The sequence below is a fragment of the Cibotium barometz genome, chromosome 23 (genome assembly GCF_041138505.1).
Source record: "Cibotium barometz isolate CiBa-2024 chromosome 23, ASM4113850v1, whole genome shotgun sequence".
Lineage (NCBI taxonomy): Eukaryota > Viridiplantae > Streptophyta > Polypodiopsida > Cyatheales > Cibotiaceae > Cibotium > Cibotium barometz.
Window position 1 is genome coordinate 42,544,715 of NC_141068.1, and position 67,018 is coordinate 42,611,732.

Here is a 67,018-nt window from a genome sequence, read left to right on the forward strand (position 1 = left end):
AAAGTGTTATTTTCAATAAAATTGATTTTATGCATAGAAAGATGCATAAAGGATTCATTTATAATTCAAAAGTGTTATGTTCATTAAATTTGATTTTATGCATAGAAAGATGCATAAAGGATTTATTTTTAATTCAAAAGCGTTGTTTTCATTAAAATTTATTTTATGCATAGAAAGATGCATAAAGGATTTTTTTTTTAAGTGTTATTTTCATTAAAATTGATTTTATGCATAGAAAGATGTATAAAGGATTTATTTTTATTTCAAAAGCGTTATTTTCATTAAAATTCATTTTATGCATAGAAAAATGCATAAAGGATTTATTTTTATTTCAAAAGTGTTATTTTCACTCAATTTATTTTTTTGCATAGAAAGATGCATAAAGCATTTATTTTTATTTGAAAAGTGTTATTTTCATTCAATTTGTTTTTTTGCATAGAAAGATGCATAAAGGATTTATTTTTATTTCAAAAGTGTTATTTTCATTAAATTTAATTTTATGCATACAAAGATGCATAAAGAATTTATTTTTATTTCAAAAGTGTTATTTTCATTAAAATTGATTTTATGCACAGAAAGATGCATAAAGGATTTATTTTTATTTCAAAAGTGTTATTTTCATTAAAATTGATTTTTTGCATAGAAAGATGCATAAAGGATTTACTTTTATTTCAAAAGTGTTATTTTCATTAAATTTGATTTTTGCATAGAAAGATGCATAAAGGATTTATTTTTATTTCAAAAGTGTTATTTTCATTAAATTTGATTTTATGCATAAAGGATTTATTCTTATTTCAAAAGTGTGATTTTGATTAAATTTAATTTTTTGCATAAAGGATTTATTCTTATTTCAAAAGTGTTATTTTCATTAAAATTGATTTTATGCATAGAAAGATGCATAAAGGATTTATTCTTATTTCAATAGTGTTATTTTCATTAAAATTGATTTTTTGCATAGAAAGATGCATAAAGGATTTATTCTTATTTCAAAAGTGTTATTTTCATGAAATTTGATTTTATGCATAGAAAATGCATAAAGGATTTTTTCTTATTTCAAAAGTGTTATTTTCATTAAAATTGATTTTATGCATAGAGAGATGCATAAAGGATTTATTTTTATTTCAAAAGTGTTATTTTGATTTAAATTGATTTTTTGCATAGAAAAATGCATAAAGGATATATTTTTATTTCAAAAGTGTTATTTTCATTAAATTTGATTTTATGCATAGAAAAATGCATAAAGGATTTATTTTTATCTCAAAAGTGGTATTTTCTTTAAAATTGCTTTTTATGCATAAATAGATGCATAAAAGGATTTTTATAAAAGTGTTATTCCCACTGAAGTTGATTTTTATGAATAGATAGATGTGTAAAGAATCTTTATATCAAAATTAGAATTCTCTTAAATTCTATGTTTAAATTCTATGAAATAAATGAGATGTGATGTGAATCAAATCGATGTGAATGGATGGATGGATGGATGTGATGTGAATGAATGAATGGATGGATGTGATGTGAATAGAGCTGTTGAGATGTGAGGTGAATAGATGTGATGTGAAATAGATGGATGTGAATCAGATGGATGTGAATGAATGGATGGATGGATGGATGTGAATAGAGATGATGAGATGTGAGGTGAATAGATGTGATGAGATGTGATGTGAATGAGATAGATGTAAATGAATGGATGGATGGATGGATGTGAATAGAGGTGATGAGATGTGAGGTGAATAGATGTGATGAGATGTGATGTGGATGAGATAGATGTGAATGAATGGATGAGATATGATGTCATGTGAAGCAGGATGTAAATGAATGATATGGGATGTGAGTGGATGTATGTGAAGAATGGATGTGGATATGTATGTGAAAGAATGGATGTGGATGTGAATGAATGGATGTGAAAGAATGGATATGGATATGAAAGAATGGATGTGGATGTGTATGTGAAAGAATGTGATGTGATGTAAAGAGATGTGATGTGACATGAATATATGTGGATGTGAAGTGATAGATATGAATGTATGAATAGATGTGGGTGGTCGTACAGGTGAACGATTGGATGGATGTGGATGAATGAGATGGATGTGTATGAATGAGATATGATGTGGATAGATGTGATTAGATGTTATGTGGATAGAATGTATGTGATGGGATGGTGATGAGAATGAATGTGATGGATATGAATGAATGTGATGTGAATCGGGATGTGAATAAATGAGATGTGATGTCATGTGAATTGAGATGTGAATGAATGTGATGGGATGTCATGTGAATTGAGATGTGAATGAATGTGATGTCATGTGAATTGAGATGTGAATGAATGTGATGAGATGTGGAGATGGGTAGATGCGAGTGGATGAGATTTGATGAGGATAAATGAGGAAAGATGTGATGAGATGAAAATGATGTGATTGGATGAGAGTGGGAATACATATGAAATGGATGTGATTTAAATAATGTGGATTGATGAGGAACAATGTGGAAAGACTAGAGTTCGTTATAGAAACTCATTTTATGACCTATTTTTAAATGACTGTTTTATGTTTAGAATGCTAGGGAAGCATTTTGACCATCTTGTGAATGAGATCGTCGAGACCTAATCTGATAAAGTTGCAATAGCTGATGGAGAGTCAATGGAGGACGTCTCGCGTAGCAAGGTCGGCCGAGGTCTTGACTAGCCTTGGTTCGATTAAAATGGTGAGCTTCCGGTACGGTGGATGAGGGACCAAGGAAGCGGCCTATGAGTGAAGCGCTAGGTCACATGCGAAGGATCCTAGAGGGGGTGCTGACCATACGGTGCTCGGGCTCTGGGTCGCCGAAGATACCACCTCAGTGTGGGGATCTCCCCTCATGAAGTAGGCACCTTTTTCTCATCATCATTACCCCCAATTTTTAATCAATAAAATGAGATACTTTCATCTCTCCTCTCTCCTATTTCAAAACTAGATCCAAAAAGTAAGCTGAACTTACCCAAAAATGGTCAAAAATTGACCAAATTGATCTGGAAAATTCTAGAATCAGCTTGCTTGGTTAGAGGCTCACTTTTTCCTATAAATAGAAGCCTCCCCCTTTGTAAAAGCTTAATGGTGTTTATGCACTGTTACTCTACTCCTGTCCTGAGCCATCTACATTGAATTTTTTAATAATTCAATTGTTTTTGGCCTAATCCTCTCCAAAGTGAATTGGTGGCCACTCTTGCTTCAAACAAGAGTAGAACCCTCAATCCCTCAAGCCAAACAAGCTCCATGTAAGCTAATTTTCTTACTTTGTTTATAAATTTTAATGAAAAATCTATGGTTTTCTTGATTTTTATGAATTGCAGATGATTGAATTAAATTCAAATGCTATGCCTTTGATGAAAAGGCCACCAAAATGAGAAATGGTCAGCCATACAAAGGACGTTATGGCAAAATTTTCCAAAATTTTGTGAAAAAGAAAGTTTGTTTTTATGTTATTCCAAAAGAGTAATTCCCACCATTTTTGCATCTAAAAGAAATATTCTAATTACTCCATGTACATATTCACCTATGAATATGCATGGATATCACTGATATTAATTATTAAAATTGATTTCTATGCATAGAAAGATGCATAAAGAAATCTTTTTTATTACAAAAGTGTTATTCTTATTAAAATTGATTTCTATGCATAGAAAGATGTATAAAGGAATTTTTTTATTACAAAAGTGTTATTCTTATTCAATTTGATTTTTTATGCATAGAAAGATGCATAAAGAAATTTTTTTATTACAAAAGTGTTATTCTTATTAAAATTGATTTCTATGCATAGAAAGATGCATAAAAGAATTTTTTATTACAAAAGTATTATTCTTATTAAATTTGATTCTATGCATAGAAAGATGCATAAAGGAAAAAAAATTTATTATAAAAGTGTTATTCTTATTAAATTTGATTTGTATGCATAGAAAGATGCATAAATGAATTTTTTTATTATAAAAGCGTTATTCTTATAAAAATTAATTTTTATGCATAAATAGATGCATAAAGAAATTCTTTTTATTATAAAAGTGTTATTCTTGTTAAATTTGATTTTTATGCATAGAAAGATGCATAAATGAATTTTTTTATTATAAAAGCATTATTCTTATAAAATTTAACTTTTATGCATAAATAGATGCATAAAGAAATTCTTTTTATTATAAAAGTATTATTCTTGTTAAATTTGATTTTTATGCATTAAAAGATGCATAAAGGAATTTTTTTATTATAAAAGCGTTATTCTTATAAAAACTGATTTTTATGCATAAATAGATGCATAAAGAAATTCTTTTTATTTTAAAAGTGTTATTCCTATTGAAATTGATTTTATGCATAAAAGGATTTTTTTTTTAAAAAGTGTTATTCCCATGAAGTTGATTTTTATGCATAAATAGATGCATAAAGAATTTTTATATCAAAATTAGAATTCTCTTAAATTCTATGTTTAAATTCTATGAGTATTTGATAAATGAATAATTAAATACTCTAAGAGAGAAATTTCTATCGTTTTATATTCACATGGATTGTAAAAAGAAAATTCAAAAAATCTATCGAGATCAAAATATTCATATAAATGATTAATTTATTCCTCATTGGAATTTGTACTAATTTAGAAATCAGTTAAGTGAATATTCAAAGAAAGAAATTCAATAAAATAGTAATTGAATTATACCTTTTTGAGAAAGATAGTTCAGGAAAAATCTTATCCAACTCGAACCTTGAATCAGGCTATGACCAAGACCAAACTCTTTCGTCAGTTTCGAGGGAGGAAAGAAGGTGTGACCAGTTTAGAAAAATACACTCAAAACTCTCGCCAAATCTGAAACTAAGTTTGAGACCCTTCGAATTGATCTGTGGATCAAGGTTATACAATTCGAGGAATTCTAGTATGAAATTCAGAATTTTGATCAAGAAGTTTTGGGGATACTAATTCAAGAAATACTCCTTGTATTCAAAAGAAAAACAAACTAAAAACTTGCGTAGAAACCCTGTTTTCTTAAAGGACTATCTTACGCCAGAATGCTGGAGGGAGCATTTGGTATATGTTTTTCTAAGGGAAGTTCGGTTGTAATCAACTGGCAGGGAGTGTTCAAAGGACGGCTCTGACCAGCCTCAGTATGGTTGAAAAATGGTGAGCTTCCAGTACGATGGGCGAGGGCCGACGAAGCGGCCCCTAAGTGAATGAATGAGATGTGATGTGAATCAGATAGATGTAAATGAATGGATGAGATGTATCGTGATGTGAATGAATGAGATGTGATGTGAATCAGATAGATGTAAATGAATGGATGAGATGTAATGTGATGTGAATCGTGATGTGAATGAATGAGATGTGATGTGAATCAGATAGATGTAAATGAATGGATGAGATGTGATGTGATGTGAATCGTGATGTGAATGGATGAGATGTAATGTGATGTGAATCGTGATGTGAATCGTGATGTGAATGAATGAGATGTGATGACTTGTGAATCAGATAGATGTGAATGAATGGATGGATGGGATGTGATGTGAATAGATGTGATGAGATGTGATGTGAATAGATGTGATGAGATGTGATGTGAATCAGATAGATGTAAATGAATGAATGAGATGTGATGTGAATCAGATAGATGTAAATGAATGAATGAGATGTGATGTGAATCAGATAGATGTAAACGAATGAATGAGATATGATGTCATGTGAATCGAGATGTAAATGAATGATATGGGATGCAAATGGATGATATGTGATGAAAATGGATGTGAATGTGAATGTGAAGAATGGATTTGGATGATATGTGAATGAAAATGGATGTGAATGTGTATGTGAAGAATGGATGTGGATGTGTATGTGTATGTGATGAAAATGGATGTGAATGAGGATGTGAAGAATGGATGTGGATGTGGATGTGTATGTGATGAAAATGGATGTAACTAAGAATCACCATCTCATTCTGATGATTATGTCTACGTTCCTCCGGATCCTTCCCTCTCTTCTCTCCTATTATTAACATCTCTTAGCATCCCCACTAACAGAAATCACATGTAACCTTGCTTATGATTGCCAAAAATAAAGTGAGCAAAAAATCCAAAAAAAAACATGCTCGAACAAATTTAAAAATGCAATCACTCACAAAAAACCCCACCCCGTTAGGAATTTCCAATAAACCACTAACCTTTTCATCCACTAACTAGCTTTTTTTATTCCTTCCGGAGGAACAAAGACCATTGAAGGTCACTCAACATCAAAGCCATCTATACAAGCTTGTCAATTCTCCCCACAATAAAAGTCTTCAACGCGATCACGAGGACATGATTGCCATCAGGAAGGGGGGAATGTTAACCCATTCCTAGGGTTAACAAGAGAGCTACCGCCATTATCTTACATTAAAGAGTCAAGGTAGATACACCAACGGGTCATACATTCAAGATATGAAGCAATGGTGTCCAAAGCTACAATTTGGACGGGCGCCCGTAATGGTGTGACGGAGTATTTATGGTGGTGATTCCCGCTTCTTCAAGAACGTGTGGTAGCAAGTTAGGATAAAGTCCCAAGTGATGTACTTCATGGATATATTATGAGAGTAGTGCTGGCCACAGTTTAAGTGAGTGTGAACACTTATGGCCATGTATATAAGTGAATTTCTCTCATAATACAACATACTCTCCCATTGTACAATTGAGTCTTACTCTTGCTAATCCTCTTGCTAATCTTTCTCTCTAATGCATGCTAGTGAGTGTGTGTGAGTGATGTGAGGTGAGTGGAGGGACGAGTACACATAGTGCAACGTAGCGGTGTGACAACGCTTGCGCGAGGTGCAATGGAATTGCTTCTCAAGGAGTTGTAGAGCTTGGAGACCTCAAGGGTTACGAGATTGGCCACTGCAAAGATCCTCACGATAATTGCAATTCACCGGGTAATCTCTTATTGGATGTGGGGTTAGGGTGAGCCATAACACATATGCCTTTAGTGGGAACCCCGGCTTAGACATCGATGGGATCATTATTGTGACCATTGATGATGATTAGGAGATGGTTAGGGGTACGAGCATTAGAATATTCCCTCGAATACCAGGTCTATCACTAGTGGGCGATGGTCGGTGGTTCGTGTTCTTGATACACGAACAGTGACCGTGTTCTTGATACACGAACAGTGACCGTGTCTATAGAGTGTTCTTGATACACGAACAGTGACCGTGTCTATAGAGTGTAACCGCCCCCGTTGTATATGCAGCTTTCGTGTTCTTGATACACGAACAGTGACCGTGTCTATAGAGTGTAACCGCCCCCATTGTATATGCGGCTACCACACCGCCTACAGTACTATATATGAGCTAAGGCATCCAATGCTCGTGAGTATCCACCCCCCTTCTAGACTTTGTACATCCTCCATTCAAAGTTTGTTTAGATTGCCATCTAAGCTCTACTTGAGAGAGCGCATGGGTGGACAACACCATCAATTGTACCTCTTTGGTATAACCAGAATTTTTAAATTCTCTCCATTGTGTATCTATTGCATTGTCTATTGTGCTTTGTCTTGCTATCTCTTTTCATTGTGCCATATTCTTATAGTCTCCACTTTCTTTCATCTTTATAAAATGTTCTCCATTTCTCTTTGAACTCATTTATAGGTAATCTATCTACTAGGGGGTCAATATTTCGGGTGGCTACTTCCTATTATTCACATGTTACAACATTAGTTTGATAATATGTAAATGTTAATCAGATATTGCAAGTGTTAGAAGATTGAAGGTTTACCTGAAATACTATTTGGGAAAGTTTTGAAGGCTCACATTTGTACCAAGATGGGCGACTCTCTTTTTTCTACATTGAATCATGCTTCTCTATCCATGCCTTGTTATTGCTCTAGTGTGCATCATAATTGTTTCTTTATTTTCTAGTCCAAGTGCCCTAATGAGGCACACTTTGTCCACAAGAGACGAGAAAACATAGCCTACTTCATTCATCCTATGGCAAAAAAATTATGAGTTATAATGAAAGATAGAACATACTACACTTAGACCTTCCCAAGTCAAAGAGACTTAAGACATACATTCTTGTAATGTGTACGTTCCCTTACCTGTTTAAGCAAGCTATTACTGTGAGGACCTCCCCCTTGCTATCCTCATTGAATTCAGTAAGTGTAGCATTAACACATGGATGTCTTGATACAACATTCTTGAATGCTACAGTCAGTTCAAATTTGATTAATCCTAAAACTATTTTAAAAAACTTAACACCGCGTTTAAAAAGTAAGCAATTTAAGATAACTCACATTTACTATCTCCTCCATCCATGCTATAATGCGATGGTTGCCATCCCACACATAAAACATCTTGTTGGTCATAAATGCTCACTTCGTACCTTTGATCACATTCTCAAACTCCTCATTTTCCGTTCGCCATATGTCATCCCATGCACTAACATCATCTTGTGTTACATCTCTAACTAGATTATGGGATGAGGAGATAGAGTAAATGAACCTACATCGATCAACAACATAGCCATTTGTATAGAATTCCCTTGCTAGCTTCTTGTACCTAAACTGTACTCTTTGTATAGAGGGGTAAGGCACAAGTCCTCACAAGGGAATATGTGGCAAAGGAGTGGATTTCTTCACCCGTAGTGTACACACACAGGTTTTGCTTGGAAGCCATAAAAATACCTTATGTAAGATTTGGTAAAAAGTGGATGACAATTACCTTAGAGTGTCCTGCAGGAGTTCTTGTCGCAAGCGAGTTGCTTGGAAGCCATAAAAATACCTTATGCAAGATCTGGTAAAAAGTGGATAGCAATTACCTTAGAGTGTTGTGCAGGAGTTCTTATCGCACGAGTTGCATGTGTCACCATGAAGTGCGCTTCATTCTTGCGTTATTTTTTAGTTCCCTCCTCCACCTCTCCTACTTCCTTTGTTTCTTTCATGGATTTTGAAAAAGCAACTCTTTTGGAAGACTTAGTAGATCAACTTAGATTTCTTCGAGGAGGAGCCCAATCATAATCATCTTATTCTTACACTATTTTCCTCCTCTTCTTCGTACTTGTCACTTCTTGGCTTGCTTGTTTGGTAGGTGTTCTCTTTAAGCGTTGTGCACGCTTTGGATGTGGGATTTCCTTTGATGTGTTTGGATTGAATCTAAACACATAGATATATACAAGACAAATTACTCTCAGTAAAATTTTTAAAAAAAAGAGCATGATTGCAAAGGTGGGAGAGAGATATATCAACACTTATGCAGTCTCTTGCTGGCCATACAATGATGTAGCCTATGGTTTGATTTAACGTGATGACCAACTTGGAGGGGAAAGGAAGAGGTACTTCTCCCACTTCGACATCTTATAAAGAATTTGGTTTCTGTTGGCTAGATGATTGAGCAGGGTCTCCAGGTATCCTAATGGTTGTTATGTTTAAGACTTTAAAGACAAGTGAAGGTTGGTTGCAAAAGGCAATAGAGTGGGTAGAATGTTTACACTAGATGTAAATATGCCTAAAGTGAAAGCTGCAATGTTTACACAACAGGGTTCAGGAGTTGTTGCAGATACAGACATTTGTCATAAGAGAATTGGGCATGTAAATGTGCAAACAATGAAGTCTATGTAGACTAAAGAAATTGTGGCAGGGCCGCCTAAGTTTAAGATTGATGGTATGCAGAAAGTATGTGAAATATGTTATTTTGGAAAGCATACAAAGCATGTATTTCCACATGATAGAAATGTGAGCAAGAATGTACTAGATTTTTTGCATTCATATGTATGGGGTCCTGTAAAAACTACGTCTATGGGTGGCTATATAACATTCATATGATCACAAGAGAAAAGTGTGGGTGTATTTCATGAAGGAGAAGAGTGAAGTTTTCACTCATTTTTAGAATTTCAGAGTGATGGCTGAAAAGCAAACAGGAAAGCATGTGAAATGCCTAAGGTCAGATGGAGGGGGAGAGTACTTCTCTAATGAGTTCTCTGATTTTTTTAGGAAGAATGGTATTCAGAGATAGTTTACATATGTAGATACACTCCGCAGCAAAATGGAGTTGCTAAGCAGAAAAATAGGAACATTGCAGAGATAGCACGAACATTGATGAAAGAGAAGAATATGCCGCATAGCTATTGGGCTGAAGCGGTTTCTATGGTAGTTTATATCATGAACAAGACCCCTACTGTAACCATACATGATGTAAAACCTGATTTGTCCCACTTGAAGGTTTTTGGATGTATTGTCTATCCGCATGTGCCAGATGAGTTGCACACGAAGCTGGATCCAAAGGCAGAAAAATGTGTGTTTATTGGATATTCCATTGAGAAAAAGGGATATAGATGCTATAACCCTACTACACGTGAGTTGTGGATAAGTAGAGATGTTATGTTTGATGAAATGAGTAGCTGGTATGCTGCTGAAAAAGATGTTACTGATGAAATGAGTAGCTGGTATGCTGCTGAAAAGATGTTGAGGTCGATGTAACTAGAAATGTGATTGCAGCCAACAATCACGGTAATTCAGTGGACCTGGAGAGTCCTCTTGTTTTAGGTCTGTTGATATACCATGGAGTGGTAGACTACGTCAAAATACCAGTCCTAAAAATGCAATTAGTACATCACGGAAAGGCAAAGAGAAGGTTGGTGTATGCCCGACATTTTTGCAGGGCATTCTTATGTTAATGGGAGAGTCTAGTGGCTCGGAGTAGAGCCTTGATGATGATATTGGGATTCCATCTATTAGAACACCTGGTGTAAGAAAGACAAGAGGCGCTACAAAAATACCAGGTAGTGATCATGGACAGTGCAGGTCAGGGAGATTTAGAAAACCTGTTGATAGGTTGACATATGATGGTTATGTGGTTCATCATTATGCATATATGGCTAAAGTTGTGCAAGATGTTGAACCCACATGTCTTGAAGAAGCTATTGGGAATCTAAATTGGGAGAAAGCCATGGATGAAGAAATGGCTACATTGGATGCAAATGACACTTGGGACTTGGTGCCATTGCTTGAGGACAAGAAGGTTATTGTATGCAAGTGGGTGTACAAAATAAAGTACAACTTAGATGGAAGTATTAGTAGGTATAAAGCAAGATTAGTTGCCAAAGGTTATGCTCAAACTTATGGCATTGATTATGAGGAGACGTTTAGCCCCGTTGCCAAGATGGCAACCGTGAGAGCTGACACAAGTGTGACAAAGAGGCTCATTGCTACATGAGAGATTAGCATGGCTTATTTCTCTACACATCACAATGTGGCATATAGAAGGCTTTCTAATGAGAGCATGACAATGCACATTGAGCTGACACAAGTGTGACAAAGAGGCTCATTGCTACATGAGAGATTAGCATGGCTTATTTCTCTACACATCACAATGTGGCATATAGAAGGCTTTCTAATGAGAGCATGACAATGCACATTGAGGTGCATTATCATTATGTTAAGGAGAGTCTCATTTTGTAGGAGAGAATAGCCTAGCTTATGTCTCTACACAACACGACAATGTGGTAGATTTGTTCACGAAAGACTCTCTAGCGAGAGAAGCTAACTTTTTGCAAAGCTTTGGGATTATTGCCATTTGGGAATTGATCAGCCATGTACACGTTCACATCATCACTACAGGGAAAATTTATAACCATTTATATGGTAGAGATGTGTGGACGTAGGTTAATAATAGGACGATGTGTGTGTGTGTGTGTGTGTGTGTGTGTGTGTGTGTGTGTGTGCGTGTGTGTGTGTGTGTTGCTTGCTTGCTTGCTACCTTCGTCTCCATTCAAAAATTTCCTTTGTGTTTGATTCATCTCTTTGCTTCTTGTTTTCAAAATGACCATGTCCCTAATAATAATTACATTTTACATTTACCTTTCCGATTTGGTCTCTTCTAAATATACCTCTTGCAAAATTACCTCTTCACAAAAATATGTCTCTACCTTGTGAAGAAGAAGGTTGATTTTGTATTTACGTTGTTGTTGATGAATTGTTTAAGTGTATTCTTTCTCTTCCTCAATTTATGCCATAAGCTTGCTCATTTAAAGCTCCTACCATGCTTCCTGCAAAACTCATAAAATGCATTTGCAGTGTACTCACCTCCTTGATTAACCCCTCAGCACTTTTCAGTGTACTCACCTCCTTGATTAGCCCCCCTTAGCACTTTTATACATTTAACAATTTTCATATACCAATTTAATTTTCAACTATTACCTTAAACTATTTAAATATTTCAAAGGTATCTAGATTTCTTAAAATAAAGCAAATTCAAGTACATCTATTGAAACCATCCATAAATGTGGAAAGTGACTACAATCATCTATGGTTAGGGCTTGTGATAGCGCCCAAAGATATGAATGAATGAGATCTACTAAACCCTTTCACTATGGTTGATCTAGCTTTTTCTTGTTTTCCCATTCAACACACTCATCATATTTTTTATTTCACAACTAAACCATTTAAATATCCATACATGTTATGCCATGTTATATAGTAAACAAAGATTCATGGAAACAAATGAACACTTCGAATGTTGATTACAAGCATGAAAGGCTCGCCTTACTTCATAACTTTTGCGATCAACTAGTTATGCCTAGATTTGCCTTAAAATCAACATTTATTTGCATTAAAAATCTTATAATTCTTCTCTGTCATAGCTCAAATTGGTATTATACTCTTCTTAAGATTAGGAATATAAAAACACACCATACTTACATGTATGTATTTACAAGAATTCTACTTTCCTTGAATTGGATACTATGTAGAAAATATCCTTTGGTTTTGCATGGAATCTAAACATGAAATAACTTTTTATCCCATGTCATATAAGAGGGTGCTCCATTATCTATCCACCAAAAATCCACCTTTTAGAGGATTATTAACATGGAAGTAATTTGTTGAACTGATTTGCCTACATTAATTATTTAATTTGAGGCATTATCCATATCATTAATACAAACCAAAACATTATCTCAAACTTCGTACTTGGTTTTGATCATCATTTGCATAGATTTCTTGCCCAAAGTTTTTCATATGACATGTTCTCTCATCACTTCTCTTATTCCCATAATCTTTGATCATGTTTCCTTAACTTGACAATAATGACATGTAGCATTCACCCTTTAGTGAAAAAAAAAATATTTATTGTAGTTCAAGTTGCCGCATCTTCCTCTTTGTTGAAAATATTTACCATTGCTTGAATTGGAGCTTTGTACTAGAGTATGTTAGCTATTTTGAAATTTACCTTGACTTTGTCTTTTTCTTTGTCTTGAGATGAAGCCATAGCTTACTAATTGCTTGGATAGCTTTCTCTCTACCTAATAAGTTTGTAACAAAGATTTTGAATCCATTGACAATAGGAAATAAGAGCCTCTTACTATGGCATGAATATAGATGAATTGGCTAGCATATTTTTTTATGTGTATGAAAGTATAAAAACTTTAGGCAAACTTTTCAAAATTTCTATCTATGTCCTCACATGTAGAGTATTTTTTCCAATTCGTCTCCTAAACAAACTCAAAATTAGTGATGTTGGGTGATTTTAAAAAATATCTCATTAAATAGCCCAACAATTTTGAAGGATCTTGGCCATTTGACTAAAAATAGTCCCTATATTTTTCTTGCTTTCAATAGAAAACCATGTTATTATGATCTTCCCCAAGACCATCAATGCAATTTTAGACCATATCTTCATCCTTCATTGCATCACCAATGGCTAAAATTCTATTATTAATGTCCTTGATTTTAATGGTAGCACATGACTAATGTTCACTTTTCATTTAGCTTCTAAGCTTCATCAACTTGGATGTAATACTTTCACTATTATTGACAGTATTACATGCTTCTTTAGGTTTAGTAATTTTTCTATGATTACCAAGTAAAGTATCACTTATATTAGCTATGATGATATGCGAGGCTTTCTTAGCCTTCATTTTCCATATGGCTTGGTGGTCCCTAGCCCCATATAGCTTAGTGCAATCAAAGGCTTTTGGTCAAAACCTTACTCGTTTTGGATGGATCAGAGTGTTCAATTTTTGGTCAAAACCTTACTTGTTTGATGGATGAGAGTGTCCTTTTTTTGGGACCAATATATATATATATATATAACCAAAAACAACTTTACATCTTTACATCACCAAAAACAACTTTACATCTTTACATCAGATTTTACATCATTGCATCTAGGCCCTGTTCAACAAATCACAAACCAAAAACCATATGTCGTCTTCTAATGCAAAAGAAGATTATCTCCATGAAATCTGATACCCTAACTGAATACAATCCTCCATCACGGCTTCAGTAGTGTAGCCTTTAGGAGACTATTTTTTTCAAAACTTCACCCTTCTTAGTCCAAATTTTAACCACTGGTCTTGTTCCAATCGGATTCTCTATAAAGGCCACATAAGTGTAGGCGATCTGTTTCACTTTGTGGTACCACCTTCTGGTCTTTGGTCCAAACTTCACTCGCTTTGACTTCAAATTTAGCCCTGTAATTTCTTGAAAACATAGAGAAAAACCTGTTACGCTCAACCTAGTATGTATGAAAGTCTCCCTAGAAGACCATATTAGGGAATTTGGAAAAATCCCATTAGTTTGGGAATTTTCTTTTCAATCTACTTTTTGGTACATCTTGAGCATACAAATTCCAAAGTTGTCGGAGAATGTGGATTTAGAACCTACTCTTCAAGAGCTTTCCAATGATATGTTACATGAGGGTATTTTCACAAAATCTTAAAAGGATTTGCCATCCCTCCAATTTTTGATCTTGCAAAATGGGAATTGGGATTTTCCCAAACTCCCTAATATGGTCTTCTAGAGGGAATAGAAATCAAACGATGGCTGTTTGCACAGCCTGAATCATCTGCATCATCTCTTCCTTATTCAGCTTATTCACATAGTAAATAGACCAGCACATATATATACATTTATACATCACCTCTGTCACATCTATCCATGTATCAATTACTTTTTGAAAAACTATACAGTTCCTGGTATTCCATATCTCCCAAAGACAACAAAACCTGATTATATTGAAGATTAAGTCAACATGTCCATCATTAGTTGACCCCATCTCCCTATAATCTAGACCCCCATTGGCCTTGTATCCTTGTATTACAGTACACCTATTTCTAGTCCAAGTACAACAACAACCACTGGTAAAGTTTCTCTAAAGCAGCTTAACCCCAATGGTAAAGTTTCTTTGAAGCAGCTTAACCCCAATAGTAAAGCCCCCATACATACTCTTCAAAGAAATACATGGGATTTTGTGGGGATATCAATCTTCCATATTGCTTTCCATCTCTTTCTCCAGCTTTTTGAGCTCCAACTTACCCTCCAAATTTTATTGTAGTAATTTACATTTTCGTCACTTTTTTTAATTCCTTATATAAATCCTTTGTTGCCCCTAGCCCAGTTTTACACCATTGTACCAAACCCAATCCTTTATCCAACAGGCTTCATCAAAGGCTATAGATGTCCAACCATTTTATACCTCCTCCATCACCTGTCTAATTAACTACCCCTCCCTGGGAGACACTCCAAATTCCTCTTTTAGCTATTCAGGTTCCACCCACTGAGGTCTCATCCCAGCAATCAGATAGCCTCTTTCGCCCTTTATTATTCAAGTTCTTAGCTGTTAGGGGATCTTGAAGAGCTAAAGGAGGATTGAATTTGGGGTCCACCAAATCCACAGGCTTAAGAGAATTTCCTGAGTGAAGCTCTGCAACATCCATCCCAAACCATCAAACCCAAAGCCACTTCCCATTTGCTGCAAAGCATTCTACAAAGAGGGAATCCTGTGATTTTAAGAGGGGCATAAGAAAAGAGTTTATCCTTCCATCCTAGTCATTGCCATCTACCCTCAAAGTAAATATAGAAGTCATCCACAAGCTCCTTCAACATCTTAGTCCATATCTCCTTTTCCTGAAGACACTCAGGAAGAAGTAAAGCCATCCTTGCTACAGTCTGAGAAGGGAGAAGTAGGATACCAATGCCTCCTTCAGCCTTGGGTAAGCTTAGTCTATCCTATGCAAGCTAGGTTAAAACCTTCTTACTAGAGCTTCCATTTCTCCATACAAAATCCCTATTTTGACCTCTTTTCTTTTTTTGCCTTTACATCTAATTCATTATGAGTGACATCAAATAGCATAGATTTTTTGAAGGAGTATTTTGATTTTCTTTTGCCTTTACATTTAATTCATTATGAGTAGTTGAATAGCATAGATTTTTTCAAGGAGTATTTTGATTTTCTACACTATGAATTTCTATCAACACTAGAATGTCATGTATTTCATGGATTTAATTGCATATTTTTATCTTCTTTTGAAGTGACAACTATTGAAATCAATTGCAATGCATTTTATGTAAGTACAATTATTGTCTTTAATATTTTGGGCCATGGCCTCACAATCAAAGTGGGCAAATGGGACTCTTGAGCATTGTAAAGCACATATGCATGCATGCACCTCTCCTATTCAAAGTGGGCAAATGGGACTCTTGAGGATTGTAAAGCACATTCATGCACCTCTCCTATTCATTGAATGCTCCCTTTGCCTTTAAAGACCCAAAAGAACAAAATGCATTACATTGTAAAACATGTAAAATGTGTGTTGCAAGTTGCTAAAATACCCCTCAAATTTAGGATAGCGATGAGAGCACAAAATTTTAGTGAAATTTTCAAGACAATAATGTTGTTAAGATATAACATATATGCCTTGGCTTTGAAGTTTACTAATTAAATTATTTGACGTTCAACACGTGCATGAAGTGATACTTCATTTCCTAATAATAGTCCTCTCTCTCGTGTAAGCAAACACCATTATCCATGGAATTTAATTTCTTGAGGGATAGTAACCAACCAACAATACCTATACAACAATAAAAATAAATTGATATTAACACATGAACCTCCGTATATTCTAAAATAGATAGTGTTGTCAACAACATTCACATTATTCTCTTAGTATCAATCAACAAAAATTAAACCACTAAGTTAATCGATTAACTAAAGCATTTATTACTATATTTTGAAGTACATTTTATAGGGAACCAACAGCATATCCTAGTGGCGTATCATAGGTTGTTGGTTCAAATCTACCCTACTGGCATGTATTTCAGTACCAGTTCTGGTTTCAAATCTACCCTAGTGGCATGTATTTCAGTACCAACTCTAGCATTATTTTAAAACGAAAAAAGGAACAAGGTAGACAACACTTTCTATCTTTCCCATTCTCTGTCCATCAGCCTCAACTCAATTTTTAAAATCAACTTAGGCACCGAACGTGGTGCACCCACCTCTGTAGGTGCTTCATTTTTCTAATTGGTACAAAAGTCTCAATAATGTGATTCCACAAAGAAAACAATCAATAATAAGTGTGAGACCAGGCAGCAATGAATCTGATTGCAAACCAGATATCTGAGAGCAAGACCAGAACTAAGTATAATCTGGATCTGATTGCAAGCCAGATATCTGAGAGCAAGACCAGAACTAAGTATAATCTATCAAATATCAACGAAGCAAATCGCAACCACCACAAATGTTCCCCTTAAACAGGATACCTCACAGAAAAAAGAGAAGAATTTCTAATCAAATGGGCTTAGAGAGAGAGAGAGAGAGAGAGAGAGAGAGAGAGAGAGATACTGAGGCTCAATATGGCCTACTAGATCCAAACAATAAAATGGGTAGTGTTTATACAAAGACTAGCAAATGCTCTATGCTTGTTGTAGTACAACATACTGTTGTCTCAGTGAACAAGAGAAGAGAAAAGGGAGAGAGAGAGAGAGATGAGGAGAAGAGAGAGAGAGAGAGAGAGGATTTCTAAAGACACGTTTTGAACCATATCCCTAACTTGTTAATACAAAAAAGCCAACAAGATTGAGTAATCCAAATAGGGGGCCACAATGAGTGAAAAATAAAAATCTTTCAATTAATCATAGAAAGCTATCGTTTTCAAGCACGAACGTTAGATCAACGAAATAAATCAATCCTTCTTTTTAAAAAACCATTAACATCGGGGTGCTGCCAAACACGGACTTTCTCAAATGGAAATTTTAATGCCACTTTCCAAATTTTCAAAAATTCCAACGCCTAGACAAAACTTCAATACATCCCTTACAATTTCTCTTTTACTAATGCAGGTCAAAAGGTGTAATGGGGAAAAAATTTTAAAACCTAAATTTGGCACAGTACTTGCTTGAAGCAATATTCACAGAAAACCTGTAAATTATATACAATGGACCTGCAAAATTCTCATTTTTTACCCGTATAATTCATTTTCTTGAATTCAAAAAACTGTAAAATTTAAGGAAAATTTCGGTTAAAACTTAGCTAACAAATCTGCAAATTTTCAAAATAACCTCCTAAAATTTTGTAGTCATAAGTTTTATGACTTGTAAGTCCTCTAATCTGTAGTCCCTGATTGAATTCACTTCCCTGACTACCTTAGGGTGTGACCAACTCACGGCGGTGACTTGACAAAGATGAAACTTATCAGAACACCTTAACACCCTTGCCCCTTACCGATCAAGAGCCACGAGATGCTTAAGTTGACACAATACTTCACTGGAAGACATTAATCGATAGTCCATGACTGAACATCTCTGACTGAATTAAAAAGGCTTCTTAAACCTGAAATTTATCAGGACACATCAGAGCCCTTGCCCTGATGCATAAGAGCCAGAGGATGTAACAACTGTTTGGCCAAGATACCATGATGTGTCCTAGAACATCAAGCAGCTTTCTCAAGGACAACCTGCCCCCAGGTGCATGAAGAACCACGAGATGTTGCAACTTTTTAGCTAAGGTCTGCAGATGGGCAGGCTCGGTTTGCAGGGCATGCTGCATAATTTGACACACAAGCAACATAGCACATTACAAATGGCGAAATGCAAGAATGCTTCAAATTTGGGAACAAAAAAGTTAGTCATACGGAAAGAGTTTACCCTCTTCTGATTAAAAGTATTCTACAAAAAGAAGTGAGGCACATTAAGCTATGAGTCCCACACAGAACTACAGTTAACATGGAAGTACAAGGAGCTCACTCCTGATAAGCCCAGAGATCAGTCAAACCAACACATCATCCTTAGTTCAAAACTGTTACCTCTATCCCATTACGTGGGGGGTTTAGATAAACTACACATTTCTACCCCTGCCCCCGATGAAACGTGCTAACAGATCTTTTGAGAGCATGCTATCCAAGGAGGATACAGCGTTGAAGGGCCACCTGATCGTTAGGCAGGCCAAACACACAGCTCCCTTCTCAAGCCACTACATAGAGGCATACAAGGCCAGCTGAATTAAGCTTAAGTTTGAAAAAAGCCTTAACCGTTTCATCCCTGCCTATGCGACTTATCTCACTGGAACAACCTTGGGTTGGGAGTCATAAGCTACAGCATTGCTGACAAGCATACCTGCACATACACAAAAAAAACCGGCTCACTCCCTTTGCAGGCATTATCCTGGTCTTAAGGGTTTTATCTCAGCCCACTTCTTTCGAAGAGAGCACCCCTGGTGCCTTAAAAAATTAGGACTAAAAAAGTGACACTCAACCAAAACCAAAGTCACATTATTTTCCTTCCTTGTCACAAGCTAACTGCTAAAAGGAAAAGCTGCCATAAACTAATACTGAAAAAAGCCAGAAAAGTCTATGCAGAAATAGAGGTCTCATCCTCAGCCGAAGCCAAAACAAGCTCTGGCTGCACTCCTCCAAGCTTGTAAGTGCCATCAAGAGCATTGGGAAGCCCTAGCGTCTTCAGTGCAAGATGGGCTGCCTTCTGACCAGAAACCATCATAGCTCCAAAAGTGGGTCCCTGGAAAGATGCACAATTGAAGAACTTAGACACCATGACAGCATGCACCAAATATCAAATGGTATGGATGAGGAGTGAAAAAGTATCAACATGCCATTATCCAAGAGGCTAATATAGGGGTAAATACCGCGCAAACATGGAGCATTCTGTAGCCACTTGGATACATAGAGACACCAATGAAGAAGCATTCACAAACTGTGAGGCCAATTTAAGAGCACACACCATGCAAACGTAAAAAATTGCATGTGCACATAATGGCGAAAGGCTGAGTTTCATAGAGTTGCATGGAGAAAGAGGTAGCACAAAATAGCATGCACATTCATGCTGAGCCCTGTCATGCCATGCATAAACCTTGTGAACAATTTAAATATGCTCAGTCCCTGAAGGGCTGTGGCACAAAAAACTAACGCAATGAACTGCATGCACAAGAAAACAAGCTCAAAGCATAGCAAAGCCCCAAAATACCTGTAGCTTAAAGTTTGACACATGACAACGAGCCACTAGATACCATTTCTAAGATTGAACCAAGATACAAAAACCACAAAGACAAAACCAGACACAGGTGAAAAGTCATACCATCCTAGGTGAGCCATCGATCAGTGACAATCATACCGGGGACCACCTCGCGAGTGAATTTGATGGCATCCTCTGCTGTGTTCATGTCAAGGGCCTTCATGCCAGGGCGCCAATACTCTTCAGCCTCTTCACGCCGGTGGCGCCAAAGGGGCCATCATGGCCACATGACCACCTTAGCCTCCATGACGTTAGGGTCCATGCAGCTTTGGGTGTGGCGCCCAGTTGGTAGTAACAACCCTGGCAACACGATTCTCCTTGATCACATTAGGCTTGGCAAGGAGCTTGCTCATGATGGTGGATGTGAAGAGGGCAGCATGCTTGATGACCACATATGTGTCCTCCTCATCATACTCGCAGAAAGTGGTGGGCGGGCTTCCGAACGACCATGGCAGAGAAAAGCTGACCACCCAGCCATGCGCCGCCGCCCGGGCTGACCGATTGCTCGATAATGGCGATGTTGATGCTCGGGTTCTTGCTGAGCTCGTAGGCACAAGAGAGGCCCGCCGAGCCTGCGCCGACGACAACAACGTCGGTATCGGCATAGGTAATCATGTCGGACATGTAGCGGCGAGTCATCTCCCGGGCGACGTCGCGAATGGGAAAGATTGTAGCTATTGTCGTGAGGGTAAAGGGAGGCTTGGGCGGCGGCGGCGGCACGGGGGAGGCCGTCGGCGGGTGGGCGGAGAGGGGGGGCTAGGGAGGAGCCTAAGAGGAATGAGGAGGCAGATGAGAGAGACTGGGCAGGCCGGAAGGGGGTAGCTGCGGCGTTGGAGGTAACAGAGGTTGCTGCAAAAGACGCCATGTCTGCACCAGAAACAGGCTAGCAACTCCTGGTTTTTATGGTGTGTTCTCAAAGTCATACATTCTTTGAGTGGGCCAAAAAAAAACATATTTTTCAACCAATCAAAAAAATAAGGACTTTTTGGTTCTTAAATCTCTACTATATGCCGGTTTTATAATAAAATATATGAGAAATCATTCCTAAAAATAACGATTACTTCAAATCTCAGCTAGTTTTTCTTAATTCCAACTGATACATATACACTAGACTGTCGAGAGCACTTGCGTGGGAATATATTTTAATTGGACTTGGAGCTTGATTTCCCCTAAGAGCCTCCTCCCACTAAGGGGTTGAGGGCACTACTCCACACTCAACAGATAGAGCTCTTTTTCTCCAACTCTATTTCAAAATCTACAGTTTTTTGACAAACAAGCCTCCAAGCTCAATGAAAGAGAAATTCGCATTTCTATCGGGAGCTTTTTTATTTAAAAGGCCTTAGTCAAAGCCGATCTTTGTGTGCCCTCACCCTCACCAATTATTAAACTTAAAAACTACAAAGGGGTGGGGGGGCGATGTGTATGAATATCCTCAAATTAGTTGAAAGTAAAGATAGCAATGTCATACATTTAGCAACTAGGGATTAATGATAAACAATGATAAAGTTAATGAATAAAGACTTCACAAGGCATAACGGCAATTTGCGTTACTAATCCTCTCACAATGGGAGCCCAAAGTACAACCTTAAATAGCTCCAAGAGGGCATTAATGACTCACACTTTTTGCACTCCATTACACAAACGCATATGCCTACAACATGTGCCTACTAGCACTTTTCGTGTGCCTCTTAAAGATGCCTCCAAAGAGGCACTTGTCATGTGCCTCTTCAAGATGCCACCTTTTACATGTAATAATAGCATTTGATAATCAACCTTTGATCAATACTATACAATTTGGTTTGCCATCCAATATAATATAATGACTGTGTTGCACAAATTCTAGACATCTATGACCTTAGCTCAAGCTAGTTGTAATGTTGAGATGAGCTATATTGATGATGAAAGGTTACTATTATCAAAGCTTGGAAATTGGTCCTTAATAGCCTCGACAATCATTGTAACGAACTTTAGTCAAGGGTGGCATGGTTCCAAATAACGTGTGCCTTTCATGTTGTGCCCTAAAAATATTTTTGTTGAAGTGGTAATTTCCAATCTTGACTTTTTCTTCATTACTTCAAAATCTTTTATTTGCGGCATTAGGAATCCGAAGTTGTTTAAGGTAACAGCTTACCTCAGCCTTGCCATTGCATGTGTCATTAGATATTACCTTTGAGCCACATATAACTTCCCATCATGGGTGTGCTAGCTCGTCCGTCGCATCCCACTCTATTGTCACACCAAAATCCTCCTTACCAAAGGATGAAGGGCTCTCAATGCCTAGATGGAGGCAAGAAGAGATGGTCCTTCGCGATGGTTCTCTCTCACACAAAGTAGGGAAAGAAGAAGCTAATCAACAAGGGAAACCTACAATCAAACCTGTTCCATCTAGCAAACATGAATTCAAAGGCATATAAGCAAGCGAGAAGAGAGAAGAAGGAGAGTTCACAAGAAAACTATCATAAGGAAATGATTGTGTATTGCTTATTATCCAATAATGACTTATACATAAGTGACTAGTTGTCACACTAGGTCGACCAAACTTTAAATGGTCTGGCCTCCATTACTAGTCTTAAGCAACTATGTGCCTAGTTTGTAGACTTTCCTATTTGACATTAAGCACACAGTAAAGCCGCTTTATATGTTCCAAATCATCTTACAAAAGTTAAGTGCAAAGTGTTGAGCGGGTGAAACCATGTTAACCAAAGGGGTGGCTAACATACCCACCTTCCTAATTGTGACCATGTCCTCGCATCACCCAAGTCAGCAATGAAGGTACTACCATGAAGTGGATGGTTGAGGATACGCCATGGAGTTGGTGGCCAAGGCTAAGTAGTATAGTTTGAGACTGATCCACATCCATATATAGGGTAAGGGAATGGAAAGGGAATGGGAAGCTTTGGGCATCCCTGCCGAGCTTGTCAGAGGAGGTAGCGTATGCATAGGTTCTTCATGTCAGGCCTCAGTTGGTGTGGACCCTTCAATATGAGGTAGTTGGTAGAAGTGGTCCGTACCTTGTGAGTGGTGGAATGAGTGCTAAGGCCCATGGAATGTCCCGGATCTCATAGCGTGATGCCTAGAGATTGGGCTATTACTCGACGAATATGTCGGCCAAGGCGAGGTATTATTGGTGTTGAATTGGAGTTGAAGGAGTACAGGGGCAAGGAAGCTCGTTAGAGGTACCTGCAAAGTCGATGATTCTCTAGGCTTGCACCCACCATTGTCCCCTATCCGAAGATATACCTGGAGGGTTGGCATTGACGATGTTAGTTTCAGGGTGCATATGTATGTGTGCCATGTGAGATGCGAGAAGCTTTAAAAAAATGTGATGCCCATAGTGAAATATGTAGGTGACATGCACGGGAAATAGGTGGAAAAGGTGTGCCCATGTGTGTACTCTTCTTCAGCATGAAGAATTTTCCAACTCAAGTGCATTCTTTGACTCTCTTTACTACTTTCTTCGACATCCCTTTTCTCGGGGAATCAAGATCATTAGATTGCTTGAGGCATGGTAGTGGATTTATGCATGGTTGTTCCCAACTACAAGGGAGCTAGGTGGCCTCTATGACTTAATGGATTGGGTATTATCAAGTAGATGGGGATAGAAATAGTGTGAATCACTAGGTGAGGTGGTCAAAGACAAGGCCATGGAAGGGTCCTACTAATTTGGGGAAGGTCTAGAAGATGGGGCATACCACGAACCTGCCATGGTCCTCCCATTCAAAAATGTACCTGGATGGTTGTTGGTGATGATCGGTGATGAGGCTCAACGCAGGTTTGTGAAAAAACAATGCCTATGTCTATTACATGTACAGGCCATGGATAATGTGGGCCCGTGTATTCCAACACTGCTTTCTTCAACTCTTTTCTCTTTTTTCATTTTTCTCTTTTCTTTTCTTTTTTTCTTTTTCTTCCCTTTTTTGTGGGTACCCTTAGTACTGAAAGTGGGCCCATAAAAGATTGGATTGGAAGGTGTGGGGTGAGACTTACCAACATTGGTACCAAATATGCCGCTAATCTCATAGAAAGATGCGATGAAAGGCTTGCAAGATAGCCATTGATGACCAGATCGGTGCATCATCTCAAAGGGTTTCCAAAACCCTATATCTATCGTGTCTATAAAGGTAACCACTATGTGGCGGTGGAAGTATTTGACCATGTCGCAATGGTGGAGCTATTTAACGAAAGTTGGGACCTAGCCGCTCTTTTCTTGTCCATTGGTTATTTGGTACCTCCTTTAGGATGAGGATGATGAGTTGGAAGACTCGACATGTGGCGAGTGGCAATGATAGTAGGGTCAAGGACCTTTGCATGTGGCAAGTGGTGGCAATGATAGCAGGGTCAAGGACCTTTGCATGTGGCAAGTGGTGGCAAGTGGCGATGATAGCAAGGTCAGGGACCTTAGCTTAGTAGAGGTCATTAAAGTCCTTCATTTGGAGATGCATCTATGTGGTGGTGAGCCTTCAAAGTAGGGGAAATTATAAATGGGCCCTTTTCCTTCCATGCACATGAACTTGTGCCAAGACTACCCCCATTTGATTGGCACGAACTTGGAGTTAGTGTGGATTTCTCTAAGTGTAGCCATGTATTCTTGCCACATTTAGTGATCATCGAGGAGATAGGGCATAGGCCACTTGGGTTGGACTCCTATGTGACCTACAGCTGGGTGGTCCCTCTGGGGGTCAACAAATTGCCAGCCTCCTTTGGTGTGGTGCCGTGGGTGGTTGATCTTCCACTGGGAAAATAACAAATGAATTTCTTCCATGTCAAAGGGGGTATCCATGTGACTATGGAAGTTCCCTTAAAATTTGAGATCCCACACTACTGGAGGGTATGTGAGCTGATGTTCATGGATAGGCAAGGACAACCCTGGGTCCTCGTCATCTTGTGATGGCTTCTCATTGAGATCCGGCCCCTCAAGGAATGAGTTAAGAATGGGGGGCTCATAGGTGTGGTTAATGAGAGGGTTTAGTTGGTTGAGAAGGTTGAGGCTTGGGGATTGAGTGGTGGAAGAGAAAGGGGCTCTGATGATGGAAGATGTTGTAGATTGCTTGATGGGAGGGTTACGGGTGGGAGTTGGGTAGATTATTGGAGAGGTGGTTAGGTTTGAATCTAGGGGATTTTCTTTGTTTCCCAAACTATCTCACTGGGACGAGATTGGCAAGGGGGTTCTTCTATAGAAGAGTGGTGTGCCTTGCACCTTGGGTTCCTTATGAGAACTCATCAAGGTCATTTGGCTTCAAAAAAAAGTGAAGGCCTCTTGTTTCTTGTGAGAACTCATTGAGGTCATCGTCCTCATCTTCTTCAAGTGTATGGATTCAAAAAAAGGTGAAGGCCTCCTATTCCTTGCAAGATCTCATCGAGGTCATCATCCTCCTCTTTAAGCATATGGCTTCGAGAAAAGATGAAGGCCTCCTATATCCTCATCCATGGAGATGTCCTGTAGTAAGACACATGGATGATATGAATGGTGGCTTTGCTGGTCAAGGTAAGAGTAGACTATATGATATAGTCAAAGGGTGCCCAACAGGTTATATTGATGATTGGGCATACTACAGAGCCGACAAAAGGTAGTTTTCATTGCACGGCGAGATGAACAAGGGTTTTCACAGTTATAATGGCCAAGTGAAGTGAGTCTACATGAATGGGGTAGTGGTGCCATGAGGTCAAGGTAATAGTCTTCCTCGGTATAAAAATGTGGAATTGACGAATATATGAGACCATGTGGTGAGGTTAGACACAAGCGGATGGGACTCCATAGAGTATAGCAATGTAGTGTTGTCCCTAAAGGAGATGCCTTGGTTGAAGCAAGGTGACAAGGGTGGATTGCATGGCGTTGTTGTAGGCTCAAATGGTGTGGCAGGTGGGGGTGGAAATAGGGTCCAATAAAAAGATGTTGAACTAAAGCAAATATGGGACCAAGGTGTGGTTGATGAGGGTAAGGGTAACCATAGGAAATCATCTCATGGTTGGCAATATGTTGAGGCCTACAGCCCATGAGAGAAGCATGTCTTGCTTCCTTTGGTCTCACCCTTCCAATGGGGTAACATCTGAAGTAAGGGTGTGCATTTGATAAATTTATACATGTGCCTCGACTATTAGGGATTCTTTGTGGAGGAGGAGATCTTGGTAGGCTGCTTCCTAGACTTGCTCACTGTGAGGTTTTATCCTCTTGGTAGGAAGCAACTAGTTTTCTCATTGTGAGGTTGTACTCTTGGAAAATCTATGAGGTTGTACTCCTCTTGGAAAATATATGAGGATTTTGGTGGCTTCATGTGTTGAGGCAAGGGTAGCATCACACTCCTTGTTGGCATATTGCTACATGGAGGCTTGGGCCTCTTTGGCTTCTTTTGCTTAAACTCATCTAGGAGTTCTCTTTCTTCACGTGCTTGGGTATTTTTTCAGAAAAAGTGCATGCTAGTAACTTCCCAAATGGAAGAGGAGGTCCTAAAACCTATTTTCCATCATTGTCTCAAGATGATATTTTTTTCTAGGAATTTTTTCATGTTTCGCAGCTCGTTTTCGAAGGTGTTCCAAAAGGAATTTGGAAAAAATCTGTATGAGGGAGTTGTATTTTTAGAGTACTACAACTTTGTCTCTCTCAGTCATCCGTGATTTTGTCGTTTAGACCCTCAGAAAGTAGCCCGAATATGGTTCAAAGTCGTTTTCGCACTTTTTTTTTTACGATTTTAAGTGCTTTTCGGGCTGCTTTTTGCCTCGATTTTCGAGTTGAATTTTGAGGCTGTTGGTCAGAGGCCAAAACGATCGTTTTTTACTTCTGACGGCGGCGGCCGAGACCAAATTTGAAGAGCTTAATGTCGGCTTTCCAATGAGCATTAGAGTGCCTTCATCAGATTCACAGTTTAAGAGATACGAGCCTCCAAACAGGGGTGTTTTCCAAAGTCCTTTTTTTTGGCCGATGGACCCCCTTTCACGTTGTTTACTAGCAGGTTGCAGTTCACAGCATGAAGCAGACTTCACGAATTTTATCCAAAAAAAAAATTTTGTGAGGTCTTAAGGCGTGACCCTTAATCTATGAGACGCTTGGCTGTGAATCGTGAGACACGTGTCACACTTTTTTTTTTGCATGGACTCCTAGGACATGAACCCTTAAGGCGTGAGAGTGCAGAAGGCCGTGAATCGTGACACGTGTCACACTTTTTTTTGTGCATGGACTCCTAGGACATGAACCCTTAAGGCGTGAGAGTGCATAAATGGTTCACAACGTGAGCCACGTGGCTCACGTGATTTTTTTTTAGCGGGGACTCCTAGGACGACGTGAACCCTTAAGGCGTGAGTGCAGAAATGGTTCACGGAGTGAGCTACGTAGCTCACACGATTTTTTATTTTTTATTTTTGGCGCGGACTCATAGGACGTGAACCCTTAAGGTGAGAGTATAAAAATGGTTCCCAACATGAGCCACGTGGCTCACAGGATTTTTTAATTTTTTTTGGGTGCGGACTCCTAGGATATGAACCCTTAAGACGTGAGAGTGTAGAAATGGTTCACAGCATGAGCCACGTGGCTCGTACGATTTTATTTATTTTTTTGGTGCAAACTTCTAGGACATGAACCCTTAAGGCGTGAGAGTGCAAAAATGGGTCATGTCGTAAGCCACATGGCTGACGGGATTTATTATTATTATTTGGAGTCTAGTGGGAAATCTGAATTTCCTTGTTTGGGGGGGGGATTTTTTTATTTTAAAATTAAGGAGATATGGGCATTTTCCAAAAAAGTAAGTGGGAATTAAAAAAGTCGACCTTTTTATGACACCTCCTTACACCCTTCATAAATGACCCCCAAAATAGACAATTTGACAACTCATGAGCATCTACTCATTGAATGCTCATTAGTCTTAATGAGTTATGTAAAAAGGTGATTAAAAATATATTAAAGATTAATCTTTTCACTAATCTTTTCCTCTTTTACACTAATCAAGGACTCTAATTAACCACCCACTAATCTCCCTATTTAATTCCACAATTGAGCACATCATTGGATAGAGTAAGGGAATGCTAAGCTATGTGCATCAACAAATGTGTAAATTAATCCAAAATAGGATATTAATTAGACTCTTAATTTTGGTCTCTTCTTTTAAGGCAAAATTAAGAAAAAGAGAGTCAAATTCCTCCAATTGATGAAGAAATTGATGTAATTAGGTATTTTGAAGCATGAAGATGCTCTCAAAATACTCAAAAACACTAATTTCAACTATTTACATGATCAATTTGGACCCCAATTAACACTTCTTCTTTTTTGCCCTCTTGAACAAGATTAATCACCTTTAATGACAAAAACCAATCCATTAAGAGAAATTAGTCAAATTCAAGGGTTTTTTTTATGGTTTTGAGAAATTTTTTGAAGGATTAAGCTACTCCTAATGCTTAATAACGCTCTAATGCAAACAATTGCAACAAAAAATACACCAATTAAGTTAAAATTAATGGTTTTAGTTCTATGTTTAACACTAAATAGAGCTAACATTCACTAAATAGAGCTAACATTCACTAAAAATTACATTCTAATGCATTGTTTGATGCAATGGATGCAAACTAAGCCTAATACAAACTATGTGCAAGCCCTAAGAACATTAAAAACCACATTAACAACAATAAAAACAACAAATTAAGCTAAAAGTTAAGTAAAAAGCATTCTTTACAAAAACAAAAAAGAGACCTATTCTACACCAAATCTCCATAAAATCCACATCTTTTTCATGGAAAACCATTAATCAATACAATGGGCAATGGGTAATGTATAGATTAGAGAAAAAATGATGGAAAAATCCAAGGGATGGCTCCCCAACAACGGTGCCAAAAATGTTATGGCTCACCCTAACCCCTCTTGAAACACATCCACAAGAGATTACCTAGTGAACCGCAACTGTCGTGTGAGGATCTTTCCAATGGCCAATCTCGTAAACCTTGAGGTATCCAAGCTCTACAACTCCTTGAGAAGCAATTCCACCGCACCTCCCGCCCCACGAGTGTTGTCACACCACCGCGTTGCACTACGTGTACTTGTCCCTCCACTCACCTCACATCACTCACACACACTCACTAGCATGCATTAGAGAGAAAGATTAGCAAGAGGATTAGTAAGAGTAAGACTCAATTGCACAATGGAAGAGTATATTGTATAATGAGAGAAATTCACTTATAAATAAACATGGCCATAAGTGTTCACAAAAACTGTGGCCGGCCGGGCCACAGTTTAGGTGAGTGTGGCCGGCCGACCAGGCACTTTAGGCTCATAAGAGGCCTAATGCTATTACAATGACTACTCTCATAATATATCCATGAAGTACATCACTTGGGACTTCATCCTAACTTACTACCACATGCTCTTGAAGTGGGAATCACCATAAATACTCCGTCACACCATTACGGGTGCTCATCCAAGTTATAGCTTTGGACACCATTGCTTCATATCTTGAATATATGACCCTTTGGTGTATCTACCTTGACTCCTTGATGTAAGATAATGGCGGTAGCTCTTGTTAACCCTAGGAATGGGTTAACACTATGCACCATGGCTACTCCTCATATAATGGGGGCCTAACAAATGTGCATGATACATCAAAGTGAGATACATGCTCAGAGGCAAGCATTGAGTGTATACTAACAGAGGCATGATATGAGGGGGCTAGCGGTGATTGCAAACCCTGCACAAGGAGAAGGTTTCTTTGAGTAAGAAAGTCTACACTCTTCCCTCTTTTTCTATTTGGTAGGTAACGGCATTTTATGGTTTTAATGTTGCGGTTTAATTTTGGTGTGTTAGAGACGACTAGTACAAGTTAATTAGAATGAGAAACCAAATTATTTGGACAGAGGATAGGCTCATTGCCTAATGACCAGAAAGCAGAGATTTTAGATATTTTGATTGATGGAGATTCATAGAGGCTGAAGGACTCACAAATCCCTAAAAGTAAGGAATAATTACTTCCCCTTTTTTCTTGATATATACAAAGCAGTGCATTTTGTTTGAGTAACAATTTCAATGGCAACGTAACAAATGCAAGTTTATTCCACGGATAAGCTTAGAAGAGAAGTCATATGGCATGAGATTAGAGCACAAGATGTTGCCATCTTTGTAGAAATATTAGAAAAGTATAAGATAACTTTTTCATATACATTTTAGGAGGACCTCGTTGATCTTAAGGGATTGTATTTTGGGAAGTTGTTTGAGGAAATGGTGGGATCCCTGAAGAAACAAGGCATGGTAGCTTCAAACCTTGTTGTCATCAAAGCTATCAAGCGTGCTGTGTTCAGGTGCGTAACATTCTACAAAGCTTCCTTACTACTTTATTGTGCTCTTATATTCATAAACTAAATGGAAACATTTACATGTAGATGGATTCGTAAGTGCTATGCGGAGAAATATATTGCAGATGTGCCTGCCATCATAAATAACTAGCGCGATCCATGACATGAGAGCACTATATATACACAGCATTAACTTCGAGACCTTTGGGATACAGGGATATACAAGAGAAGCACTATGTATACACAGCATTAACTTCGAGACCTTTGAGATCCTTACTGTAGTGGAACTTGATCTTGTTGGCCCACACCAATCTCTGCTTCATCTCTGTCTATTTCCTTGACTTTCCAAATGGCAAATTTCCCAAGAGTGGGCCTGTAAATCAAAGCAATCCACGATGGTTTGAACTATTAAATTAAATATTTTAGTTCTTTTTTAATAATGTTTCTTATATCTTTTTGAATTGTGATTTCTATTATGAAGACTAGAAGTCTACGTGACCGATCACATGTTCAAGACAAGGGCAAAGGCCTTATGAAAGATAAAGGGATAAAAGTGCCAAAGAAGAATGCAACAAAGGAAAAGAAAAAAGCAAAGGCACGAGAGGAGGATCAGAGTATGATGAAAGCAATTTTGAGGATAGCACTCCACAAGATCGAGGCAACCTCAAAAACGCAAAGGCACGAGAGGATCAGAGTATGATGAAAGCAATTTTGAGGATAGCACTCCGCAAGATCGAGGCAACCTCAAAAGTTGAAGAAGTGGGTCATGCAGCAGCACAGGTAGGGCACTCTTTTACTCGTGATTCATTAGTTTTATTGTTACATAGTTCGGATACTAACATACACGATTTAGTTATACCTCCACATATGCTTGACAAAGGAAAAGAAAAAATCAAAGGCACGAGAGGAAGAGGATGACTCTGATGTCTCTACATCAGAGTAAGACGAAATAGATTTCGAGAATATCACTCGCAAGATCGAGGCAGCCCCAAAAGTTGAAGAAGTGGGTCATGCAGCAACACACGCAGGGTGCTTTTTTACTCGTGATTCATTAGTTTTATTGTTACATAGTTTGGATACTAATGTACATAATTTAGTTATACGTCTAGATATGATTGGCAAGAGGTGAGGGGTTTGATTATTACAGGGTTGGAATACTAACATAGATGAATAAGTTATAGATCCAAATAATCTTGGCAAGAGGTGAAGCACCAAATGCACCATTATGACATAATAATCCACCTAGCCTAAAGGTATGATTTTACTCATTATTAAATGATAATGTAATGTATATGTGTAATACATGCACTTACAAAATGTACGCTTTGTAGGAGTGTCTCATCGTATGGCCTCAACAGTAGTCCTCGGTGTTCTGAGAGCGAACATCAAAGTGCTAGTTCCTCTATTGTTATAGAAGCCTCGGTACTGGCAAGTGTAATAATCAATTGTGAACACATGTGAAAGATTTTGAATGCATGTCTTTTATATCCAGTAATGACAATTAATGGGTAGCTCTTCTCAACATGGTGTAGGAGGACATGATTCTCCAAAGATAAGGGCATTTGTTGGGGATCCTTTATAGATAGGCCGTGCAATTCGGAACCAGGAGTGTCCAGAGAAGCTAGTACGTCTTTTTGATATGTTGCAGATGGTGAAAGAGGGAAACCATACCTTTAATATTAAAGGTGTCAATATAAGCACATCATGTGATTGTATTGTAGTGAGGTTTCCCCCATGAGGTTCCGTTTATGGCTACCCTAATAACATTGTCCCGCAATAGAATCTCTATACATGTGAGTGATGAGATGATTTTTTCATATTTAAGACCTTAAGTATTGTTATGTATATGTTGGGTGCAAATTCTCACATTTTATGTCAATTTAACGTAGATGGAGAGGAGCCGTTGCTTCAGATTTGTAAGACCATCCTAGACAATAATGGCTCTATTATTGTCATTGGTGTACTATGTATCAAGTGGCAACCATTATAGCGCAAGACAAACAATCTGGCTTCTCCTTAGACACTCTAGTGAATGTGCGGTGTACAATGTAAACTGGAAAGGCGTTTGGACAAGAGGTAAGCAACACTAACCATAGAGAGATTGCCATTTAACATCACTTTTTATTACACTAACTCGTCTCATACTCTTGTCCAGACATATACCCTCGTCACTCTGTTACCTTCATAAGCATAGCTGAAATAAACCATATACAACCTCGCCTGATTATATCATTGATCCTTACACCACAATGCACCAGGGAAGACACCCAGATGGGACAGCATGGCGAGGTATGGTACAAACATATAAGTGCTCCAAATTAAGAGTGTTACATTTTTTGTGTAATTAAGAGAAATGTTTCTTTGCAGGTGGATGTCAGCGTAGATATTACTTTTGGGATAACCTGTTGAAGTGTCATATAAAAGAAAGGCAAGTGATAGTAGAGCTTTATGTAGGATGTGGAGATTGTGCTATGGTAGCGCACAAATTAGACATGAACATTATTTGTATTGATCCCGAAGAGGACGTTGTGGAGGGTGTCTTGATGAAGATTTCATTGTAGTGCAATAAACATATTTGTTTATGAATATTCAAGTGATTGGATTTAACAATTGTTTATGATTATGTCATGATCTTATTTTTCATATGCAAAAAGAGAGAAAGAGGGCGAGAGCAATGCATGTTGGGGTTTTGCAATAAGATATCATTGACATTTTCAACAATGTTTGTGCTCTCAACATGTCGTACAAAGTAATAAAGAATTAAAATTTTCAGTATATGTGTGGATGAATAAGGTAGTGTTAAGTTTGTATACTCGAAGGATCTGTACGCAAAACATGAGTTAAGTGTACTATGTTGAGAAATGAGAAGGAAATAGAGAGAGAGAGGGAGGATAGAGAGAGAGCAAAGAGAAGGATAGAGAGAGAGGCACCTATAGAGAGTGTGCGAAGAGCTATATATATATATATATATATATATATATATAGAGAGAGAGAGAGAGAGAGAGAGAGAGAGCAAAGAGAAGGATACAGAGAGAGATAGGGAGGATAGAGAGAGTGAGCAAAGAGAAGGATAGAGAGAGAGACAGCTATAGAGAGTGTGTGAAGAGATATATATATATATACATACATAGCTATATATATATATATAGCTCTTCACACACTCTCTATAGCTGCCTCTTTTATATATATATATAGAGAGAGAGAGAGTGTGTGTGAAGAGCTGTATATATATATATATATATATATATATATATACAGCTCTTCACACTCTCTCTCTCTCTCTCTCTCTCTCTCTCTCTCTCTCTCTCTCTCTATATATATATATATATATATATATATATATATATATATATATATATAGCTCTTCACACACTCTCTATGGCTGCCTCTCTCTCTATCCTTCTCTTTGCTCACTCTCTCCACCCTCCCTATCTCTCTCTCTCTCTCTCTCTCTCTCTCTCTCTCTCTCTCTCTCTCTCTATATATATATATATATATATATATATATATATATATATATATATATATATATATAGCCTTGCTGGGCCTGGGGCGTCTGCTTGGCCTGGCCTAGGCGCTGCCTGGGCTGGCTACGCAGGCCTGGCCGCCTGGCTACATAGCCCTAGGCGCCTGGCCGCCTGTAGCTGCTGGTAGCCCAATGCCTACGCCTACAACAAGTACATCAGTACTCGGCCAGCACACACAGCGACAACCGACGTTCTCTCACGCTCATACAGCCCACGAAACAAGGTGCCAGATGCAATAATCGTATCACCAGAAGTCAAATCATATATATATATATATATATATATATATATAGAGAGAGAGAGAGAGAGAGAGAGAGAGAGAGAGAGAGAGAGAGAGAGAGAGAGAGAGAGGAGGATATAGATAGTGAGCAAAGAGAAGGACATAAAGAGAGAGAAGAGGCTATAGAGAGTGAGTAAAGAGATGGATAGAGAGAGAGAGGGAGGATAAAGAGAATGAGCGAAGAGAGAGAAGAGAATATAGAGAGTGAGCAAAGAGAAGAACAGAAAGAGAGAGAGGAGGCTATAGAGAGTGAGCAAAAAGGTGGATAGAGAGAGGGAGAGCAAAGAGAAGGATAGAGAGAGTGAGTAAAGAGAAAGACGTAGAAGGATAGAGAGAGAGAGAGAGGAGGATATAGAGAGTGAGCAAAGAAATGGATAGATAGAGAGAGAGAGAGAGAGAGAGAGAGAGAGAGAGAGAGGAGGATAAGATGAAAGAGAAGGATAGAGAGAGAGAGAGGGATGATAGCTAGAGGGATGGTAGATAGAGAGAGTGAGCAAAGAGTCAGATATAGAGAGAGAAAAAGAGAGAGGGGAGAGTGAGACAGGGGAGTGAGAGGAGAGCAACAGAAAGATGCGAGATGGTTGGAGAGGAGAGAGGAGAGGAGAGGAGAGGAAGGGAAGATGGTAATAGATAGAGAGAGAAAGGGAGGAGCAAGGTTGGTAGTGGAGGGGGCTGGTGGACTGGGCTAGAAGGTGGTGGTGAAGATGGGGGTAAGATAGAGAGAGAGTGTTCAAGTAGAGAGAGAGGGCAGCCAAGAAAAGCTCCCTCCATCGAGCTCCCTCGATGACCATCCCCCACAAAAAGTATGTGTGCGTGTGTGTATGTGACCATCAAACTAGGGGGTGGGAGGGTTTACAAAATAGAGCACATCTGTCTCCCACAGTAATACCAATGGGTGGGGAGCATTGAGCAAATGCTTTTTCGACAATTTTACGAGTTTTTTTAAAGACTTGATTTCAGGGGGTTTATCTCCTCCCCTCCCCCCCCCTCTCTCTCTCACACGAGGAAGGGCACGAGGACAACTACGTGTGGCTTTCTTTGTCAAAGTAGATGAGGGAAAAACCCTAATTCAATATCATCATGGCTCAATAGAAGGAGTGGCTTGGAGAGGAGGTGGGGGCAAGCATGTAGAGGAGCAGGGAGGCGTGCAAAGGAGGAGTAGGTCTTGGGTGTGCACCAACGAACAGGAGGCAGGCGTGTAGAGGAGGAGGTCTTGGGTGTGCACCAACGAACAGGAGGCAAGAGGAGGAGTAGGCAAAAGAGGGTATGGGCATGTAGACAAGAGGAGGGCGAATTGAGGAGGTCATGCCATTAAACACAAGCATGAAGTTCTAGATCAATTCAAAACCTTCAAAACATTGGTTGAAAATCAACTGGACTTAACCATTAAAGCCTTTAGGACTAACAACGATGATGAATTTGTATCTCATGAGATCCGCTCCTCACGTGTTGATGAATATGTATCTCATGAGCTCCTCACCTATTGTTGCGAGATGTGCCTTTCCAAGTCCAACTTTGCAAAATAGTAAGGTTGAACCTTATGGGCATTAATAAATGTCCGGAATATAATATAATAGCAAGAATGACCATCTCTATCTCTATCTCTATATTATCTTAAGGAAGAGTTTCACAAAGCTGCCACATGGCAAGAATTTGGAGGTTCGGGAAGAAGAGGAGGAGGTTTGGGTAGAATTTGATTTTGAAAGCCTCAAAAGACGTGCGAAGCACGGGTTCCCAACTAGTATTATCTTAAGGAAGAGTTTCACGAAGCTGCTACGTGGCAAGAATTTGGAGGTTCTGGAAAGGGAGAAAGAGGTTTGGGTAGAATTTGAATTTGCAGTCTCAAAAGACGTGCTGATGAGCACAGGTTGCCCACCACTTGTATTGGAAGAGTTTCACAAAGCTACCACATGGCAGGTTCGGGAGGAAGGAGAGGAGGAGGTTTGGGTAGAATTTGAATTTGGAGTCTCAAAAGATGTACACAGCGCGAGTTGCCCACTAGTAATAATTAATCGACAAAATTTTTACAAGATGGAGAAAAAATGTGTCTCATGGTCCATGCAATGGACACATCGGATGATAATTAAGTGGGTGCATCGAGGATGGTTGATTAGAATACAAACTCCAGAGGTGCTTTGATTGTTCGTTTCTAATGTGATGTAGCACGTGGGCACACAACCTCGTGCTTATGACGTTGTTAACTATGTGGGAGGTGGACTGTGCGTCGCCTTACCACACATAACCTTAACACAAACCATTTTGCCTGCAAATGCCCTCATGCACATGAATTTGCATAAACCCCATCAAACCCTAACCCAGCTGCCCTAATTGCATGAGCCCATATATTTGATATCACCTTCCTCCATTCTCCTCTCATCACCGTTTGTGAGCATCATCATGGCTACCATGGCTGCCCTCAACCAGACTGCTGCTGCTGCATCTGTTGCTTGGAAGCATGGCGATTCCAGTGCCTTTCTGGGCAGCAAAATTGCTCCCAAGTTTGTCAACCCTAGGGTTTCTTCCACAACAACTGCCACTGTTGAGGGTAATCATGGTATGGCGATGGCAGCAGCTACACCTTCTTTAGCTTTTGAGAAGGGTAGTCGCAACCGGACCACTAAGAATCCATCATCTCCGGAGTTTCTACCCATTCCTTCTTTTGAAGAGTGTTTCCCCAACAGCACCAAAGAATACCGGTTTTCATCTAACTTTCTGTCTTGTATTGGAAAAGCTCAACATATATTCTGTCCACAGGGGCCTTATGTTTTGTTGGTTTATGCAGTGAAGTCATTCATGCGTCCACTGCATCAGTTCTCCATGTTCCATTTAGACGGGTGCATCTGTCGGGCGGCGAACCCCCTTTTGATGCTTATGATACCAGTGGCCCTCACAATGTCGATCCTCGCATTGGTAAGTCTCAATCTGTTTTTACCACAGCCCATCTCGCCACATTAGTTGAAATACCTTGCTTACCTAGGGTCAAACAATGAGGTAAAAATCAAGCCTTTTTTTCATAAAGAAACCATCTCAATTGATGATGTAGGGCTTCCCAAGCTAAGGAAGGAATGGGTTGAGAGGAGAGAGGCTAAAGGTGATGAAAGGTATACTCAGATGTTTTATGCAAAGAAAGGCATTATCACAGAGGAGATGGTCTACTGTGCAGCTCGGGAGAATATGAGCCCCGAGTTCATCCGTGCAGAGGTGGCTCGTGGTAGAGCTATCATTCCTTCCAACAAGAAACATCTTGAGCTGGAGCCCATGATCGTTGGTAGAAATTTTCTGGTCAAAGTTAACGCAAATATTGGCAACTCTGTTGTTTCCAGCTCTATTGAAGAGGAGGTGCAGAAGCTTCAATGGGCCACCATGTGGGGTGCTGATACTGTCATGGATTTATCTACTGGTCGCCACATACATGAAACACGAGAGTGGATTCTGCGCAACTCAGCAGTCCCTGTCGGAACAGTACCCATTTATCAAGCCCTTGAAAAGGTTGATGGGATTGCAGAGAAGCTGAGCTGGGAGGTGTTCAGAGACACCCTCATTGAGCAAGCTGAGCAGGGAGTTGATTACTTCACTATCCATGCGGGTGTTCTGCTGCGTTACATCCCCTTAACTGCCAAACGCATGACAGGAATTGTGTCACGTGGAGGCTCAATCCATGCAAAATGGTGTCTGGCGTATCATAAAGAGAATTTCGCATATGAGCACTGGGATGACATCCTTGAAATTTGCAATAAGTATGACATCTCTCTTTCAATTGGCGATGGTCTAAGGCCAGGCTCAATCTATGATGCTAATGACCAGGCACAGTTTTCAGAGCTTGCTACTCAAGGGGAGCTTACCAGGCGTGCATGGGAGAAAGATGTGCAAGTCATGAATGAGGGTCCTGGCCACATCCCTCTTCATAAGATACCTGAGAACATGGAGAAGCAGCTGGATTGGTGTAATGAGGCTCCGTTTTACACCCTTGGACCCTTGACAACTGACATTGCCCCTGGGTATGATCATATAACATCTGCTATAGGTGCTGCAAATATTGGAGCACTCGGTACTGCTCTTCTATGCTATGTGACTCCTAAAGAGCATCTCGGTTTGCCCAACCGGGATGATGTTAAAACTGGTGTCATTGCTTACAAGATAGCGGCACATGCTGCAGATTTGGCTAAGCAGCATCCTCATGCCAGGTGGTGGGATGATGCTTTGAGCAAAGCTCGATTTGAATTCAGGTGGAGAGACCAGTTTGCCCTCTCTCTGGATCCAGTTACAGCAGAAGCATTTCATGATGAGACACTACCTGCTGAGGGTGCCAAAGTTGCACACTTCTGCTCAATGTGTGGGCCGAAGTTTTGTTCCATGAAGATTACTGAAGATGTGCGCAAGTATGCAGCAGAACATGGGTATGGTGATGTAGAGGAAGCAATCAAACATGGAATGAATGAGATGAGTGTCGAATTTCTTTCTGCAAAGAAGACCATCAGTGGGGAGCAGTGGGGAGAAGTTGGTGGTGAAATCTATTTGCCTTTAAGCTATGTCACCAAGGGCCAGGAATCACCAGCCCCAGGGCAGAAATAATCAAATAGGTAATCATTGAATATTTTTCTTTCAGGATTGTTGCCATAAGCATGAATTTTGTGAAAGTCTATACATGGATGTACGGGTGTGTATACATTTGGACATGTATGTATGTATTGTGTGTGTGTGTGCGTGCGTGCGTGCGTGCGTGCGTGCGTGTGTATCTATATATACATATGGACATATGTATGTATATATGTCTTAACTATGTGTGCGTGTGCCTTTATATATACACACATATACATGTATGTATATTTGCATATATGTTTGTGTGTGTGTGTGTGTATTTTGCGTATATGAATGTGTACTATGTGTGTGTGTGTGTATTTGTATGCATATATATGTATGTAAATGTATGATGTATGTATATGTATATTATACATATGTGTCTCTCTCTCTCTCTCTCTCTCTCGCTATATATATATATATATATATATATATTTATGTATGTATGTATGATGCATGTATGATGCATGTATGTATGTGTGTATATGTATCTACATATGTCTCTCTCTCTCTCTCTCTCTCTCTCTCTCTCTCTATATATATATATATATATATATATATACATATACATATATATGTATGTATATGTATATATGTATGTGCACACTATACATATGTGCGTGCATGTGCACGTGTGGTGATGTATATGTATATACATATACATACACAGACATATGTATATATACATATATATAAAACAAAAACACACACACACTCACACACCCCACATGTATATATATACATACATACACAGATACCTGTGTACATATATATGTAAAATTATATATGTATATGTATGTATGTAAGGGGAGAGAGAGAGAGAGAGAGAGAGCTGAGGATTCGATAGTTACAAGCGGTGCTAAGGCAGATGTTGGCTTTTGCAGACTGATGATGGAGTCAGCAGCCAGTTTGGGAGCTTCTACAATAAGCTCCTCTCCTTTCTCGTTTTTGTTTTTTTGTTTTAGCTTTCCATTAAACAGGACTTTGGAGTGTTGTTTTAGTTTTTTTCCCATGTTTGAGTACATTATGCACAAGGTGCGTGACTGGTGTGCATACCTTGTTACTGCACAGCTAAGTACATGTAAATAAACTTAACTTTATCTATCTAATAAAAGTGTTTGCTAATACAATTGGCACCAGGGGTGCTTGTCCTGTCTGCAGTACTAGTTATCTCTGGTACTGCAGATCAGAACAGGCTGAGACAAACCCTTTGCACCTGAACAGGATAATACCTGCGTAGGGAGTGTGCCATTCTTTGTGTGGATGTGCAGGTTGACTCTCGCACTAAGGATGCTTTACTGTGGAGATTTCCACACTCATGGTGAGAGTTACAAAGGCTTTTTGTAGCTCCAAAGTCCCCCTGCCCCTGCTTTGTTGTATGTGTCAGAGGTCATGATGCGTTTCTTTCTTTTGTTGATGTTCTATGCTGTTCTTTCTTCTTTGATATTGCGTGCTGGTCATTTTGGGATTAGGATCTGTTCATCTTGTTCGTGGTTTTCTTTTTGTGTTCTGATTCTTTTAATCGGTTCTCTTCTTTGCAAGTGAACATGCTTTTAATATCATGTGACAATTAGGAAGTAACTTATGGCTAGACGTTGTGGCCTTAGCTTGCCCAAGAAGACCTTCAAGAACTGTTGTAATTTATCTTAATGTTCATTTGAGTGTACCGTACTGATCACATGTCTATAGTGTGGCCATTTGATTGATATCATATGTATTTACTTTGTTCTGCTAGTGATCTTGACACAGCTGTGACTAAAATTTGATTGTGAAGTAATTTACATGCAAATGGTATGCAACTGATACTACTGTCAAAAGCAAGAAGAATTGATTGTGAAGGTATTTTCATTGAAAGGGTATTTGACCTTGGTTATCATGATTCAATGATTAGGCTTTGTGAATCAATTGAGGCAAAAAGAATGGTGAGAAGCATTAATCGCTCTTTACATGAGAAATTCATAGAGGTCTTGTTGTTAAATATTTCAGTAGTCGCCATCATGGCAACCATCTATTTGGGGTCAGAGAAAAGTAGCTCAAGCATTGCATTGACCGAGATAGAACCGAATTTTTTTTATAAGTTCATAATGGTACACCAAAGTGAATTCTATTCATTGGGTTGCTAATTTGGGTGTGTAGGCACACACTAGCATATGGATTTTGAACTTATGTACTGAGCCAATGCATACACCATCTGCCTTACCCCACATACTGGTGTGCCAAACATAGACTGCAATGGCCTTGGATCGACTAAGCATGGATTAAGATAGCATCGGCTAGTCAACATCGTGTTCTTTAACAAAAAGCCTTGTGGCTATATGTTTAGTCCATCCCTTTGGGACTCTGATTAATGATTTGCCCATAATAAATTGGTTGTGATCTTGATGTTATAAAATTAAGATCAAAAGAAAGTAACACTATGAAAAATCTCCTATGCTTTGTTGATTATGGTTAATGACCATATATGATAAGGTATATGGGAAATGCTTTGAATACTTTGATAGTCATCTCTCATAAGTGGACACTCATCAATCACATAGTGGAAAAGATAACAAGTAATTATACATTACCAGAAGATTTTTGAGTCACATGTGAATGCTTTGAGTATTTTTTGATATCCTTCTCCTAGGAGTGGACTCATCATGGTTTCTTTCTTTGAACCTTTGTTAACTTCATAGGTTGACAAGGTTTCATCTGCTTGACCTATTGTTGCTTAAAGGGGTACTTTTGTTTTATCAAACAATGTTGGAATATATAAAGCAGTCTTACTTGTCTTGTGTTTAATGTTAAATAGGGAAATCTAAAGACTTTGTGTATATGTGCTTTTAAGACTACTACAATAGACTTGATCATTCTTAAGTTTGATGGGTCTTATTTGTACATAAGTGGTTTTTTACAATATAAACAATTCACAAATTGTTGCCTTGTAATAGAATATTTGTGAGCTTTACTTCCTCTCTACTCTTGTTGCTTATGCTCTATAGAATCTTACATGTGATAGATATTGACTAGATAGGTTTGCTTGTAGGTAATCTACTTGCATTAGCTTCCTCTTCCCTTGCCTTTTGTGAGAGAGAACCATCATGAAGGACCATCTCCATTTGCCTTTGTCTAGGTAATGAGAGCTTTTCCTTCATCGGTTGGAATATATAAAGTGGTCTTAATTATCTTATACTTAGTGTCAAATAGGAAAATTTAAGGATTTTGTGGACTACTATAGAGATTATATCATTTTTTAGTTGGTCGGTCGAGTGTGAATACTTGTCATTTGTATATGTCATTTTTTACAATATAAACAACACAATTATTTCTTTGTAATAGATTACACAATCATTGTAAAAAATGACTTATATGTGTCATTTTTTACAATATAAACAATATATAATCATTTCCTTGTAATAGAATATCTGTGAGCTATTCTTCTCCTCTACTCTTGTTAGTGATGTTATAGAATCTTACATGCTTGATAGATGCTTACTAATTAAGATAATTTGCTTGCATTAGCTTTCTCTTCTTTCCTCGCATTTTGTGAGAGAATCATTGTGAAGGACCATCTCCATTTGCCTATCTATGTGAAGAGAGCTTTTCCTTCATCTTGTTGGCAAAGGAGCATTTCGGTGTGACAACCGAGTGAGATTGCAAGAGCGAGGGCACCCACATTGAGAAGTTGCATTTGTTGTTCTAGGGCAAGGTCCAAGAACCAAGGTAAGCTCTTAACATATTTGATGTCATCGATGAAGACTAGTTTAGGGCTTAGCTAGGATTATCCAATATTGTCCGGTGTTGATTGGGAGGTCATATTTCAAAAAACGAACGAGGTTTGAACCCTTGGATATGTTAAGTTTGTTGTTTTTTATTTTGATCTAGAGTTTCTTTTTTGCATTAAGGTATTTATTTTCATATCTTGGAAGGGAAAAACTGTTTCTTGGTCATTTACATGATTTTAAAGCCCAAAAGGCTTATAATTCATTGCATTGAACCAAGGAATAGCTTAGTAATTATGATTACGATTGGAATCCACTTTGAAAACATGCGCATTAAGTTTCATTAAGTGTGGATTCTATAGGGGGGTAGTTAATTGTGGTTATGGATATCATAAATTTTTCATGCATTATTAAATTGTTAGCTTAGAAGTATACAAATTCATCAAAAAGAAAACTTATTACTTGTATACTTATCATTAATTAAGATTAGGATTCTTAATCACTTTATCAAGTTTAAAGAATCTTAAAAAACTCCAAAAACTAGTCAAACAAGCTCTCAAAATGGAGACGTGAGATCATAGTTCTGTATTAAAAGATGCAAATCTAGACACGTGAGCTTAAAGGTGTATGCTTGGAGACAAGAGCTTGAAAACGTGAGCTTGGAGAAAGGCATGTTTTTAAAAAAAAATAGAGAGGTATATTTGACGCTAAATCAAGCCATTATTATTGTCTTAAAGATTTGTAAAGATACACCAATGAGTGAAAACAAACAAACAAATATTTCTAATGCACAAGCAATGGAAGCTCATAGAGAAACCTAAAATTATTGGTTTATCCAAAGAAGCACGACAGTTTATTTAGTCTTAATTCTTTTTATAACCAAGGTTTTCACTTTGATTTCACATAATCTCTTGTTATTTCGGTATTTTCACATGAGAATGAAAGAGATTCTAGCAAATCATGTTCACCATGAAGTTATGTGGTTATTCATGGATTATTCTGCGATAATCTTTGTTTAAAATAGCATTAAAAAAACATTGAATGTTGGAATTTTATAAGAATTCTTAATCAAAAAGATTATGCAGCAAGAAGGCAGTATCTCTCTATCATAATCTGCTAGTCATGTCCTTAAAGGATTTTCTTGTCATATAATCTGCATCAGCTACAATTTTTAAGGAAAAATTCTCTTCCTTTGTAATTTTTGGGATATTAAAGTACAATAATTGGACACCAATCCTCTCATGTACTTTATTTTTATGAAACAAGTCTTCTTGAAACAGAGACTTTTATGTAATAAGCCTTAGTTTATACAATAAAGGCATCAACGTGGAGTCAGGAGCCTGCAGACATGAGCCTCGATACCACATGAACTTACAAACATGAGTTTTGACACATGAGTCTAGAGGCAAGAACTAAGAAACATGATCCCAACAAAAAGAGAAAAAAAGTTTCAAAAATAAAAAACTCAAAATTTAAAAAAAAACTTATTTTTTATGTTACAAAAACTTTTTTAAAAATATAATGTACAAAATACACGTGTTTGAAATAAATTCCAAATGTGCTTCAAGAAGCACTAGAGACTATTTCACTAGAGTAAAACCCTTGACATAAACTTGTTTTGGACTAATTGTTGGAAACAACAAAACAATCGACTATAGTATATCAATCACACTTCCTAAAACCCACCTAGCCTTTGGTCCCAATAAATGACCAACACTTAGCAAAGTGCTCTCTTAGTAAGAATTTGGATTTACCTCCAACGAGGAGCTTTTGGGACGAAATGAGCCAGCTAAACACAAACGTGAGGAGAGGAACATCAAAATACCTAGAGATAGGAGCCACCACACCAATTGGCTCTATACCATAGACTTGATGAAAAGGTTACTAAGCTGTCCTATCTTTGGGCAAAGAGCTCCAGTGAAGGAGTGGGAGTATGACCATGAATCCTAAGGTCATGATGCCACAATGTTTTGAACATTTGGTGTTGATCTTGAGCTGGGGTTGTTTATCCCAAGTTGACCATGACTAATAACAAAGCAACCCAACAACCACAGTACGATAATTGAGACATGTCTCCTTTATTGTACCATTAGGGACAACTGTTCCTCAAAATATACAACAAGCGCACACAGTGCAAGCAAGAGTACCACTTTTCACATGAGCTCATTATAGAAGCGTTTTCATCACGGAATCATGTTCCAGTACTTCTCTATTCGTACGAGGAATAGGGAACATGGTGAATATCCAAGACTACCTTAAACCAAAGGGGTCCATAATGACATTCATATAATGTGTCCTTAGCTGCAAGCTTGCCTTCATCCTCAAAGGCATGTCAACAGAGGATAAGTGCCATTGGAAACCACAGAACCTAAACCTGTGGGGGCAAAAAATTCCAAATCCTGAAATAGAGCATTTTGTGCAACCGCTACTCCCTTCCACTGCCACCACGTGAATATGCATAAGACATGCTTAGGATGACATTTGAAATGAGAAGGGGGGGGTTACGACAAACATAACATCTAGAAGTGTAGAGTTGGAAAAGTTGAGTGTCCTCATAGAGCCCGTCGCACCAAGTATCCCAACTGAATTCCCGAATCAAGTGCAAAAACTTAAAGTTATTCCATACAGAGGCAAATGTTACAAGTGTGTATATGCTTTCAAGGATTGTCCCAACAACAAAGTGACAATCACCCCAACAAGACAGGAGCATTAACCACTTCGGTGATCCTTAACTTCTTAAGCGTATAAGGAGGACTTATTCATAGTGTTTCCCTTAATTTCATCACTCACAAGGCTCCATACGAAGACAAGGAAAGTTGTGCCAATGAAGCATCCAAGGTAGCTATGAAGAAGCAGAAAGCTCAGGCTTCAACCTCGAAGCCAACAACGACAAAGAGTCTAAGGTGCAAGCCCTAAAGGCCACAATAGAAAAGGCTAAAGGATTAGAACGAGAGGTCCAAAAGAAGAAAACCTCAAAGAGTTTGGGGCATGATCAATTGCTAAGGGCAACAGTGTCGTGACTATTGAAAGTGGTTTGGACGATAGCTCTAAAGATGCCTTTCGTGCGAAGATAATGTGCAATGTCTTGCTCAAACCAGCTCTTCAAAAACCCATTAACTACACAAACATTTTAAAGTAAGTCAAAGAGTATCCCAATCCTGTGTTGATAAGGAGCAAATGCAACAAGCCCAATAAGGACGATGCAAGCTAAATTAGAGCTAATACTTAAGCAAGTGGTTAAGTACGAACCATTCAGCATCTCCCAGACCCGGTTTTAGAGTTAATCATAAAACTATTAAGGGAACCCCAAAGCATGCAAAAGGTCGTAGTAGCCAAACCCGTGACATGCTTAAGAAGCAGCAAAAAGAGCCAGTTTTGGAGCCCCTACCTTGGAACCAATCCAACCAAATTTTTTTGGTATTGCTAGATGCAGTGAAGGAGGACTCAGGTGGTGGGAGGTGAAAGTTGGCCTACCATGGGTCATCATAGTCCACCATAATATTTTATCTGATGTGATAGGTGATGAATTCATTTTGATCCTATTAGAGGCACCACCTCCTAGTAGGGAAGAATGATTGCATATCCCCCTACACATGAGTAAGCCCACCTCCGAGTGAGTATAAGCCAAGTGAGTGCGAATATCGCACGAGGGACATAGCTGTCTAATAACCTTCTTATCCTCGGAAGTTTGAGTCCTGGTAAGTTCTCTTTTACAAGTAAATGCTTAACTTTGGAGAGACTTATCTGACTGGGAACTTAAGAGTCCACACTCTTGAACCTCAAGAGGACGAGTCTGAGCCATGCCACATTGATCGCCCTTATTCCATACCAAAGACAAAAAGACAGCCAAAAGTGTCCATGAACAAGCGGGAACACTACTTCAAAAGCGATAAAATGAACAACGTGTTACCTATCGTTTATAAATGCCCGACAATCTCTTGAACCTCAAGAGGACGAGTATGAGCCATGCCACATGGATCGCCCTTATTCCATACCAAAGACAAAAAGACAGCCAAAAGTGTCCATGAACAAGTGGGAACACTACTTCAAAAGCGATAAAATGAACAACGTGTTACCTATCGTTTATAAAGGCCCGACAATCTCTACAATTTTGTATGGTGGTACTCGTGTTAGCATAATCACCAAATATGGGGACAGATCATTACACATCCCCTGCACATAAGCAGGTCCAAATCTACCTTCGAGTGAGTACGAGCCAAGTGAGTGCAAATATCACACGAGGGACATAGCAAGCCTCATAACCTTCTTATTCTTGGAAATATAAGTCCTGATAAGTTCTCTTTTACAAGGAAACACTTAACTTTGGAGAGACTTATCTAACTAAATGACTATAAACTTAAGAGTCCACGCTCTTGAACTTACTAAAGAGGAGGAGGATGAGACATGCCACATTGATCGCTCTTATTCCATACCAAAGATAAAAAGATAATTGAAAAAGTTCCCATGAACAAGTTGGGACACTACTTCAAAAGCGATGAAATGAATGACACCTTGTGTGTCGTTTATAAAGGCTCGATGGTCTTTACAATTTTGGGTGGTAGTGCTCATACCAGCATAATCACCAAGGATTATTGGGAGGCATGGAGAATCCCACCATTCTCATATGTACAAGCCTTGTGGTGGTCAAGCTTACACAATGAGAACAGAACTAAACTTTTGGGCTGCCTTCAGGAAACAAAGATTAAGCCCTTGGATCTAAGCTTCCATCACACATTTGTGGTGATGGATTTTTAGAGAAGAGGGCCATACACCATGATCCTTTGAAGGCCTTACATGAGAGACACAAGGCTGGTTCATGATTGGGAAACCAATCACATCTACATATGCAAAGGTACCATTCCTTGAAAATAAACTTGAAAACAAGGAAGACTCATCCCATGGGTCGAGGCATTCTCGCTAATGAGTTTGACCCAACCGCTAGAACCATATCAATTGATATCTGTAGGAGCTTAACAAGATGATGGATGGTGAAGATAAGGACCAAGAATATGAGCCCCTCTCAGAGCCTATCTATCAACTCCAAGGATTGGATTCACGTTTTGGCAACAATGGACACTCTTCCACATAAGCTTGGGACAAGGTTTGCATGATTGGATGATGCCAAAACCACATCCCTATTCATCCTTGAAGCATTTGAAACAAAATAAGTGGTGAAACCCGCTTGCCTTGAGCTAGAGTATCCCTCCCAAAAAAGATCACCAAGCTTCATGGCTCACCTTAGTGGACATCGGGGCTAGCCACAACGTGTTCTCTTAGGAAACATGGACCTCATTATGCCACCTAGCCCTCGGACCATCTTCTGTAAACAACCATTATTACGGTAGATAATTCCCAAATCCATGATTGTTAATTGTTTTGAAGTTGAATTTTATATTGGAGCTAAACCTATGTCTTACAAGTTTTAGATAACTCCCACAAATACCCCATAGGTACACATCAGGTACAATGAAAGAGAGAAACATCCTTGGGAGAGGAGATGGATTGTAGCCACTGATTGTGTAGTGAGTTGGTGGAAAAGAACTATAACACTCGAGCTTCTTCATGGAATGGTATTGTACCCTTAGTGGATGAGGGCTCATCCCAAGCCTTGTCCTCCACTTATAAGTCATCTCCTCTAATACACTCAACACTCCTCTCACCTCGCTTCGTCGACTACCCACTCAAACCATTATTGTACCCTTAGTGGATGAGGGCTCATCCCAAGCCTTAGTGGATGAGGGCTCATCCCAAGCCTTGTCCTCCACTTATAAGTCATCTCCTCTAATACACTCAACACTCCTCTCACCTCGCTTCGTCGACTACCCACTCAAACCATTATGGAGATCCAAAACCTTGTTGGCAAAGACGAAGACCACCCTCTAAACCTTAACCTAAATAACCATTTAGGGAAGTCACCAAGAAGGAGTGGGTACCCAAGAGTATCCTGGCTAGCCAAAGAAAAGTAAGATACCCCAAGTAAAGACCGATCAATCACCATAAGTGGAGATATGCCAAACAAGCAAGAGTCCCATGTAACAAAGTTTCACCCAAACCTTGAGCCATGTCAAGATTGTTGAGATATCGAGCTCGTCTAGTGAGGCGGTGGACACTGATGACCCGCCTGGGGGATAGGCCCCACACTTAGGGCATGGTTGGTGAGATCTTGGGTGATATGCGGCCAGTGGGATGACAGGCTGTGTGACAGCCATTCTAGAGACTGGCACAGTTATAGCGCCAGCTCATTTAGTTGGGTTCACACTATAGAGAACCCGTGTATGTATTGGTTGAGTACCTTTCATATTGTGAGTACTCTTATCTTGTATATGGTGTGTTGAGTGTTGAGTGAAGAAGAAGAAGATTTTCAGCCTCTCACCTTGTGTGTTCTCTATTAGGGTTTTGTGAGTGTGTGTGTGCTTGCAAGAGCTCAAGCTCTCTTCCCCCCTGCATCTTTTCATGGTATCAGAGCCTGGTTCATGCTAAGGGCTGAGCTGCAAGCAAGAGAACCACAGGAAGCGGTACGAGGGTAAGAGCTCCAACTACTCTTCCCTATTTGTGTTGGTGACTACACCCTTGTCGGGAGCTCTATGGGAGGCACCGACAAACGATCTTTGATTGAGGAGCTTTGTTCGCGAGAGTATAGCTATAAGGAAACTATACTGTCCTATCGGACAAAAATTTTCTGGGCCGAAAACGCGTTTCGGGCGCGTCTGGACCTTCGTTTTTCAGAAAGTAGGCGATTTCGAGCATTGCGGGTAAGTCATCGATTCTCTGCAGAAATCTGTTTTAAGAACTGCAGGAAGACAGATTGGCTGTGCAGACACTGTGAGTGCTGCAAAGAGGTCAACAGTTGCCATTGGGTGTATGTATGCATATTGAAGTCACTGGTTGTGACATTTGAGAGTACTACAGTACCGCTGTAGAAAATACAGCAGTTTGTGCAAGACAAACCAGAGTGTTGTTTCTGGTAAAATTGCGTGTTTACCAAGATGTCAAATGATGGGATAATCCAGATTGTGGCTGAGAAGCTTGATAAGAATAACTTCCATGCTTGGAGGTTCAGGTTGACGAATTTCCTGATGGAAAAGGGCTATTGGGACTACATAGAAGGTGAGCATGAAGAGGCACCAGAGATACCGGACATAAATCTGACTGCTGTGCAGATGTGAAAGAGTTTAAAGACTGGAACCAAGGAGCCAGGAAAGTTATGTATTGGCTCTCCATTAGTATACAGGACACCATGATTGGGCACATTCAGGATGCCAAGTCCCCCAAGGAGGCGTGGGTCACTTTGGTAAAGCTTTATGAAACAAATACCAAGGCACGTAAGATACAGTTGAAGAATGAACTTCATACTGTGGAGAAAAAGAGCATGTCTGTGAATGACTATGCGCTGAAGATAAAGGGTATTGTGGAATCCCTTGCATCTATTGGTGTGTCGGATGATGATGATAAGGTGGAGGTCTGTCTACGTGGTCTCGGGCCACAATACAAGGCATTCAAGATGTCTATTCAGACTCGGGAAAACATTCCCAACTTTATAGATTTGGTGTCTATGCTGATTATAGAAGAGAAGAGCTTGGGTGAAGACCAACAATCTTCACAAAACAAAAACAGTTTTAGAGCAATAGGCCTTCTACACAAGTTCAGGAAGAGGACGAGGTAGAGGAGGTCGTGGACGCGGTCAAGGAGGTGGCCGAACAGGTAATCAGAATTATGGCCAGCAGCAGCAATAACAACAGTCCCAGAATACACAACAACAACAACAACACGTAGGTGGACGAGGCAAATTCAGAGACAAGGGGAGTCAAAGAGGCCATGGAAATTGGCAAAGGCAGTATAATGATGCACGTGAATGTTATTATTGTGGTAAGCCTGGACATGTGCAGGCAGAATGTTATAAGAAGCAGGCTAACATGCAAAATGGGAAAGTGCAGCAAAACAACTATGCATCCTCAAGCAGAAATAATGAGGATAATGAAAGGTTGTTTGTTATGCAGCATGTCGTGAATGCCATGTCTGAAAATGTTGATGCAGCACAAAAAGATGATGTATGGTATGTGGATTCAGGTGCTTCAAACCACATGACAAGTCATGGGGAGTGGTTCAAGGAGATGAAAAACCCGGAAAGACCAGGTTTTATGGAAACAGGGGATGACACTGCTCATACAATTGCCCATGTTGGAGATGTGCCATTGTCTATGCAGGATGGCAAAGTGAAGTACCTTGCAGATGTACTTCACGTTCCGAATATAACAAAAAATCTGGTTTCAGTTGGCCAGATGATTGAGCAGGGTTTGCAGGTTCGGTTTAACCCTGATGGTTGTTATGTTGAAGACTTTAAAGACAAGTGCAGGTTGGTTGCAAAAGGCAACAGAGTGGGCAGAATGTTTACATTGAATGTAGACATGCCTGAAATGAGTGATGCGATGTTTGCAAACGGTTCAGGAATTGTTGCAGACACAGACATTTGGCATAAAAAAATTGGACATGTAAATGTACAGCGAATGAAGTCTATGCAGACTAAAGAAATTGTGACAGGGCTGCCAAAGTTTAAAGTGGAAGGTATGCAGAGAATATGTGAAGCATGCCAATTTGGAAAGCAAACAAAGCATGTATTTCCACGTAATAGATATGTGAGCAAAAATGCACTAGATGTTGTGCATTCAGATGTATGGGGTCCTACGAAGACCATGTCTATGGGAGGCTGCAGATATTATGTGACATTTATTGATGACCACACAAGGAAAGTGTGGGTATATTTCATGAAGGAGAAGAGTGAGGTGTTCACTCACTTTCAGAATTTGAGAGTTTTGGTTGAAAAGCAAACAGGGAAATATGTAAAGTACCTAAGGTCAGATGGAGGGGGAGAGTACTTCTCCAATGAGTTCTCTGAATTTTTAAAGAAGAATGGTATTCGGAGACAGTTTACATGCAGATACACTCCGTAGCAAAATGGAGTTGCTGAGCGAAAAAACAGGCACATTGCTGAGATTACGCGAGCATTGATGAAAGAGAAGAATATGCCGCATAGCTATTGGGCTGAGGCTGTTTCTACAACAGTATACATCATGAACAGGACTCCAACTGTAGCCATACATGATGTAACTCCAGAGGAGAGGTTTACTGGTAGAAAACCAGATTTGTCTCATCTGAAAGTCTTTGGATGCATTGCATATGTGCATGTGCCAGATGAGCTGAGAACTAAGCTGGATTCGAAAGCTGAAAAATATGTGTTTATTGGATATTCCCTTGAGCAAAAGGGATACAGGTGTTATAACCCTGCTACACGTGAGTTGAGGGTAAGCAGGGATGTTGTCTTTGATGAGATGAGCAGCTGGTATGCTGCTAAAAAAGAAGCTGTTGGGGCTGATGTGAGTGGAAGTGTGGTTGCACAGAATGCAGGTCAGGAATCACAGTCTTTGAGTGGACCAGGAGAGTCCTCATCTAGTGGGTCTGTTGATAGACCATGGAGTGGCAGGCTGCGTCATAATACCAATCCTGCAAATGTGATTAGTACATCACGTAAAGGAAAAGAGAAAGTGGTTGAACCCCTTGGTATGCCTGACATTTCTGCAGGGCATTCTCATGTTGATGGAGAGTCTAGTGGCTCAGATATGAGCCTTGATGAGAGGAGCTTGGGATCCCAGCTATGAGAATACCTGGTGTAAAGAAGGCTATGGAAGCCATGAATGAAAATCTGCGAAGATCTGGGAGAGTGAAAAACCCTGTGCAAAGATTTACCTATGATGGTTATGTGGCACATCACTATGCATATATGGCAAAGGTTGTGCAGGTTGTAGAGCCCACATGCATTGATGAGGCTGTTGGAAATGTGTGTTGGGAGAAAGCTATGGATGAGGAGATGGATGCACTATATGGAAATGAAACTTGGGATTTAGTGCAATTGCCTGAAGGCAAGAAAGCCATTGGATGCAAGTGGGTGTACAAAGTAAAACATAACAGTGATGGAAGCATAAACAGGTATAAGGCTAGGTTGGTAGCCAAAGGATATGCGCAGACATATGGCATTGATTATGAGGAAACTTTCAGCCCAGTTGCCAAGATGGCAACAGTGAGAGTTGTGATAGCAGTGGCTGCGTCAAAGCAATGGTCTTTACATCAGATGGATGTAAAGAATGCATTCTTGCATGGGGATTTGCAAGAAGAGGTGTATATGTTGCAGCCACCTAGTTATGAGGATGTGAGTCACCTGGTTATGAGGATGTGAGTCACCCCGAGCATGTTTGCAGGTTGAAGAAAGCCTTGTATGGCTTAAAACAAGCACCAAGAGCATGGTCTGACAAGATTTCTGAATATCTTGTCACTATTGGCTTTCATGTAGCCAATGCAGATTTCTCGCTGTATGTGAGACATGGTGATAGAGGGGTTGTGCTTGTTGTCATCTACGTAGATGACTTGATCATTATGGGGGACCATGATGCAGAGATCTTTGATGTAAAGATCTTGCTTAGACAGAAGTTCAAGATGAAGGATCTGGGGGAACTCAGATATTTCTTGGGCATTGAGGTGATTAGGTCACCACATGGTATTGGATTACTGCAGAGACAGTATGGCTTGGACATATTGTCCAAGTATGGTATGAGAGGCTGTAAGCCTATCTCAGTGCCATTGGATCAGAATGGCAAGTTGAGTGCAGATTCAGGAGAGATTTTGGAGGATCCTACTATGTATAGGCATATAGTAGGAAACTTGATCTACATGACGATCACCAGACCAGATTTGAGCTATGCTGTTGGGTTGGTGAGTCAGTTTATGTAGGTTCCACGGAAATCGCATTTGGATGCATTGAGATGCATACTGAGGTATGTGAGGTCTACTTTGCATTGTGGACTATTCTATGAGACTGGGACAGAGATATGTGTACATGGGTACACAGATGCTGATTGGGCTGGTAGTATTTCAGATAGAAGATCTACCAGTGGATTCATGTTTTCTTTGGGGAGTGCTGCTGTGACTTGGAGCAGCAAGAAGCAGCCTACGGTTGCTCTATTTAGTACATAGGCCGAGTACAGAGGAGCTGCTATGGCAGCATATGAGGTAGCTTGGTTGAGAAAGCTACTTGCAGATTTGGGTCTATCAGTGGATAGACAAGTTGTCATTTTTTGTGACAACATTAGCAGTATACAGTTGGCCAGGAACCCAGTTTTTCATGCTCGCACAAAGCATATAGAGGTCCACTACCATTTCGTCAGAGAGAAGGTCTTGGCAGCAGGAGACCTTGTTTATGTCAGCACACAAGATCCGGTAGCTGACATCTTCACCAAAGCATTGGCAGTAGGAGACCTTGACCTTGTTTATGTCAGCACACAGGATCAGGTAGCTGACATCTTCACCAAAGCATTGGGTACAGAGAGAAGCTCCGCAGATTCAGAGCTTCGCTTGGTGTACATGAGATGGAGTTGAGCTCGAGGGGGAGTGTTGAGATATCGAGCTCGTCTAGTGAGGCGGTGGACACTGATGACCCGCCTGGGGGATAGGCCCCACACTTACACCACTAGCATGGTTGGTGAGATCTTGGGTGATATGCGGCCAGTGGGATGACAGGATGTGTGACAGCCATTTTAGAGACTGGCACAGTTATAGCGCCAGCTCATTTAGGTGGGTTCACACTATAGAGAACCCGTGTATGTATTGGTTGAGTACCTTTCATATTGTGAGTACTCTTATCTTGTATATGGTGTGTTGAGTGTTGAGTGAAGAAGAAGAAGATTTTCAGCCTCTCACCTTGTGTGTTCTCTATTAGGGTTTTGTGAGTGTGTGTGTGCTTGCAAGAGCTCAAGCTCTCTTCCCCCCTACATCAATGCTAACCCCAAAGATTAAGTAGGAATGGAGAGCAGTGGTTTTTCCACCTCAACTCATGTGCCAACACCACCTTCAAAGAAGTCAGAGGATTTCGTAGACGCAAGGTTAAAAGATATGCCTCCGATGCTAACCCCAAAGATTAAGTAGGAATGGAGAGTAGTGGTTTCCACCTCGACTCATGTGCCAACACCACCTTCAAACAAGTCAAAGGAGTTTGTAGATGCAAGGTAGCAAGATGCATTACCTTGCCCCATTCCTATTCTGATCAAAGAGGAGCCACCCGTGGTGCTAAACCCTAAAGAGCATCATGCACACACTTTCGTTTGACACTGTCGACCCCAAGCCTCAAAAAGATCACTATGACTCCATAACGACTGTGTGTGTCATGTTGCAATACCAACTCGCCAACTGGAACTTGAAAGACAAAGTTCAATCAAGTACATCAATAAAGGTGGCAATAGTGACATCACGGCTTTCGTCATGGATGGGCAAGTGACTGTCCACCTTCACTCAAGTGAGGCTACATAGTAAGCCAAAACCTCATTGTGCATATGTAATGAGATCACCACAACTCCACAACACTCATTTATGCAATGCTCCAACTTGCCAATTATAACTTGAACGACAAAGCTCAGTCAAGCACACCACCAAAGAAGATGATAGTGTAAGTTTATTTGAGGACAAAAGTGAGCACTTCAAAGATTTAAAGTCTTGGTCAAGAAGGAAAAAGGCATGCAAATAAAATGCTTTAGATCAAATTATGGGGGAGAGTATTTCTTCAATAAGTCCAATGATTTCTTGAGAAAGTAGGGAATCAAGAGACAATGTACGGAATCAAGAGACAATGTACATGCAGGTATACTCTACACAATAGAATGCTGTTGTACAAAGGAAAAATAGGCACATTGCAGAAATAGCGCGTGCCTTGACATCTGAAAAGAATGTCAAATTATTTTTTAGTAGAAGCCGCTTCTATTGAAAAGCAGTAGCAACTGCTTTATAGGTACACATGTATCACCATACGTAAAGGAAAGGAAAAGATAGATAACCCTTTTGTGTCTGATCTGTCAGTAGGTCACTCAGATGTGGATGGTGACTCTAGTGGCTCTAAGCATAGCCTTGATGAGGAGCTTGGCATTCCATCAATAGTTATTCCTACTGCAAGGAGAATTGGGGTTCTTTTGAAAATACTTGGTAGTGATCCAGGTGTACGCACGTCTACGAGGTTAGATACCATGTGTGACATGTTGATATATGATGGATATACATGCCATCATTACATGGTTAAAGCAATACAAGAATTAGAGCCCACTTGTTTTGAGCAGGCACTTAGAAATAAAAGTGGGAAGATGCCATGAATGAGGAGATGGTACGATTAGATACAAATGCAACTTGGGAGTTAATGCCTTTACCTAAGGAAAAGAAGGCAATTAGATGTAAGTGGGTGTATAAGGTCAATCATAGCATATATGGATCAGTGAGCAATATAAGACAAGATTGGTTGCCAAAGAAGGTTATGTAGAATTATGGCATTGACTATGAGGAGACATTCAGCCCGGTTTGCGAGAATAGAAAAACCATGAGAGCTAGCATTGGCTGTGGCTTATAGGAAAAGGGCTTGTCTATAGGCAAAGAGCTTCTCTTTACATTATTAGATAAATGTAAAGAATGCTTTCTTGCATAGTGATTTACAAGAAGAAGTATACATGATGCAGCCACCATGTTATGAGAGTGATACACACACCTAGATTTTATGTGCAAGTTATGTAAAGCCTTGTATAGCTTGAATCAGGCACCCAGAGCATGGTCAAATAAGATCGAGTATTTTATGACCATTAATTTCAGATATCCAATGTAGATTTTTCACTTTATGTAAAAAAGGCAGATAGAGGGATCATGCTATTAGTTATTTATGTGGATGACTTTATTATCACTAGTGATAGTGATGCTAACATCATAATCTCAAGAGACTTTTGAAGCAAAAGTTGAGATAAAGGATTTGGGTGAGTTGTGCTATTTCTTCGGAATAGATGTGGTGAGATCACCTCATGGCTTTTCATTGTTACAGCAGAGGCAGTATGGCTTGAATAAGTATGGTATGATAGACTCTGAGCTGATTTAAGTGCCATTGAGTAGAACACAAAGCTTTTGGTAGATACATGTGAGTTTGTTAACCCAATTCTAGGGTTAACAATATCTACCACCATTATCTTATATCAAGGAGTCACGATAGATACACCAAAGGGTCATACCTTCAAGATATGAAATAATAGTATCCAAAGCTACAACTTGGACGGGCATCCGTAATGGTGTGATGGAGTATTTATGGCGATTCCCACTTCAAGAGCATGTGGTAGCAAGTTAGGATGAAGTCCTAAGTGATGTACTTCATGGATATATTATGACAGTAGTCATTATAATAGAATTAGGCCTCTTATGAGCCTAAAGTGCCCGGTCGGCCATAGTTTAAGTGAGTGTGAATACTTATGGCCATGTATATAAGGGAATTTCTTTCATAATACAATATACTCTCCCATTGTGCAATTGAGTCTTGCTCTTACTAATCTCTCTCCCTAATGCATGCTAGTGAGTGTGTGTAAGTGAAGTGAGGTGAGAGGAGGGACGAGTACGTGTAGTGCAACGTGGCGGTGTGACAACGCTCGTGGGAGGCACGGTGGTGGAATTGCTTCACAAGGAGTTGTAGAGCTTGGAGATCTCAAGGGTTACGAGCTTGGCCATTGGAAAGATCCTCACGACAGTTGCGGTCCACCAGGTAATCTCTTTTTGGATGTGTTTCTATAAGGAGGGTTAGGGTGAGTCTTAACATTTTTTACACCGTTGTTGCCGGCGGCGGTCGCCGTGCCGGGGAGCCATCCGTTGGCTTTTTCCATCGTTTTTTCTCTAATCTACACATGATCCATTGCCCATTATCTTGATTAATGGTTTCACATGAAAAAGATGTGGATTTGATAGTCATTTGTGTGACATTTGGTGTAGAATAGCTCTCTTTTTTGTTTTTGAAAAGAATGCCTTTTGCTTAATTTTTAGTTTTTGTTGTTGTTATTGTGTTTTTTCATGTTCTTAGGGCTTGCACATAGTTTGTATTAGGCTTAGTTTGCATCCATTGCATCACATAATACAATAGAATGTAATTTTTAGTGAATGTTAACTCTCTTAGTGAGAACTAAAATCATTAATTTTAGTTTAATTGTGTGTTTGTTGTTAAAATTGTTTGGATTAGAGTGTTAGCAAGCATTAGAAGTAGCTTAATCTTTCAAAAAAATTCTTAAAACCATAAAAAAACCCTTGAAATTGACTAATTTCTCTTAATGGATTGGTTTTTATCATTAAGAGTGATTAATCTTGTTCAAGAGGTAAAAAATTAGAAAATGTGTTAATCGGATCTAAATTGATCATATGAGTAGTCAAATTTGGTGTTTTTGAGTGTTTTGAGAGCATCTAGATGCATCAAAACACCTAATTACATCAATTTTTTATTAATTAAAAAATTTTGACTGTCTTTGCTTAATTCTATCTTAAAAGATGAGACCACAATTAAGAGTCTAATTAATCTCTTATTTTAGATTAATTTACATATTTGTTGATGCACAAAGATTAGCATTCCCTTGCTCTATCTAATGATGTGCTCAATTGTGTGAATTAATTAGGGATTAGAGGTTAATTAGAGTCTTGATTAGTATAAAAGAGGGAAAGATTAGTGAAAAGATTAATCTTAGATTAATTCTTAATCACTTTTTTACATAATCCATTAAGGCTAATGAGCATTCAATGAGTAGATGCTCATGAGTTGTCAAAATGGTCCATTTTGGGGGTCATTTATGAAGGGTGTAAGGGGTGTCATTAAAAGGTTGACTTTTTTGGTTCCCACTTATCTTTTTGGGAAAATGCCCATATCTCCTTCATTTTAAATTTAAAAATTATATCTCCCAAAAAGAAAAATTTGTATTTCCCACTAGACTAAAAAAATATTAAATTTAATATTTCCATGAAGTCCGATTCACGACGTGAACCATTTTCTGCAACTTCACAGCCAAAGGGTTCACGCTGTAGGAACCGTGCAAAAAAAAAATCAAATTTAATATTTTCGTGAAGTCCGTTTCACGACGTGAACCATTTTCTGCAACTTTACGGGCCAAAGGGTTCACACCCTTCGGAAACCGCGTCCAAAAAAAACCGAATTTAATATTTCTGTGAAGTTCGGTTCACAATGTGAACCATTTTCTACAACTTCACGGCCAAAGGGGTCACACCCTCAGGAACCGCGCCCAAAAAAATAAAAATAAAAAAATCAAATTTAATATCTCTATGAAGTCCACTTCACGGCATGAACCATTTTCTACAGCTTCACGGCCAAAGGGTTCACACCCTCGGGAATTGCACCAATAAAAAAGAAGAATTTAACCTTTTTCGTGAAGTCTAATTCACGACATGAACCGATAAGGGTTCACGGCATAGACCCTTCGTTCATGCGAACACAAAAAAAAAATCAATTAAAACCTGTGAAGTCTGCTTCACGGCATGAACACGGGTCCGTCAGCCAAAAAAAAGAGATTCCAAAAAACACCCTTGTTTGGAGGCCCGTATCTCCTCCTAAATCGTATATCTAATGAAGGCACTCTAGGGTTCATCCGAAAGCTAACATCGAGCTCTTCGACTTTGGACTTGGCTATCCGAAGAAGTCCAAATCGACCATTTTGGCCTTCGACCAGCAACCTCAAAATTCAACCCAAAAATCGAGGCAAAAAACAGCCAAAAACCATGAAAAATAGCGCGAAAACGACGAGCCATATTCGGGCTACTTTTTAAGGGTCCAAACGACAAAATCGCGAAAGCCTTAGGGAAGCAAAGTTGTAGTACTCCAAAAATACTACAACTCCCTCATATAGAGTTTTTCAAAATTCCTTTTGGAACACCCTCAAAAACGTGCTGCAAAACAAGAAAAAAAATCTCGATTTTTTTTCGTCTTAAGAAAGTGATGGAAAATAGGTTTTAGGACCTTCTCTTCCATCTGGGAAGTTACTAGCATACGCTTTTTTTAGAAAATTATCTCAGGTCGTTCACGTGCGTATAGCGCACAAGCTATTTAGGGCGAATGGACACCCATTTGACCCAACGAAGAGTACACCAAGCCTCTTGAGGCTGTATAACGGGCCGTGGGAGAGTATAAAAGGCAAAAAAAAAAACCTTGTGTTTACTCATTAAGGAGCATTTAGGCACTCTGTCATGGCCACGATAGAGGGATTACCAGGGATCACACAAGGACTGAACCCAATGGCTGACATCTTTGAGCCATTGAGATCTATGCCGTAAATGCACCTTCCGATACCATTGGCTATGCCTATAACAAGCGTGTCATTGGGTTTTACATCCCCTATCACTTCGATTCCACCGGGCTTTGGTCCCTTACCTAACATTCTCGCAAATCCTATGAGTACCAACCCTTTCCTAGATGCCCACACCCTGGACATACTAACTAGTCTAAGAAGGGGGATAGACCAAGGACTCAGTGAGTCTCTCCCAACAAGAGCACTCACATACGGCCTTAGTGACTCATACAGAAATATGGCCGTATAAATTTCTAAAATTATGGATAAATACGATGGAACAACAGACCATGTTCAATTCATTCAAATGTTTAAACAGAGATGTGAAGCCTTTGGAAATCCTAATTGTCCCACCAAGGTACATGCATTGAACCTATGCTTAGAGAGAAAAGCTAGTCGATGGTTCATCACATTGATGCCTGCGAGATCAAGACCAACTTCAAAACTTTGAAATCAACCTTTACAAATGGCTTTTCCACAAGGTGATCAATGGAGTGCAGCAAACAGAACTCTATTCAATTGAGTGTCAACCAAATGAATCTATTAGAGATTTTATCCTTGGGATAAAACTCTTGGACTCACGTTGTGAGTAATGGAAAAAATTACACGATATTCAATTGAAGAGATGTTTCATGATGAGCTTGAAGAGATGTTTCATGATGAGCTTGAAGAATAACAACTTACATAACTTGATCATTGTACCCAATCCGGAAACATTCGATCAATGTTGTAAAGAAACAATACGTTTAGATGACAACATGCTAGAAGATGATCATGCTACAAGGTGTTCCTCATCTAAACCAAATGAAGCAATGGCAAAAGAAAGATTGATCTCGGAATTGACATTCCTAGAATTTTATGCAGTCTTGCTTAAAACCTTACAGCCAACATCTCTCTAAAGGAGGATGAGATCCTTCAAAACCAGACATCCTTAATGCCTCTATAAGTGAGGAACGAAAGGCCTTGTGTTGAGTGCAATCACTATGACCATCCCAATCCTCATTGTGCATACAAGGCACCTATTCGTCTATATTGCATATATTGTAAAACCTTTGACCATGATACTAAAAAGTCTTCCACTTCATCCACAATTGACTCAAAACCTCCATCTCCCATGCAACATTAAACAGAAACAGTCCAAAGGGTATAAACTGCTCAAGAAGCAGTTAATCGAACACTCGAGTGTTTCTATTATTGTGGACCTCACAAGGTGGCAGACTGCACAGTTTGGAATACTTCCATGCCCATAGTCACTAACACTTTGCAACCCATGTGTGAACGATGTGGCATTGACCACATGTTCCAAAATTTCCTAAGACAAGTTGATTCCATGCAACTTGTCTCACAAAATATAACTCTTAAAATCTTAAGTGTACAAAACGGGCAATTGTCCACGGTACCCTTGAATGTGCTTACATGCTTACAAGCCAAGGCACGAGAGATGGTAAAAAAGAACGTGAAAGATAATACCTTGACATGGGTAGAAGAACATGCTTTAAAGCAGAACCCAAAATAGAAAACAAAACCTTATAAAGCCAAGAAAAATAAGGGACTACAAACTATCAAAACCAAGGTTGAATTAAAAGACAGGGAAAAGGAGCCTATAGAGGACATAAACCCAAAAGAGCCAAAAGCTATACATGATGCAGAAGCATCCACCTCAAAGTCCACCACACAGACCTCAAAACCCATATGTGCGACACATTATACAAAAGCCCAAAAGAAAATTCGATCTCATCGCATGGGCAAACATAATAAAAAACTGACAATCCAAAGAAAGTCACGAAATTAAACAAGTTCTAGTACGTCACTGAGTGAGGATGAAACAAGTCCTGACTCTTCACTCAGTGCACCACATAGACCAATCAAGAAACTAAAACCCACCCAACCACCCCAAATTGATAATACTGATCACATGACATATGTAGAATGCAAAAAGCATGCTTAGCTTGGTTGAATGTCTTTCAGGATCTCCGGTTGTGATTGAGCCTCATAATACCAATCTTAAAAAAGCAACCAGACTACAAAGCCCAGAGGAGTACCACTTCCCCTTTCAAGAGGAAGACATACTCTCTATAGAAGAGTCATTTGAGACAGATTGCACGAACTATATGCTTGAGAAAGCACGTGAGGAATTCAAGAATTCCCTTACAAGATTAGAACAATCTCTCAAGACCTCATTTGGAGGAATGCTCTTCTCTCATGTGGTGAAGCCAGTATAACATCCGCACTTACACCTTTAAGGGCTCAACCTGAGTTATACCAAGACATAAAGAACTCCATAGAACAAGATTGTGAAGATTCACAAGTTTCCAAGCAGACCTCATTAAGAATTATCAGAGGGCCAAGTGTGCCAGTGTACACATTGGGTACTGAAAAAGCTGAGAGCTAAAATGAGAATGAAATTAAATGGGAATATGAAACAGAAACGGTTCCATGGTTCCTTTGGAAGATTCTATCATGGTATGGTTGGATTTCCCTATAGAGGCAATGATGTTAAGTGCAAACGCGCATTGATTAGACCTCGATCTAGTCATAACATCATGACAATAGACACTTGGGTGTCAATGGAACAATCTAAACTCATCCCTACAAGCAATAGTCTTGCAAAAGGAGCCAATAGACAAAATATTAAAATTCCAGGTTACTATAACTACACTACTCAAACAATCGGTGGCGATATGGAATTTAAATTCCATGTTACCCTACAAGCAATAGTCTTGCAAAAGGAGCCAATAGACAAAATATTAAAATTCCAAGTTACTTTAACTACACTACTCAAACAATCGGTGGCGATATGGAATTTAAATTCCATGTTACCCTAGATTCCCTTGAGTATGAGGTCGTCCTTATATGTGGAACTTGGATAGGTGAATTGTTGTATTCAATAGATGAATCCATGCACACAGTCACCTTGAACACTCCTACAGGCAATGTACAATTGCTATTACGGGAGGAAAAGACCTTGGAGGAGTTAGAACTTTCAATATATCTTACTGAAAAGATCCCTAGGATTCTGGTTAGATTGGAGATTTCAAATAAAATCACCATAGCTCAAGCACAGCTGTATCCAACACAAGAACACAATCTCATGACCCTCGAGCTATGGGATTTGTTAGGGCAACCAACACTCACAACACATTCGAAAAGAATTCCCTTTACACAAGATTTAAACATGCCATGCTTGGGGTACTTTGAACATACAATGTATATTGAAACTAATCCCCTTATATGCAAGTTTTTTGTGGTTGAGTGTGGGTTGGAAGCAGATTTGATCTTGGGGAATAAATGGACTATTGCTGCCCAAGCACCACTGTGCTTTGCTAGCAAGAAAGTCATCATGGTGGTCAACGACAAAAAGTTAACAATACCATACTGCAAGAACAACTTTAATGGATTTCTATGATACTAAATGCAAAAGGTTACAAGCCTCTTCTACAGAAGCCCCTCTACACAATGACCTACCATCGGTGTCTCAATAACCAGCTATGTTAGAACATCTAATCCTTCAACCCCATCCTCACCTACGAAGTTCGATGCCAAAACCTCACAATCAATAGCTATTCCTGAAGAAGTTCCCATAGCCCAACCAACTATCTCTAACAAGAAACTCAAAGGAAAGGCCCCGGACCCTATGCATCTTCATCGACAAACCTCACAAAGGAGACAACCACATGCCCAAGGGCTCATCATCGATAAACCACTCCACAAGAGACTCTAGCCTCATCATCGTCAACAATGCCCCCATGAGTCTCAACCCTACAGCCTCAGCGCCAACCAAAGTCAAGGAGGGCCCCAAACCTTCTACATCAACCTAAAAGAAAACTCCACCGAACAACCACAATCAAGGTATCTTAATAGTATGAAGATCTGGGTAGCGAAGCAGCTACTTGTAGCTCTCAAGGCGGCTACTATGAAGATTCCAGTCAAATTTGGGTGCCTTGACAGTCAAAACCTCTTCCTCAATGCAGCACCACTCAAAGACCAAGGAAAAAGAAAAGTACTTCACAACACCGTCCACAAAAGCCTTTCCAAGAGTTCCTCAAGGAACCCCACCAAGTCAACAAGTGTGGGTACCAAAAAGATTACAACAAGCACAAGGGTACTACCAAAATACCAAAGCTTGGATTCTCAAGTGTATCACAAAGTCCCCTAAGCTTGCACAAAGAAGGAAGCCTCGGCACCAAGCACATCAGCCACCGGTTTATAATGCTCATCAAAGATGGGTGCCTATGCATGTGCTTCAACAACAAGGGTACTATGATGATAATCCCATCATATGGTTGCCAAAATCAAACAACGTGAATAAAACCTCACCTCGGACTTCAACCCCAACAGCTTCACCTAAAGTTCAATAAGAGTGGAGGCCCAAGCAACACCAAGCAAGTCACTCAACCACTCTCGTACATTCCGCACCTACACAAGAGCTTGTGTGTTCAAGCAACACCAATGGTAACCAACGAGCAGTCTTATCTACTGCCTCGACAACATATGAGCCAAAAATTCAAGAATCAATTCCCATGTCTACAAATGGAGACTTATGGGCTCATCAAAGATAGACTCACAATGCTCTTGTCACCCCTTTGGATGTGAAGCACAAGTGCACAAGAACCTGTTGCTCGCATGTCATGCTCTAGTTGACCCATAGAATCATTTCAGTCAAAAATCATCGGGGTCAAAACCTTCACTTTCACCGGTTTAGGCCATTTCACGGAATTACCTCTCATGGAATTCTATTTCACGGACTTCCAGTTCACGGAACTCCATCTCACGGAATTAAACTTCACAGAATTCCATCTCACGGAACTACACTTCACGGAATTCCATCTCACGGAACTACACTTCATGGAATTCCATCTCACGGAATTACATCTCATAGAATTCCATTTCATGGACTTCCAGTTCATGGCCTGCACTTTCATGGAAACACCATTTCATGGGATTAGACCACTTCACAGAATATCCCTTCACAAAAAAAAAACTTGCAATCTCACGAGTTCAAGTTTCTCACGAATTACATTCTCACAACTTAAGAACCTACACTTTCACAATTTAAGCCTCATCACACGGATTAAGCCATCTCACCCATTAACACTTTCCCAAAACGATCTTCAATAGCCATTATATATTTGTTAAGATTATTGCTTACTATTCTTATTATGGCTAAATTAATGTAGTAGCTGCTTCATGAGTACATATCCATACTCATGCATACGAGAACATTTGCACCAAAGCCTCACCATCGACAACTTCCAGGTACATTTCTAGATGGGGGGACCATGGTGGGCAAAAGCCTGGTCAATGGTACAACCCATCACCTGGCATTTTCCTTCAAATTACAAACCTCTTTAAATGACGCCACCATCTTCACAAATCAATGATCTTCAATCCTCGCAAGTCAACGTAATTCTTTCAATCCTCACCAAACAACAAGTGGCTACTTCAACACAAAGCAGTTCAATAAGAGTCTATATGATGACTCAATTCTTGTACTTCATGTATATCTACTTCATAAGAGCGCTTAAATATACATAAAAACATAAAAAGAACATGGGCAGAAGAAGACAAGAATAGGTCCTACTTAACAACATTTGACAAGAATCCTGCCACACAAAGGGACATCATCGAAGGCCAATTTCTTCAAATGATTAATGTCGCTTCAATGAATCAAATGAGGAACTAAGAGTCACCATCTCATTCTCAGGATTAAGTCTGGGTTCCTCCAAATCCTTCCCTCCCTTCTCTCCCATTATTAACATCTTTAACATCCCCACCAACACAAATCACATGTAACATTGCTTATTATTGCCAAAAACAAAGTGAACTAAAAGCCAAAAAGCCCCAAAAAAGGCTCACACAAATATGCAATCATTCACAAAAAACCCCACCCCCACCCCGTTAGAAATTCCCAATAAACCACTAACCTTTTCATTCACTAACTAGCTTTTCTTAATCCTTCCAGAGAGACAAAGACCATCAACATCAAAGTCATCGACAACGCTTGTCCATTCTCCCCACACAAAGGTCTTCAGCGCAGTCATGAGAACGTGATCGCCATCAGAAAGGGGGGGAATGTTAACTGAATTCCAGGGTTAACAAGATCTACCACCATTATCTTACATCAAGGAGTCACGACGATAGATACACCAAAGGGTCATACATTCAAGATATGAAGCAATAGTGTCCAAATCTACAACTTGGACAGGCGCCCGTAATGGTGTGATAGAGTATTTATGGCGATTCTCGCTTCAAGAGCGCGTGGTAGCAACTTAGGAGGATGAAGTCCTAAGTGATGTACTTCATGGATATATTATTACAGTAGTCATTGTAATAGAATTAGCCCTACCTCTTATGAGCCTAAAGTGCCTGGCTGACCATACTTTAAGTGAGTGTGAACACTTATGGCCATGTATATAAGTGAATTTCTCTCATAATACAATATACTCTCCCATTGTGCAATTGAGTCTTGCTCTTGCTAATCTCCCTCCCTAATGCATGCTAGTGAGTGTGTGTGAGAGTGAAGTGAGGTGAGAGGAGGTATGAGTACCCGTAGTGCAATGCGGTTGTGTGGGAGGCACGGTGGAATTGCTTCTCCAAGGAGTTGTAGAGCTTAGAGAACTCAAGGGTTACGAGGTCGGCCATTGGAAAGATCCTTCACGATAGTTGCGGTTCACCAGGTAATCTCTTTTTGGATGTGTTTCAAGGAGGGTTAGGGTGAGCCTTAATAACAGAGCTTTTGGAGGAACCCACTATGTACACGTGCATAATGGATAGCTTGATCTACATGACCATTAACATGCTAGACTTGAGCTATGCTATTAGATTTGTGAGTTGGTTTATGTAGTCCCCCACTTGTTGCATATCCTTTTTATTCAAAGTGAAAGCATGTTCTTGTGGCTTCTCCATTTTTGGGAGATGGTTTTTGTGGTTTGCTTGTTGTTACTTTAATTCCCACACCATTAGAGATGTGAGTATGCTTCTTCTTAACACATAAGTTATTGGCGAGGCTATTCTTTGGGCACCCAGATGGTGGAATTACCATCATTATACCCTTGACCAATAAGTAGGCATGTAGGCACAAGAAGGTATTTTCATGATCTTTTGGATTTTTGTGGAAGAGTAGCGAAATGGGATTGTTACCCTTATATTAGCCTCCTTGAGTTATTGATATCTGCTTTTCCACCCACCTGTTAATACCATGAAGATTTCTTAAAATTGATTTATGTGGTAGTGGAT

General features: G+C 39.3%; 1 protein-coding gene and 1 pseudogene across 4 annotated transcripts; one reads left to right on the forward strand and one right to left on the reverse strand.

Moving 5' to 3' along the window:
- Positions 1-18,006: 18,006 nt before the first annotated feature.
- LOC147625963 (thiamine thiazole synthase 1, chloroplastic-like) lies at positions 18,007-21,160 on the reverse strand (annotated as a pseudogene). Its single transcript, XR_015268818.1, has 2 exons — positions 20,329-21,160; positions 18,007-19,752 (listed from the first exon to the last, which is right to left on the reverse strand). The product of XR_015268818.1 is annotated as a thiamine thiazole synthase 1, chloroplastic-like (transcript).
- A 15,288-nt stretch (positions 21,161-36,448) lies between these two features.
- LOC147625964 (phosphomethylpyrimidine synthase, chloroplastic-like) lies at positions 36,449-40,674 on the forward strand. 3 transcript variants are annotated; one of them, XR_015268747.1, is made up of 5 exons: positions 36,487-37,031; positions 37,118-37,245; positions 37,379-38,915; positions 39,798-39,948; positions 40,054-40,356. XR_015268747.1 is itself a non-coding variant. In XM_086817508.1 (4 exons), exons 1-3 carry the CDS (start codon positions 36,733-36,735, stop codon positions 38,905-38,907), a joined length of 1,956 nt encoding a protein of 651 aa, XP_086673634.1. In that variant the 5' UTR covers positions 36,449-36,732; the 3' UTR covers positions 38,908-38,915; positions 39,798-40,674. The 3 variants fall into 3 exon arrangements, 1 of the variants encoding a protein (XP_086673634.1); XR_015268748.1 differs by having other exon boundaries at positions 40,075-40,356; XM_086817508.1 differs by having other exon boundaries at positions 36,449-37,031; positions 39,798-40,674.
- Positions 40,675-67,018: the final 26,344 nt, after the last annotated feature.

Bases quoted from the DNA above. Each gene is read 5' to 3' on its own strand.
- LOC147625964 (XM_086817508.1), top strand. From the start codon at position 36,733: ATGGCTACCATGGCTGCCCTCAACCAGACTGCTGCTGCTGCATCTGTT. The intron at 37,032-37,117 runs GTTTTCATCTAA...TGGTTTATGCAG, and splicing joins AACAGCACCAAAGAATACCG to TGAAGTCATTCATGCGTCCA. The intron at 37,246-37,378 runs GTAAGTCTCAAT...TTGATGATGTAG, and splicing joins CAATGTCGATCCTCGCATTG to GGCTTCCCAAGCTAAGGAAG.